Source organism: Peromyscus californicus, unplaced genomic scaffold (genome assembly GCF_007827085.1).
Source record: "Peromyscus californicus insignis strain IS unplaced genomic scaffold, ASM782708v3 Scaffold_5__1_contigs__length_169319896, whole genome shotgun sequence".
Classification (NCBI taxonomy): Eukaryota; Metazoa; Chordata; class Mammalia; order Rodentia; family Cricetidae; genus Peromyscus; species Peromyscus californicus.
Genome location: NW_026294573.1, coordinates 89,077,470 through 89,149,558, shown reverse-complemented (window position 1 = coordinate 89,149,558; position 72,089 = coordinate 89,077,470). Strand labels below are relative to the sequence as shown.

Here is a 72,089-nt window from a genome sequence, read left to right as displayed (position 1 = left end):
CTGGCAAGATGGTGCAGCAGGTGAGGGCAGGAAAGGTAAAGCCTTTCTCCCAGGCTGCAGACGAGGCCCCTGCTCTGCCCTCCTTTGTGTCTTGCTCTGACTTACGTGTGAACAGCTACATGCTGAGGGTCTCGTAGTCACTCTTTACATCAAAGCTGGAAGCCAAACTTCTCCAGTGGCTTTAAAGCAAGTTAAATAAACACCCACTGGGGAAAAGAGAAGAGGCTGGGGCCCAGAAAAATGCAGAATGTTTGGAACCATGTGAGACAGCAGACACTAGAGAGAGCAACTCCCTCCACCCTATTGAGCAGGGCCAGGGGAATGACGTCCCCAAGTTTCTCAGAACCCAGCTGTGATGGATGAAACAATGTAAGAAAGGACGTGCTGGCCAGTTCTGAGGAAGGGGGTCATCCAGAAAGCTCCAGCTGCTCATGTCTGCTTTGTCCAAAGGCTGTTCTTCACAGGGCAACCTGAGAACTGGCCTTCCAGTGACCAGACAAGATGGGGTCATAAGAACTCTGCCCTGGGCCTGCAAGACGGTTCGGTGGGTAAAGGTGGCATGCCTCGAGGCCCGACAACCCGAGTTCAATGCCTGGGACCCACAGCATAAATGGGGAAAACGGATGCTTGCCTCCAAGTTGTCCTCTGACCTGCACACATACACACACACATTAAATAAATAATAAATAAATGTATTTTTCCAATGAAAAGATAGAACCCTGTCACTCGTGCATTCAGTAAAGTTCCAAGCATCTCAGTAAAACACAACTTCAAAAACTAGAAAATGTATGGCATAGAGGTAGAAAGAAATATAATATATAAGGTGATAGGGTTCATAATCACAACATTCTGTAAAGCCCTGTACACTTGGGCTGGCTGGTGAGATGATTCAGTGGGTAAAGACACCTACCAACAAGCCTGTTTTGTCCTCAGGTCCCACATAGTGAAAGAAGAAAACAGACCTAGAACTCATCCTCTGATCTCCATGTGCAGGCTGTGGAATGCACATAGTACACACACACACACACACACACACACACCACACACACACACAATCAACGAATAAATGTAAATTTTAAAAAGGCCTGTGTACTTGTTAACAATAGGCAGCCAATCTCAGCTTAACAAGAAATGCCTTCTGAATTAGTAATGTGTGAGTAAATGAATGGTTGATTACAAAATGTAAGGGCTATAAATTAGTAATAAATGACATTTGAAAGTATGATCAGACCAATTATAGCTAGATGTGGTGGCTTATCCCTGCAATTCCAGTGTGGTGATATTGTGTTCCCCAAAATATTGCGATATTGTACACCCTAATAAACTAAACTGGAGTCAGAGAACAGAACAGCCACTAGATACAGAGGCTAGAAAATGGTGGCACTCATGCCTTTAATGCTAGCACTCCAGAGGCAGAAATCTGTCTGGATCTCTGTGAGTTCAAGGCCACATTGGAAACAGCCAGGCATGATGACACACGCCTTTAATCCCAGGAAGTGAGGGCAGAAGGCAGAAAGGTATATAAGGCGTGAGGACCAGAAACTAGAAGCTTTTAGCCTGGTTAAGCTTTTAGGCTTTGAGGAGCACAGTTCAGCTGAGATCCATTTGGATGAGGACACAGAGGCTTCCAGTCTGAGGAAACAGGATCAGCTGAGGAATTGGCAAGGTGAGGTAGCTGTGGCTTGTTCTGCTTCTCTGATCTTCCAGCGTTCACCCCAATACCTGACTCTGGGTTTGTTTTTATTAATAAGACTCTTTAAGATTCATGCTACATCTCAGTCTTTAAGGGGATGAAGAGGAAGGATTGCTTAGAGTTCAACACAAGCTGGGTCACATAGCAAGTTCCAGACCAGACTCAGCAACAGTGTTAGACTGTCTCAAAAAGACAACAACGAAATTAAGGCCAATTATGGTTTATCTGTAAAGATAATCTTGCAAATATTCTTCCCGAAGGAATTCAAAAGTTCAATGCAATTCTAATCTACCTTCCTGAAGGCTTAGGAAACTGACAAAAATTGTATACATACATATATATATGTATGTGTATGTATATGTGTGTGTGTGTGTTATATATACACATATGCAAAGGGGGAAAGAGAGAGAAATTCATGTGAGAGAGAAAGCAGAGGGAGGAGCAACATTTTGTCATTTTTCAATGACAAAAACGAGCAGGAGGAATTGCATGAACCCAGTTTGAAGACTCAATGAAATAATATTTTAAAAGACAGCAATTGTGGGTGAGAAAGATAAATAATGCCAAAGACCAGAACAGATCAAAGACATACAAAACTCCAGGACAAAATCATTTATCGCTTCTCACGATTCTGAAATTCAGATAACTCATATGAACTCTTTCTTCCTCAAGCATTGCAGACAAAGCTGCCAGGTTGAGCTGGAGCCTCCAAGAAGAAGAAGCCTCCAACTACATATCTGCATTTCACATGAGAAAACTGGATTGTCTGGGGGCTGGGGGAGCCTCTCTCTGTTTCTTTTTCTCTCAGCCATTTGGTAATCTACCATGAGTTTCTTTACGTGATGGTTGATCACAAGAGAGTGGAACAGAAGTCTGCCCCTTTGTCTTTTAGGACTCACAACAAATGCAAAATAATCACAGTTGCGTTCATTTGGCCAAAGCAAGTCACAGAAGCCCAGAGTCAAGGAAAGCTGTGACTCAGCTCCTGGTTGAAGGAGTTTCAAGGGCTTGAAAAGACAGGAAGAAATGCTCGCGTCTACCTCTGCAGACAGCTCATGAGTACTTAGTTGTTATGATACACACATGCAAACACATACAGACCTGGAGCCTCGTTTTGCAGACTAAACAGATCAAATATTGCTTTTCAAAGAACAGGAAAATAAGGAATGCTCACCAACTCATTTATGGTGTTTATTTAACCTGGGTTCTAAATAAATGTGCACTAAACCAAGAAAAAGAATAAATCAGTCTTATCTTTAAAGCATAAAATGCTTGAATAAAATATTACAGAAGTTAAATCTATCGTATGTCAAATAAATGATATATTGAATCCATGTTTATACAGATTGGCATCAGAAAACCCACTTCTGGTTTTACAAAATAAAAAAGGAAAGAAAGAAACATCTCAAAGGTGGAAGAAAGGGATTTTTCTATTATTCAAAAAGGATTCATGAATTCAAAGGACTCTTAGCAAGTAAACATAAGGGTGAACTTCCTTAAGTGCCTGAATCTACTGAAAACTTAGAAAAATCACCTGAAAGGGGACCTATTGAGGTGTTTTCCATAGAGACAGGAACGTGGTAAGAATCACCATAGTCAATGTTTCTGTGCAACATTGCCCCAGAAGCTCTGGTCTGGGTGGGGAGAGGAAGAGAAAGAGAAAAGAAAAATGATACAGAAATTGGTGAGGCAGAAACAAAGCATGAATTGTTTCCTGATAATTTTCTTCTTACTTGGAAACCCAGAGCAACTCTTCAAATAAATTAGACAACAATATAATTTATATACCTGAGTGATTACAACATAAAATTGTAATTTATAGAAACAGTTGGATCACAATATAAATTTCTTTATTTCCTTACTCAATAAGAAACCAAATGGAGCTGAAAAATCAATGATTGAAAAACTGCTCACATGCACATAGCTATTGTCAGATCAAAACAAAACATCTTAACTTCAAATTAATTCTTGTAAACTAATACCAAATGTTTTTCAGGAAAATTGTTGACCAGATCGGTGAATGTTTAGGAAAATGGAAAGGTGTTTTTTTTTTAAATTTTAAAGACCCTAGATCATAAAAACAAAAAAACTGATAAATTAGACTCCATAAAACATGTTCCATGTTACTAGAAAGTCATAACATTTTCTTATAAGCTGTAATAATATCCACAAATGAAGCCAAAGGCATTTCTCTCCATAAACAAAGCACATTTGTGTGTTTGAAAGTCCACCTGACAAACTCTCCAATAGAAGTATCAATAAAGAAGCAGAAAGTAGACACAAGGAAGTAGACATGGGAAGTAGAGAGCCTGTGTAAGAAAACAGTTCCAGGAAGCATGTGGATAGAATCTAGCCTCCCAGAGCACAATAACAGCTGTGCTATGATAAATCGCAACCATTGACCAGAAAACAGCAGCCAAGGAAAGCCGTTTGTGCTCTTCAGGCAGGCCCCTTTCCACACTGCTGTTAGGAACTGGCACTGCAGAACTAACTCCCATCCAGATTTCTGTAGCATAATTTAATAGTATCGATTGCTTGGCCCAGCAATTCTATAGCGATGTCTATCCTCCAGTATAACATAATTGCACACAAAGAGACTCACACAGAAATGTTCCTTATCAAGATACAGTTCTGGTCTGATAAGCTCACTATAACTTGAAAATACTGGAAGCCAAAAATGCATATATCACACAAACAGGCAAATTATGCAGATGGTCATTTTTCAAACATGAAAATTAAACCACAAAATACAATACCCGAAAATAAAACCAGACTGAGGAGAAGGCTCAGAGAGTAAAGTATTTACCATGAAAACATGAGGTCTTGAGTTCAGATCCTCAACACTCATACAAAAGCCAGGCCTGCACATTGGCACACATCTATAACCACAGCCCTGGGTTGGGGCAGGAAGCAGAGACAAGTGGATCCGGAGGCTGGTAGGCTGACAGTTTAGCGAAAATGGTGAGCTCTAGGTTCCATGAGAAACTCTATCTCAAAATGTAAGATGAAGAACGATAGGTGTCGATCTCTGGCCTCTACACACACACACACACACACACACACACACACACACACACACACATTGACAACACAGAACTGACAGCTACCCTCATGAACATGGTATTCAACTAGGAGCCAAGACTCTGTGTGACTTGGGATCTCCAGCAATGGGAGATAATGCTGTATCTTTCAACACTAGCCCATGAAACAAGCAAGAGCGAACATGGAAAGATGGCTCCTGACCAACACATGCTGATTTCACATCATTGCTAAGTTGAAAACCCCTAAATCAAAGCATTATACATAAATCAGGATCCAGCTCCATATGTGCAAAGTTGCCCATAACTTTATTTCAACTCTAGAAATGAAAAATAGGCAAGAAATAGGATATGGCTAAATAACCATTGATGGTTATTTCAAATTTGTATATGCATGAGGACACTTCCCCAAGAGTTTTATTCAAGGAGGACCACAAGTTCAAGGTCAACTTTGACTACACAGCTTAAAATGAGTTTCATGTGGAGCTGCTGCTCGAAGAGACAAGTGGAATATGATGCCAACCAGCTCTACGACCTACCTCCCAATTCCTGACTGCCCAAGTCCACTTGTCCACCGTGACCATAACAACTCTTGTAAAGGAAAACATTTCCCTGGGGCTGGCTTACAGTTCAGAGGTTTAGTCCAAGAACCTTATCCCTAGGAATCCCTAAAGACAGCATGGAAAACGGAGGGTGGGGAGTGCTCTACAGTGTTAAAAGACTATTGAATATATACTTTGAAAACTTTGTAAACATGAATAAAAAACTCATGGAACCTGTGGTGATTTGAATGAAAATGGCCCCCATAGGCTCATAGGGAGTGGCACTATTAGGAGATGTGGCCTTGTTGGAGGAAGTGTGTCACTAGGGGCAGGCTTTGAGGTTTCAGACACTTAAGCCAGTTCCTGCTGCCTGCCAATCTGGATGTAGAACTCTCAGCTCCTCTCCAGCACCCTGTCTGCCTGCACGCCACCATGCTTCCCACCATGACAATAATGGGCTAAACCTCTGAACTGTAAGCCAGTCCCAGTTAAATGTTTTCTTTTATAAGAGTTGCCATGGCCATGGTGTCTCTTCACAGAAATAGAAGCCTTAACTAAGACAGAACCACATGAAAGTTAATGTACAGACCTATATGATCTCAATTAGATAGATAAATGTATATGAATATCCAGTGATTGGTTGGCTCTTTGTTATGTCTGTACTTTTCAAAATTCTTTTAGTAAGGCTAAGTGTTCCTTCCATAATTAGGGAGAAGCAGAAAATCATTAACACACATGAATACATTTCATTCAAATCCTTTAATTATATGCATCTATAGGGGGAAAGTCTTGGAATTTTAAGAAAACTTTTTATTAGAAACAGCTAAGGAGCTCTCCAACAATCTACCTCTGGGACATTTATCTTCAGTGTTATTCAGAGCACATATGAAATCAATTACAGCCCCCAACTGGCTTAGGGAGCCTCTGTGTGCCTGCGGCCATCTCCACAGCAAATTGCCTTAGCCGTGGTCAAAATCAAAATTTCTCAGTTGCCTTGGTTGACCTAGAAATGTTTTATGTAATTTGCTATTATCTTGAAGGAAAACAGTTGTTAGAAAATAAATCTCCTTTTTAAATTTGTAAGTGTTGCCAAGAAATATCCTTCATCATTTAGACATGCCAGAAAAAATCCAGTAAATAAATGGAATCTTCAAAATGAGTTCTAAACATCACTGTTCACTAATCTCCAGACACCCAATGTGGAGAAGGAGAAAACAATGCTTTAAAGAGTTAATGAATAATGGAATTTGATAATTAAAAAAATAAGAATAAATAAGTGAATGGATAATGACAATGTTATAATCATTTTTAAGATGGGTAGAAAAATAAGAGAGGCATTTTCCACAATAAAAGCAAAGCCCAAAAAATTAGCTTCTAGTTATTATCACTCTTCTCTTTGTATTTTATTAATTTACTTACTTATTTTTGAGATGGGCTGACCTTGAACTCCTGAACCTCCTGCATTCTCCTGAATCCTCCTGCATCCTCCTGCGAGTGAGTGGTAGGCTTGCAGGCATACAAGCATGGCACATCCTGGACTTGGCTCATGCTGAGCCAGCACTGACTAACTGAGCTCTGCCTGCAGGCAGGCCCTGGTCACTAGACTCCAAAGGGCCTGTTGGCCTTAGACAATTTGCCCGTCTGTCCGTCTGTAGCTTCTTCACCCCCCATCTCTCTAAAATGACTGGCTTGAACCTTTTCTCTTTCTTCCTTCAAACATCCATCATCCTCAAGCCTCAGGAAATGAACTTCCTTCTTTATTCACTGAGAAAGCAGAATCAACCAAAAGATGCCTGCTTGTACCTTACCCATCAAATCCACCGACTTCCTGGTACATGTGCTCCTCTTCGTCCGTCCTCTGTCTGAGCCGTCCAACTTAGCAGTGGATGGCATCCTTCTTGCCATCCCGGGGAACAGCACTGCTCCAATCCTTCCCTCTTTCTCCTGCACCCTCACTTTCTGTATAAACAGCACCAGAGGCTCTTTAAAAGCAACCCTCACTCAACCTCCTCATTCCCCATTCGCCCTGAGCAGCCACAGTACATGTCTGCCTTCCTACATTGCAAAACCACAGAAGGTTGCCTGTTTGGGCATCTCGAGTTCCACTCTCCCATATTGCTTGCACACAGTCCCAGCAACCTTTCCTCCCAACCACACCAATGACAGGATTCACAACACCCCTGTCTACCTCTGCCACTCACACTGCATCCAGCACACTGCTTGCACTACCACCATTTAGCACACCATGACTTTACTCACTCTTTTATCCATCTATCCAGCCCAACTAGGTTGTACACTCCAAGCACTGGATCACAAGGGCCCAGAAAATGGCCTGGCAAATAACAGGTACCTAGTAAATGTTTGTTTAATGGATGGTTGGGGAAAAATAAACCATTATCCCTATGGCTGAGTAATTGTTAAATTGGACAGCAGAGCTTCAAACCCAGATGTATTTTATTTTTTAAATCGTGGCCCCGTGGGTTAGTACTACAGCCTGGATCTCCAATAGGAGTGACTGAAATAGATGGTAGTCTCGTGAGTTCAACAGGGTCTACAACAAAAATAAATTGGGAGATGTAAAGCTGTGAACTCATTTAGCATTTTTCAAAATAAGCAGTACATTATGGGAATTGCTTCAGGTTACTCGAGTGAGTAATGAGGCAGTCTTGGGCATCTATTCCACAGTCCAGAACAGCAAATGGAACAGCCACACCCTGGAGATGGCCAGTACAGATCTGAGAGCTCCAACTTCCATGGAAGGAGTTTAGCAGATTCTCTCAGAGCTACAGATGAGGGCTACAGCAACGTAAAAGCAGTCCATCCCTGAGGCTGGCACTAGAAGGGGCCCCCACCACACGCATGCAGTTTCAGCTCAAATGGCCTGATCAGCATCATTCATCTTTATGAAGCACAGCCCTTCACATCTCCACAGCGTCCGGATCTCGGCAGCAATTCTACAACACAGCAGAAGGCACAAAGCCCAGGAGGACAATTATCTGGAGCAAGAATCTGATGCCACGAGACACAAGACTAAGTTCCATTCAGCCTCTCTTTTGTGAGAAGACAGATCATCAATTCACGTGTTTGGGAAGGTAACCCTGTCTCTCTAGTTGCGAATGTTAAAAACTGTCATTTGAAGAGTTAAAAAACTTCAGGGACGATCTATTTGATGGAAAAGTTCAATCTCCAATCATGTCAGATAAATGGGATGCTCATGTACTTCTCCAGAGGATTAAAAAAAAAAAGAGGGCCACGAAAAATAGTCTTGATGTTTATTTATGTATTCAACTCATGTGGAAGGTATTTGAGAGTCAATAAGTATCTCATCCCTGTTACCTTGGAAACTATCTGATGTCAGTACAATTCACTGGTCCAAAGAATGAAAGGTGACTTAATTTATTAGTTCTGTGATCTTCTAAAGAAGTAAATAGGGGCCTGTGGAGACACCCACGCATGAGAAAATGAATTCAGATCCCCAACACCCACATCAAAAGCTGGGCACCGTGGCAGGCACTACCCTGTATTCTCGGACATGGGAAACCAGGATAGGAGGATCCTTGAGGCTCATTGACCACTAGTAGTTAAATTGATGAACTTTGTCAGTCAGAGACCCTCTCTCAAAAAGAAAGATAGAGAAAGAAGGGAGAGGGAGGGAGGGAGGGAGAGAGAGAGAGAGAGAGAGAGAGAGAGAGGGGAAGAGGGGAGGAGAGGTTTTCTCTCTCTCTCTCTCTCTCTCTCTCTCTCTCACACACACACACACACACACACACACACACACACACACACACACATACACATACCATACCCCACACAAGGCAACATACACACATACATACACACACACACACACACACACACACACACACACGTACACATCCATACACACACATACACATACCATACCCCACACAAGGCAACACACACACACACACACACACACACACACACACACACACACACACACCATACCCCACACAAGGCAACATACACACACACACACACACACACACACACACACACACACACACGTTTTGTGATGAGGTATACATTTTTTCAGCTATCAACCTGGTTTTCTAAGCTTACCTGTGTAATCTTAAGAATAGAAACAAACTAGCAGCATGAAGGGAAATTCCGATGGGCAGGCTCTCTACAAGCCAAAAAGAGAGAAATTACAGCTTAATATTAGGATTTTTTTTTTCCATTTTTTTTTCATCCTCATTAGCCCTCTGGTCTCAGATTCCAGTGCTGGCAATACCCACAGGGTCTTGGAGCTTGTTTTTGTCACACATGTAAGGATTTATTTAACTTGAAAGCCCCCCTCCCTTCTCCCCGGTTCATATGTGTGGAAACTGTAACGGAGTACCTTATCACGTGTTTCTGATTATGGATCAGCACACACGGCCTTCCAAAGAATAGTTATTACTCCAGGACAGAGGTTTTGCCCAGGCTTTCAAAAAGCACACTCTAGATCTTGAGAAACTCAACAAAAACTCTGTTATTTTTGATCAGCAAAGGGGTATGTTCAAAGTTAAGAGTGGAGAACAGGCTTTTCTCTAGAAAACAGGGAAATATACCACTTGAAAACCGATTCCACTTGTGCCCTGAGCCAGATTCCAAGCTCTGTGGCAGAAAATAATACACAAGAAAACAAAAAATCTTTTTCTTCTGTACCCACTTCTCCAATGATCATCTGAAAGACTTATATCGATTGAATTTTATGTTTGGGGGGGAGTGTTCCCCGGATGTCACCAGGACTGTCACTCTGCATCCGGGCAAATGTTTCCCAAGTCCCTAAAATATTACACTCACCTGTATGAAACTCTGTTAGCATGTTAGAGGAACTAAGCCCGAGAGGTCTGGCTCCCCAAGTTTGAATTCTCCCCTTACTATCCTACTGACGTTGCCCTGTGGATTGCCACAAACCAAGAATTCCTCATCTGAAAAGTGAGATGGAAGCATAGCTGTTTCACTGGGCTACTGCAAGAATCATCCGAGAGAGCTGGGTGTGGTGGTGCACTTAATCTAAGCACTTGGGAGGCAGGGGCAAGTGGATCTCTGCATTCAGGGCCAGCCTGGTCTACATAGAGACTTCCAGGCCAGCCAGGACTGGTAGTGAGACCCTGTTATCTACAGTAATGGATGTGAAGCACATTGCACACAAGAAATGTCAAACACTGTTATCCGGCACTTTATCTGCGAGTGAGACCGTGATCACAAGTCACATCACTTGTTTTGGACCAATCTAATTGCCCTTGCTAGCAACACGTGCAATCTTTCCTTCTGAAATACTATAGGGCAATGGGAGGGATGATAATGAGTTCCAGCTTGAACTTGGTTCTCCAAGACCAGAAATGTTACACCCGCCCCCACCCTCCTGTTTGACCTAAACTCATTTCCCACCACCTCGCGGAGATGCCAGAGAAGGGAAGAATGAAGAAACGTGATGACAACTAGAAAAACACTCTTTTAGAATTTGAAAACTGTGGAGCGTGTATCGGGAGACATGGGACAGGCTAACCCAAAAATAAGCTATGAAGAAGATGGGATGGAGCTCAGTGGTGGGGCGCTCTCCTAGCTTGCACCAGGCCCTGAGTTCAAACCCCAGCACTGCCAAAAAGAAAACTGAGGAAGCAAATACAAAGAACATTCAAAGAACACTCCTTCAAAGTGAGGAGAAATGAATCCTGATACACACATGCACATGTACATACACACACACACACACACACACCAGTCATTGGAATAGTGTAAAGATGGGATACTCCAGTCCCTACTATCCACTCCTTCATCTGCTTAGAACATACTTCTGCCCCCTCCTAGCTGTAGCCAAAAAGAAATAGTGAACAGAATGTAAACATAACCCCGTATATTAAAAACTAAAAAGACTAAAAAGGGGCTGTGGAGCAAATTCAGTGCACACTGAGTTCCTCTGTTGTCTTCTCCCAAATCCTGTCCAGAAAGGATTCAGTACCTGCTGCTTTCATAGGAGCTTGACAAGCATGTTTTAGCAATTATAATCAATGTCTGACCTTGACATGGGAAAATGTTATTTCTTCAAGTTAAAAAGAGCCTGCAATGGCCCTTTGTGGGCCTTTCCCATCCCCCCATAATTAGGCCTTTCTACCTCATTTTTTTTCCTTCTTCTTTTTTCTCCTTTTACTGCAGGATTTATAAAATCCTTTGAAACATGTTGTTTCCAGATGTAGGTCCCAAGTGCCCTGTCATTTACTTCTTGTCCGAGCACTGAGCAGATGGAATTACCCAAGTTCAGCTGTATGAATCCACCCTCCAATGCCTTCATTAAACCCCAGGATTTTAAAGAGTCTGCCCAGTTCCTGGCAGGGACCTTTCCTTACTTCCACCCCCAAGCTGTAAATTACTAGCTCATTAGACTCAATTGTAAATGATTAGGTGTCTGGAATGCACTTTCCTTTCCCTAGGCCTCCTTGGAGTAATTACTGCACCACAGGCCTAGCTACTTAACTCCAGCAACGGAGCTGCTCAGTCGCTTGCTGAGGAAGGAGCTTTTCTTTTTCTTAGGGTCTTAAAACACTATTATCATTTAGCTCCAAAAGCAGACGATTTGTGACCATCCATTTCCCCACTGAACAGTCAGTCTTTTAACAGGAGAGAGCTGTAATCAACAGGTCTTTTTTTAATTTAGAATTTATTTTTCTCTCCCCCACACAAGCAGTTGGAACTGCAGAGAGAGAGAGACAGAGACAGAGACAGAGAGAGAGACAGAGAGACAGAGACAGAGAGACAGAGAGAGGGGAGGAGTTCTGAGCATCAGTGAGATAATTCATGTTTTAAAGGCTACAATGGGCACTTTGAGTTTCCAAGGTGATGACCATCTTGAAATTTCAGGTTTTTTCTTTTGAGACAGATAAACAACGGTAACTGGGGATTATTTTTAAAATTCCTGTTCACCCAGTTCTGATTCTTTGACGAGAATTTTTTTTTTTAAGTACTCAAGACCTTGCTGAGTTTGGAAAGGTGGTGAGTAGAAGGTTGGGAGGGGTGTGGAAGAGGGGCTGTCACATTGAATAAATAATCTAGCGGCAGTTCCCAGCCTGCTTGCCATCATCTTAGCAGAGAAGGTAAAACTAATATCCCCTGAGGGGCGAGAGTCGGAAGGTCAGTCCTCTTTCCCGCTGGAGTCTGGACCGCGGGAGTTGACTCATAGGCCAGCATCCGAAGCCTTTCCTTGCACCAGTTTGGGGCTTCTCCGCCTCTTGTTTCCCTTCAGTCAGTCCACCTTGTACTTCAGCGTGGTCCGGGGACGGAAGGAAAGATACTCACTTAGCATAGGGAGAGATTTGGCTTGGCAAGGGTTTGGGAATGCAGTATCACTCAGTTTAGGGACTTGGGTGGTTGTTCTTGCTGATGTCATGGTGGACACCAGCCACAGTTACACTCTAGATGTTTTACAGATGTCAGATTTTCAGAAGGATCCACCAGACAGAAAAATACAAAATAAAGTAAGACACCAGAGAAGTAGTCAAGGAAACTGAAAAAATTGGATATCATTGGTCAGCCTCCAGCAAGCTCCATGGAATGTATTACTATGGAGTTTCTACCCATTGAGTGCAGCAAAATCAACTTATACAAAGAAACATCAAAATTAGAAAAAGAAATTAGCCAGTGAAGTCCTTTGAATTACTACAAAAGCAAGATTCTCAAGTATCTCATGTTAACTACTCGAGGCAATTCATTCTTTGGCAAAATTTTTATTCATCTTACAATTAACACATAAAAGCAAGATGATGGAATAAAAAGTGGCAATATTCACCTTTCTAACAAAAACAATCACATGCCACCAGAATAGCTCAAAGAGAGTTCTAGAATGTAGCACAGTGCAACACAAAATCAGAGGATAAGGAACACAAGGACCGGCGGGGAATCCTTAACTGTACCCCTACCCTGTGTCCAGGGGTCGTTCTCAGCCAGACAGACTTCACCAAGTGGGAAAGAAGGATCAGAAGGATCTCAGCCCCTTGCAGCCTTTGGCTACTGAGGTCCCCACAGGACTCACAAATGCCCACTCAGCTGACTGGGTTGTTGGAGATTGCACCACTGGATGCTCCCTGGAACCAAAGTCACCACAATCTGGCCAACCCTGGCCCTCCTCCTACAGGTGAAAGTCCACGCCAGAGCCAGGCTGGGAGGTCTGGAAGACGTGACGGCATTTATGCAAAGTACAGAAACCAAGGACAGCAAGGCAGCATAACACAGTCACGGGAGCAGAATCGTTCTCCAGTAAATGACCGCCCCCAAAGAAATGAAGATCTACTAAAAATAACTGTATTCGGGGAAATACGAAGAAAAAAGATGTAGATGATGCAATGACCTCTAGAAAATACGACATGAACAAAGCCAGAAATTCAACAGAGAGATGGCGATCATTACACCATGAGAAAATGGGCCACATGCAGATCCTGGGATGGAGAGACACAGCTAAAGAACACAACAAAGAGCTTCAACGTCAGCTCCAACTGAGCAGAAGACAACCGTCTATGAGCTTCGAGACAGGCCTTCTGCCCCTCTCCAGACAGGGCACAAGAGAAAAGATCGTGAAAAAGAATGATAACGTATATGAGATGGGGTCCTAGAGCTGAAAGGAGAAGAGGACACACACCCCATCCCTAACCCAGAAGCTGTCTCCAATTGATAACCACTTGCAAAAGACAGTTTAGGAGTCTCACTGGAGAAACAAACTACTTCTAAGGGTAGGCCACATGCCCAGCAGGAGATGGCCAACAGAAAATGAACTCAATGGCATCTTTGGAGGTTCCTTGTCTCAATGTCATGTCAGGGTTTTTGGACTGTTTGTTTGTTTTTATTTTATCTTATTTATTTTATATATATGTATATATATAAATTATACATATATTCTCTTTTTACCCTACAGATCCTTTGGTTATATGGCTTCCAGTTTAGGTTTTTTATTTGTTTTGTTTTGTTTTTTAAATATGGGATTCTTGTGTGTGCAAACAGTGTTATTATATATTATTTATTACATATTATATTGTATATTGTATATAATGTATTAATTATATAGTATATATTAATTATATATTATATTATATCTTCCAGTTTAGGTTTTCTATTTTGTTTTGTTTTTTGTGTGTGCAAACAAGTGGCTCTCTGCATCTATAGTTCTTTCTTGTGCCTCTTCTTAGGCTCTTTTCCTTCTTTTTGTTCTTTTTCTTCCATTCTTGTTGTCGGCTTTTGTTTTGTCTTTATTTTCTTTTATGGTTTTATTACCCCTCAGAAGCCTGTTTTCTAATGACGGACAGAAATGGGATGCGTCTGGGTGGGAGGGAAGGTGGGGAAGAACTAGAAGTAGAGAGAGAAAACCATTGTCAGGATGAGAAAAAATCTATTTTTAATAGAAGGAAAACATTTTTAAAGAATGATAATTAAGCTAAGAAACATATGCATTACAAGACTCTGAGGAGGATGAAGGAGAAACTGTAAAAAATAAAAATAAAGACAAAAAAACTTTGAAAAGTTTGGAAGAGATATGGACATTTGACCCCACGATGTTCAAAAGTCCTTAAATTAAAAGAGGTCTTCACCCAGACACATTCTAACTTCACTATCAGAAGCCAGAGTCAAGCCGGGCGGTGGTGGCGCACGCCTTTAAACCCAGCACACGGGAGGCAGAGACAGGGCGGATCTCTGTGAGTTCGAGGCCAGCCTGGTCTACAGAGTGAGTTCCAGGGCAGGCACCAAAGCTACACAGAGAAGCCCTGTCTCGGAAAAAAACAAACAAACAAACAAAAGCCAGAGTCAAAAAGAAAAATTTTAAGGCAGCAATAGAAAACAAGTTACATACTAGAGAATCTTCTTTCAACTTTCTTTTTATTTATTTTTTGTGTCTTTCACATCATGTATCTCGATCCCATTCATTTCTCCATCCCTTCATATCTGCCCTCTGTCCTTGCAACCCTCCCACCAAAATAAAAGAAAATAAAATTTAAGAGGGAAAAATCTCATCATGGAAGCTGCAGTGCGACACAGTGAGTCAGGCAGCAAACCCTTTACTTGCAAGTGCTCATTGCAAAGAGTCCTTGGTCTGGTTCGAGGCCTCTGGTTTCTGCTACACTATACTGAGCCCTCACTGGGATTCCTCTTGGATATCCTATTGTTACCCTGTGTCATGGAGATCCTGCAGCTTTGGGCCTACAGGACCAGTCCCTTCACATGCTCCAGCAGATGAAAGATGGGGTGGATGTTGGGGTGGGCCAGCTCCCAACCCTGGTTCTGGGACTGGGTCCTTGCAGGGTTGGTCAGCCCGCCAGCTCTCCCCTGTCCTCACCACCAGGGTGAGCTCTCCAGCATTGCCCTGGCTAGTTCACCTCTTGCATGGATGAGCGAAGGGCGGGGCCAGTTCTGCTTTCTCATCCTCAGAGTTGGTTCTCCCATACCTACACCTTCAGGGCCAGCTCTGCTGTGTTGCCCAGGCATGGTGTAGGGGCCACTCTCCTGAGTGCTGCAGCCGGTGAGGATACCAGAGAATCTTTATCAGATTATTAGCAAATTTCTCAACAGAAACCTTATGAGCCAGTGGAGAATGAGGGTGCGAGATCCTACATAGAACCTCTTAACACACACACACACACACACACACACACACACACACACACACACACGGTAACTATGCAACATGGTGGATGTAGTAATCATTTCACAATATATATCAAAACAACATAAGCATTCCTTAGGCATGTACAATTAAAAAAGGGCTTACTAGAATATTAATGGTTTTTCTTCCACCTCAACCACAAACCATTTCAGAGTTTTGATAGTTAGTAATATAAATATTTTATGTATTTATAACCCATTGTGAATTATCTCTTCAAACATTTCCACTTGAATTCTCACAGTTCTTTATACATTAAGTGTGATGACACCTGTAGGTCATCTATTTTGCAAATACATTAACCCACTTTGGAGTTAGATTTAAGGTTATTTGTAATAAGTTTGAAGATGAAAAGCTTATTCTACTTTATTCTCTTTTCTTACTGTTCTGCTTAGAAATACTTTAATAATGATGTAAGCAAAATCTGTTCTCCTATATTTTCTAATTAATTTTCTTGGTTTTTTTTTTTAAGTTAATGGCTTTGCAGTCTGGTTTTGGAGCTGTGGGTAAGTAAAGGGGCTGCTTTTTACCCTCTTCACAAATGGGCATTTTACTGCTCTTATATTAAATAAAACATCGCCTTGCAAAATTTCAAGGAAACCATTTTTTGTTTTTTGTTTTTGTTTTTTTTTCTTCTTCTTTTGAGACAGGGTTTCTCTGTATTTGTTTTTTAACTTTCTGCTCTTATTTTACTAAACTGCATTGGCCTCTATTTGCAGATGCCCAGTGCAAAATTGTACTAAAACTCTGATTAAAATGTTGCTTTGTGATTCTTCACGAATCTTTTTTTCTCTCGCAGTTTTATTGCAGTTTTATTTCAGACTCACATACAGAATTTGTGAAAGAGAATTCACTGGAGAGTCACAAGTTATAGCTCACTGAAGAGGTGTGAAGAGAAAGGAAAAGTCTGCCGGGAAGAGCAAGTCCTTCTTGTGTGAGCGAGGACAGATTGCAGTCCCCCTGAGGTTTGGGCTGGAAGAACCGGCAAGAGGCAGGAGGGCACAGTTAGGCTCTTAGCAGTCACGTGAGTTAGTCCAGTGGAACGGAATCTTAGGGATGGTTCTTCCTGGGCCTTTGTTTGGAGTTTGACAGACACATCTGGAAAGACCAGAATGCGAATATGCAACCCAAAGTCCACTGGAAGAAGTGACCTGCCTGTCACATTCCAGGATAAGATTGCTCTGCCCCCCCTCCCAAAAAGAAAGAAAGAAAGAAAGAAAGAAAGAAAGAAAGAAAGAAAGAAAGAAAGAAAGAAAGAAGGAAAGAAAGAAAGAAAGAAAAAGAAAGAAAGAAAGGCAACCTAAACTAACTTAAGCTACAGATCAACCCAAATCCTGTAAAATTTACTGGATCAAAGAGCTCTCCACCTGACTCGGGAGGCCTGATAAGAAGAAAGGATACGATCCCTGCTGAACGAAGTGAAGTTGATCCAGGGTCTGTCATTCTGGAATGGAGTAAAAACTTACAGTTCCTGGAAAGAAAATGGAAAACTCGATTATTGTTCAAAGAAAAATACCAATCGAAGGGAAGCTACAGAAAACCAAAACACTGCAAAACTGCCACGAGCGATGTTTTTGTTAAACTAGAGCAAGAGACCCCACAGGCGACAGATGGGGAATTTTCACAGAGGGATGGAACCACCACTAACCTCGATAGAACGGAGTTCCAAAATATTTTAACTGACGTGAATATTAATTAGCTTAGTTTAGCCATTCTCCGAAGTATATATATTTTAAAACAACTTACTACAAGACAAATTTATATAGTCAACTAAAAGTAAATACTAAAACACTCTATATTTATATTTTTTACACTTTATTTTTATTTCATGTGCATGAGTGTTTTGTCTTCATGTAATGTCTGTGTACCACATGCACGCACAGTACCTGCAGAGGCCAGAAGAGGGTGTTGGATCTCCTGACTCTGGAATAATAGACGGTTGTGAGCCATGTGGGTGCTAGGAATCAAACCCTGGTCCTCAGGAAGAGCAGCCAGGGCACTTAACCACTGAGCCATCTCTCCAGCCCCTCAATTACATTTTAGATATTCAGTGGTTGGCTTACTCAGATAGCCAAGGAATTCAAAGACAGATTAGCAGAAACAGAAATTCAAACACAGAGGAAAAAATAGCTTTAAAAGTGGAGCAGAAAAGAATGTTAAGATAATATCTGTAATTAACAGTCACCAAAAAAGATGAAAAAAAAATCTCTACTAAACATTTAACAAAAAATGACATACTCAAGCATGATGATGCATGCCTGTTATTCTGGCATCCAAAACGCTGAAGCAGGAGGATCAAGGGGGACAGGGCGTGGAGTAGAGGAGGGAGTAACAGGAGTGGGGGGGAAGTACCGTCGAGACGTAAAATTAATCAATCAATCAATTAATTAATTAAAATAAAAGAGTTTGAGACCAGCCTGTGGCGCACCATAGAGAGATCCTGTCCGAGAAAGAAGGGGAGGGGAAAGGCAGGGAGAGGCAAAACAGAAATAAGACCAGCCCTGCACAAACTCTTTCAGAAAACAGAACAAAGGAGAATACTTCTACTCACTCTTGTATTCAAACGTAACACTGACACCAAAATATGACAAAGTCATCGAGAGAAAAGTCATAGGCTAACATCCATCACCAACACAGACGTAAAACTTCTAAGAAAAATGTTCTAAATTGAACCCAGAACGACATGTAAAAGCTAATATATCATGACCAAGAAATGAGAAGTTGGCTTAGAATCTATTTAAATTTACCACATTTAAAGAACCAGAAAAATAAATCTTATCATTAGACACAGAAAATAATGATTTCATAAAATACTCTTTCATTAATTAAAAAAAAAAATTCTTGGAGTATTAGACATGGCAGCAACGTCCTTGACCTGACAAGAATATCTGCCACACAACACTACAACTCAACAGATTAAACCCTGTAAGCAAGTCAGTCCTCACCATTGCTGTTTCTACTGGCCATTGGACTGGTAGTCCTAATTAATTAAATAAAGCAAGGGGGAAGCTTCTAAACATTGGTAAAGCAGAAGATATACTCTTTAGACATGGTTCTGAGTATGGAAATCCCCCTTCCTCCATTCCCCAAAAAAGGTATGAGCAAATGGCAGTAACATACTAATTTTTGCTAAAACTGTTGAGTATGAGAACAAAAGACAAAAAAAAATCAGAATCATTTCTAAACACTAACAGCAATGACTAAGAAATGTATCTTAAAAACATAATTCATCACAGAGAAACCCTGTCTCGAAAAAACCAAAAAAAAAAAACATAATTCATAAGAGCATCAAAACTTGCAAAAACCTGGGTTAAAAACTACATAAGATCATTTAAACAAAAACTATAAAATATGGCGGGGCTGGGATCATGGCTCACCGGGTGAAATTCCTGCTGTACTAGCATGGTGTTCTGAGTTCAGATTCCCAGCAAGCACTATGGTGTACATCTGTAAGTTCAGGGCTAAAGAGTGGAAATGTGTGGATACCTGGAGTTCACTGGCCAGCTGGGCTGGCCACAACCTTAGCTTCAGCTCGAGACCCTGTCTCAGAAAATAAGGTGAGAAGCAATTGTTGAAGACACCCAACATCAACCTGGAGCCTCCACAGATGTACACCTGGGATGCCGACATTTGGCTTCCACATACATGCACAGGTGAGTACAACACACACATACCACCTGCACACACACACATACACACACAAATTATAATATATTATGGAATAAAGTCAATGATCTAAACAGATGGAGACATTACCACATTTATGTATTTGGAAGGTTCTATGTTATTAGCTCCTCGGTCCTGCCCGTATTACTCCAGAAGGTCAGCATAGCCCCAGTGAAAACCCTCAACAGGTTTGATTAGGAGATACGTACAAACTGGGTAGTGGGCTAACATAACTGAGAAACACTTGAAGAAACCCAACCCTGGAGAGGAGCTGTAATAGTACTTTCTCGTCCAGACCACCAGACTGCAAATAACAGCATGGAAACTTACTAATTATGAAAGCTTGGCCTTTAGCTTAGGCTTGTTTCCAACTAGCTCTTATAACTTAAATTAACCCATTCATATTAATCTACATTCTGCCACATGGTGTTACCTCTCTTCCATCTTGCACCTCCTGTTTCCTCTTCCTGTCTCTCTGGTGACTCCCTTTTCTTCTTCCCAGAGTTCTCTCTCTGCCTTGAAGTCCCACCTCTACCTCCTGCCTAGCTATTGGTCATTCAGCTTTTTATTACACCAATCACATCAATACATCTTCACACAGTATACAGATATCCCACAACAAGTTATAATACTGACTACCAAATCGAAATATGGCAATGTAGTATAGTACTGTTAAAAAAAAAAAAAGACAGAAACACCAATGAACAGCATAGAGTATGAAAATAGACTCAAGACAAGGTCTTGATTTTTGACAAAGTTTCCAGTGCAACTCATTTTTTTAAAAGAGAATTTATTTTTTAAGTGTGAGTATATGTGCATGTCTGAGTGTGGTTCTGTGCACATGTGTGGCCAACATACATCAGGAAATGAAATTAAAACAACAGGGAGATACAAATTCACACCCGAAGAATGACTAAAGTCAAAAGAAAGAGGATGAACATGGTAGCAGCGGGGTTCACACCGTGTTGGTGGGAATAAAAGACAGTGTATTAGTTACTTTCTTACTGCTGTGACAAAATGTCTCACAGATACGACGGAAGGAAGGAAAGACTTCTTCTGATCACCGTTTTAAAGGGTTCAGTCCCCCACAGCTTGGAAGGCAGGATGGAGCTCAGCTACTCACATCATGCTCTGCCACCAAGCTGATGAAAGGGGAACAGCAGTTTTTGGAAGGTTTTCTTAGTCACATTATACTTCATACGTGCTCGTAGCCTGTGGGATGGTGGCACCCACACTCTGGCAGGTCTACATTACCCTTTCTGGAAATGTCCCCAGACACACCCAGAGGTGGACCTTACCAGTCTCCTGAGTGAATCTGACCAGTCTAGTCGGCAATGAAGATTAACCACTTCTTCGGGTGAAATCCTTTTGGAAGGATGCTTGTTCCTTTCCAATTAATCTAAACATCCGTCTACCCTGTAACCTAGCAATCTCACTCTGGACGAAGAGAAATGGAAGCACACAGGCATACCTCAGAACTGAAAGCGACTCAAATTTCTACCAAGAGCAGAATATAAAAATAAGTTGAGTAAAGTCATGCGATGGAGTGTCACACAGCAATGAGAAAGAATAAATGACCAATAACACACAACTGTGTGGACGGTTAATAAGAAGAGACAAAAGGAGATTTGTACGCTATAGGGCTCCTTCGTGACAAAATGTCATGTCAGGGAACCCATACTCTTCCTGCCTCAGTTTCCCGAGTAGCAGGACTACAACAGTGCACATGAGGGGCAGGGTTACTAAAAAAGCAGTGAAAGCTGCATTCTTATTTTCTTCAGCCTTGGAAAAGAAGCCTTTAGCATTTACCATTAAGTATGATGCCAGCATTAGTTTGTGAAAGCTGTTCTCAAACATATGAAGACAACATCCATTTATCTTTAGTTCTCACTCCATTTTGTCATGATTGAATATAGAATTTTTTTTTTTTTTTTTGGTTTTTCGAGACAGGGTTTCTCTGTGTAGCTTTGCGCCTTTCCTGGAACTCACTTGGTAGTCCAGGCTGGCCTCAGACTCACAGAGATCCACCTGGCTCTGCCTCCCAAGTGCTGGGATTAAAGGCGTGTGCCACCACCGCCCGGCTTGAATATAGAATTTTGTATCTCCAAGTTTATAAAATAGTTATAGAAATAGATCTTCAGAACACATTAAAAACATTCAAATGGTTCCCTCCTTTGATCTAGCCGGCTTGTGATTTGCTGTACTCACGTTTCTACTGCTAAGTTACTTCATGATGGCCTTTTTCTCTTAACACGTTGAACATCTGCTGGTCTGTCCTCACCAGGGCTACCTGGCTGGCTTTTAGGAGGCATCTTCTGCTCCCCTGAGTTGAAGCAGAGTCCAATTCAGCTTCTCCTCAGTGTTTCACCCACTTTTCTCTGCATTTCCAGGTGTCGTACCCTGCCTCCGTGGGTTCAGAAGCTCTTCCTCCCTTTCTTCGGAGGAGACTCTTCTGCTTTTTCTGACTCTCCTTCACCCAGCTGGAGGGAGGCAGCTTCTTGTCAGCCATTGTGCCCAGAAAGCCCCTCTTGTACATGCTCTTCAATTCCCAGATCAGCAAGTCTGTCATTTTCTATTATTAATTTTCTCCTTTTCCACAGCTTCCTACCATGGGAGTCTTAGGGTTGTGAGAGGCGTGGTAGATGACAACCTCACACATCCATCGCCATGGTTCTATTGAAATGAAACAGTGTAAAACTAACTGACGTGATTTTTTTTTCCCACTGAAAACTGCCTTGAAAAAAAAAGTGCAGGAGCTGTGATTATTTAGATAATAGTAACAATAAGTTGAGCGACATTTCAATTATAGATTCACTATAAATTCTCTAAATTTATGTGTGGTATATGTATGTACATATTTGTGTGTGTCCGCATGAGTGTGTACATGTGTGTGCAGGCATGTGGAGGCCACGGACCTCTTATTAGAACTCATCAATTCAGTTGGACTGGTTGGCCATTAGCCCCAGCAATCACTCAGTCCCCACCTCTCCAGCACTGGGATTATAAGGGGGGCTGCCGTGCCCAGAGTTTGACATGGGGATCAGAGAATCCAGACCTGAGTAAACCATTTCCCCAACCCCAACTCTTAAAACTTTCAAGCTAAGTCTTAATAACAATGTGATTGGTCTTGCAATAAGATTTGAAAATAATTATTTATAGCCAAAATGATCTTGGAACCTTCCTATCATCTCCAGTAAAAAAGAGCAAGCATCATTCCATTCCTGGTGAACATCTCCACCATCTTTGAACTTTTAAAATTATTCCACTGCTTATTTCATGATTTCAGAAGGTAAATTCATGCAAATGATTTTCTAACTTGTCATGCTTGTATGTATATGCCTTAAAAATTAAGGGATTCTTTTGAACAGACTCAGTCATTTTATAAAATATAGCCTCTTATACACAGGAGACCGGCAGAAAGTTAACAGTAAGTTGTAGGCCGCAGCTGGTAAAGAAATAGGCCCAAATCTCTTCAGAGTTCAGAATTATAGGTTTGAATTCTCATCCTGAGCTGTTTTCCCCGTGCCAGGTTAGTAATTCTGTGTCTGGCGCTGCGGTTCAGTCGTAAAAACAATGAAACGCCAGCAGGTTGGGCTTGTGAGAGCGGAAAGCAGAGCGGAGGGAGGAGGGTGTGACTTCAGCATCTGAAACTCAGCTTCAGAAAGAAAAACAGCGGAGACATGATGTCATCCTGGAGAAGGTAGCCGCACTGTAGAGCTGGCTTTTTCCCCCCCTGAGCTGGCCTGACCTGAGGTTTTTTTTTTTTTTTTAACAAAATCCAGATGGAGAGAAGGGAGAAATATATGTATATATTCCAAGACTGAAACAAAAGACTTCAAGCAGTGACTTTTTCACTCATGAATTTACCATGCTTGGATTTAATGCAGACCCAGTAGAGCCCCTCATTCTCCCCCCTCCTGCCTCCTTAGAGCAGACCTTTTCACCCCCCTCTGGATCTGCAGGAGGCACCAGGTCTGGTTACTCTCCTGACCGCTAACTGAAGGCGGCTCTTTAAATCCTACTGATGGGAAAGTCATCAGCTCCAAAACTCAGGTTTGATTTTACTGGTTTGGATTCTGTATTGTTTTCAGTTTTTAACTTCCTGGAAATTGGGATAGTTGATAAATGAAACTTTGAAGCTTAACTGGAAAAGGTCTGGGTTGGTTTTTTTTTTTTTTTTTTTTTTTTTTTTTGCTGGGGGGGGGTGTTTTGTTTTGATGTGTGTGTGTGTGTGTGTGTGTGTGTGTGTGTGTGTGTGTGTGTGTGTGTGTGTGTGGTGTTGCTGTTGCTGAATTGTCTGTTTTTACTTGATTGGCTGGTTGGTTTCCTATTTCTATATTTTCCATACCAGAACATAAAATAATGTATTCACTGTCATCTTTGGTTTAGAATATACGCAATACTGCAATTCCAGTGATGGAGACTAATGAGGCAGAGGGATTTTATTTGCATTGTTTTGCTTTCTCTTGTCTTCATTTTAAAGAAGTCTTGGCTTTAGGGGAGACCTAGAAAGAAAGCCCCCACGGAACTGAACTGTGTTCTGTGAGAATTCATGTGAGTGGTATAGAGCCAATTCCACTGGTCCCTTCCCACAGGGGAGAAAGGTTCCCCCACACTGAAGTCTCACAGGGAGGAGCTCACTGGCCTGTGTAAGCACCCAGAATCTCCAAATAGGAAAGACAGAGTGCACAGCCTCTGTTCCTGAAGATCAGGGGCTGAGGCATCTGCCCTGAGCAAGAGAAGGCAGGAGAAAAAGATAAGAATGATATGAAAGGGTAACACGTGAGATGGGATGGGAGACACTTCATCTTTGGTAGGTGCCACAGTCTCAAGATCAGCCCACATTTGAAAGGAAATGGAGAGACCGGAAGCCCTGTAAACTGAGCCACCCTGGAGTCCTGAAGCCACCTACGTGTCCTGAAGAACTCTGGCCAGGCCCAGCCAAGAATTCCCACAGCGCTGACAGGAGCCCAACCCCTCAAGAGTATTTCTCAACAGCAGACAGACAGACAGACACCCATGGCTGAGCAAGGCCACCCATAGGATGGCAGCAGCATGCAGCAGCAACCAAGACAAAAGCACCAACGGACTGCTCTGCCTGCTGGTCCCCCTTCTCCACCTGGCTCTGGGAACTAAGGCTGACACCCTCTGGACTGAGTATGCCCCTGTGTTCAGAGAAAGTCCACTGAAAGCTAAGTCACTTGTCAATCTCTGTGTTCCCAGTCACTGGAGCCACCCATTTGCCTATCAATCTGAGGACTTTTTATAGATCAGGCATCACAGGGAGGAAAAAAAAAAAACCTTAAGTGTGATGATATATTGTGTACCCTAACAAAATTTGCCTGAAGATCAGAGAGACAAAGGAACAAGCCACTGCCATGTCTCACCTCTAGGACTCCTCAGCCTGAAAAGTTCCTGTCTCCTCACACCATATATACCTTTCTCCACCCAGCCATCACTTCCTTCTTAGTGCTGGGATTAAAGGTGTGTACTACCACTGTCTGGCTCTGTTTCTCTCCTAGACTAAATCAATCTCATGTAGTTCAGGGTGGCTTTGAACTCACAGAGATCCAGATGGATCTCTGCCTCCCAAGTGCTAGGATTAAAAGTGTGTGCCACCACTGTCTGACCTCTGTATTTAATCTAGTGGCTTGTTCTGTTCTCTGATCTTCAGGCAAATTTTATTAGGGTACACAATATATCACCACACTCAAGTATTTTCAATAACCAATGAAAAGCTGTGATTATTTAAAAAAAGCAGAATCATGGGGTAGAGGCTTAAAAAAATTATCTAGAGACTCAGAGCTCATCAAGTAGGGAATTAAAGATGCAAACCCAGGTCAGACCAACTTGAAAACTCAGCTTCTTTTCACATTATGTTGACTGCCTTAGACAAGACAGGAAATGTCATGGGAATACACTGTTGGGTCAAGTTAGTCAGAACTATTAATATTAATACAATACTGTCATCCCCAGGACTGTTTTCTATCTAGATTAGACAATATAATCTATGTTTAAAATATACAAAGGAAATATCGCTGAACAGAGATCTGGTCATTGATTCCAGGGACTCATAAGCCCCCAAATTTTCTTGGGTTCTCCAAAGAATACCTTGATTGTGGTTGCTCTGTAAAGAAGCTAGGAGAATGTGTCTCTCAGAGTTTATTTCTGTGTGTAAGTGAGGAAAGGTAGAGGGACTTGTTACTAAAGCCCTCTAATAAAGAGTTGGGGGAGCCATTCTAGAACATTCTGGACACTACTCCTTAAAGCAAAGGAGAACTCACACCATCACTTTCGTCTTGCAATGTTTATATTTTTAGTGTAAAATATGACACAGTTTTGTATGTACTAAGGATTATAAGTAAGAACACACACACCATTTGTTTCATAGTCTCCTGCAGTGGCAGGAACTGTTTCAGTTCAAATGGCTGTACCTCCAGCCATTACTATTAGGGACAGTGCCACACACAGGAACAGTTTTCTGCCGTTCCTCATCTGTTCAGCATTACATCCTGAGTTTCCCCCCAGCTATCAAGGCAAGCTACAAAAGTCTTGGATAAGGGCAGATTTATAAAGGATGAAATGAATACAAGGCACTCACAAATACAGAACAAAGCTGTGCCTCTGCCTCTTCATCCACCAGGGAGAGATGGGGAAGGTCTGGACAAGGTCACTGAGCCATGGCATCAGGAAGCCTTCCACAGTCCAAGGGGCAGTGGGACCCTTCCCCATGGATTCTTAAAGGAGCATGTATCTTCAGAGAAGGCCACAATCATTGGGCCAACCCGCTCCAATCCATTGGTCATGAGACCAAATGGCAGAATTCCCACAAATATTTCCTCCTTTTTGTCTAAAATAAATAGGAAGCTTCTAATCCCAACATAATAAAAACTATATACAAAAATAATAATTATGAAGTATTGTCCAGAGAAAGAAAAGGTAATAATCTTAACAAGGAATGAAACTACATACAATAAGAACAATTATCAAGAAAGAAATACGCTGGGCAGTGGTGGCGCACGCCTTTAATCCCAGTACTCTGGAGGCAGAGGCAGGCGGATCTCTGTGAGTTCGAGGCCAGCCTGGACTACAGATGGAGTTCCAAGTTCCAGGAAATGTGCAAAACTACAGAGAGAAACCCTGTCTCAAAAAAAAGAAAGAAAGAAAGAAATACATCCTAGATGTCCAGACCATCCACAGGTGATAGGCAATTTTTATAGAGATTACTCCAATAGCTGTTCTTCCTGAAGAATCTGAGTTTTGTACCTAATATGTCCTTAGTGAAGATTTGGGAGGATTGTAACTGTAAATATCTAGTCTTCAACCCCATCAAAGACCTGAGAAGAAAAATAATATTGCCTGAGTAAGCGTGAAGTGCAAGCAAGTGACTTCCAAAAAAAATGCAAGGAATGACAGAAACAGTTGGCTGCCTGGACAATTACCCAAGCTTTCTCTGTAAAGTTGGGACATCCAACTTGGGCTTACAGGCCTAGAATATCTGACAGACTTTTTTCAGAAGCAGGAGAATTTGAGGGACTGTCCTACCCTGTCTTGGCAAAGCTCAGCAGTTGCTTTTCTTTGTGTCCTGTTTGTTCAGATTGGACAGCATACTTACTGTCAGCAGTTGAGGCAAGGGCAGTGTCTTGCCCAATAGACTAGTTTTGCCAAGAAGAAAACAAACTCCATATGGAGTGTCTTCGGTCCCCATCATCTTCTCAGGAATAGATCAGTGCTGCCAGGAGCAGACGTGTCTCATGTCAAAAGAATTCTAGGTTATTAAAATATTTTAAATGTCATATTCTGTAGGTTTTGAAGTGTTTGAAGATTACCTATCTATTTGGAGTATATCTCTGCACACCTAGAAAACCTAACTAACATGACTATAAGTTTGACAAACATAGGTGACTATTAACATGTAATTCTTATTAACTTATGTAGTTTAAGGGCTAAAGCTTCACATTATAAAAATAAACAAGCTATAGAGGTAATACCTTATGCAAAAATAGAAACAGATGTACAATATGAAGACAATAATCTTGAAATTGTGACAATATACAAAAATATCTTAACCAGAGATAGAAATGTATAATGCAGCATGACAAAATAGCTTTAATTTGCATCAGTATACAAAAATATCCATTCTAAGATAACATCTTCCTTCTTCATTAAAATCCCTGTAGTGGAATGCATAGAGGGTAATATAACCAGAATGAAATCAAGCTCTGGATCCAAACGATCCACACAACACCTAGTCATTACCAATTTCCACAATGTGCCAAGGTTGTTAATTGGGTATGGCCCACCAGAAATTCTAACCCCTAAAGGGCTCACCTGCTAACTATCCTAGAAGAAACAGTAACCACAGCCACCATCCAAGATTAGGGTGTGTTGGAGAGGCAGCAGAAAACCCAAAGCATTATATCAAAAGCCATGAGGCAACTAACAAAAAATATCTGAAGACATCTATCCCAAATACTAGACGATAAAGGTTAAACTAATTGGGAATTTAGAGATAGGATGAGATAATGAGAAGTGGGGAGGTTTTCATGAACAGGGTGATTAAGTAATTTATCCTTCAATTGAGACACTTGATAAATTATTTTAGAACAACAGTATATAAATGGGGGAATTCCCAGGGCAAGTGAGATAAATAATTGCCTTATTTATATATCATAGGCAATCAAGAAAACCCAAAAGCACAGCTCCCGTGAGTCTGCAAACGTCTTGGGTATTATTGCATTGTCAAGCATTTTGTCAATGCCCACCCTAATGGTGGTGTCATGGATCCTGTTCTTATTCTGTTGCTGATGAATATGCTGCTGAAGACTGAGTGATATGATGTCTCAGTGTGGTTTAAACAGGAGAAAGAAAGAAAGAAAGAAAGAAAGAAAGAAAGAAAGAAAGAAAGAAAGAAAGAAAGAAAGAAAGAAAGAAAGAAAGAAAGGAAGGAAGGAAGGAAGGAAGGAAGGAAGGAAGAAAGAAAGAAAGAAAGAAAGAAAGAAAGAAAGAAAGAAAGAAAGAAAGAAAGAAAGAAAGAAAGAAACAAGAATAGTTCAGCAGGACCTGGGAAGCAAAGACTAGAGAGCTCCTTAAGATGATGATGCACACGTCTCCACTAATTACTCAGTGCCGTCAGTGATGACTGTAAGCTAGGCAAGAAAAACTAATTATATAATACACTGAAAGTTCCAGTACTTCCCCCCTCAGTCCCTGTATTCACCATGACTCACGGACTTCACTGTGTCAGTTTTCCAGTCTCTGCTGAAAAGACTTGGTAGAATAGATGAATGAGGGATAGTGAGAAATGATCTTGCTGGCTTTGCATGGGCAAAGGCACCATGAGTCCAGTTGACTCCCCCACAATGTTACAGGGGTCTAGGGTGCACATTTTCACATGCTGGCATTAGCCAGTAACATGTCTGAGACAGAGAGACAGACCATTGCTTTGATATAGACGGACATCCCAGACCTGCATAGGTTAGTGTGCACAGCCTCTAGCTCAAGAGCAATACCCAGAAGAACCTCCCACGACTTCAACATTCTAAGCTACCTTAGTAAAATCTGTTTCAACCAGTCAGGATCCATCTCAGTTGTATACAACTACATATGCTAGCTGATAAAACCATTTAGAGATTGCTTGCCATTTGCCCTTCATCCCCCCCCCAATTCTTCATATGATTTAATGGATGTGTAAATCTCTGACATCTACATTAAACCCTATGGACAGAACATGTAGAGTTGTTGTATGTTTGCTGTATTGCTTTGATTATCCTTTCTATCTAGAAAAAGGCTTGAAATTCTTGTTCAACTTTTGTAGGTATTGGGGGGATAGGATAGCCAGAGTAGTCACAGAAGGTTATCTCCAATCTGTAACATTCTGTTTTTAGTAAAGAGAATGCACTGTTATCTATGCAACAAAAATGCATGTAGATGGACAATGGTAAAGCTGTAGCCAGAGTACAGACCTAGCACTCATGCATTCAGTTAATGCTTACTGGGAGAATGCTGAAATGATTATTTCAATGCTTTCACACTACTGTTTTATAGACAATGTAGATAAGACTGGAACAGTGTATGTAACTCTGCTTTTTATGTGTATTCTGATGATACATGAATTTAGTACATTGATTTTTTTTTTAACAATTTACACAGAGTTACAACAGTTTTATCAGTTTTCATATCAGATCTGTTGCTTAGGCATACCAGGTTAAATATTTATAACATAGAAGTTACTCTCCCCGTGTGTGTGTGTGTGTACACATTTCTATGTGTCTGTGTATGTATACATACATATACATGTGTTTATATATATATGGAACAGATATGCCTAAAGAACTAATCTCTGCCTTTTGCACACTTGAGAGAATCTGGATAAAAGGAAATTGTTCCAGATAGCTATAGAAGCTATCTGGGAATTTCCCTAAGTCTTGAAGTTTTATGAACATTTAAGCACATTTGATAATTCAGGTGGAATCAGTTTCACACACAAACTGTTTTCACCCAAAAAAAGTTTCCAGTTCAATGCAATTATCACTGTACACTCTGTCACTGTGTAAGAGACGCCATCCCCGTTACTAGGTCAGGACTGTCTGGCAAACACTGAGGCAGTGTGACACAGAGAAAGAACAGAGAACTTGGAGGTAGGCAGAGCTGGCCTGGAAAATGTATGGACAAGAGGGCCTGTGTGTCCATCTGGACCATCCTGGCTGCCCATTGTCTAGAGATAGAAACACTTCCTTCCTTTCTTAGGGACACCATTTCAAAGTGAATGAGAGCTCTGTGAAGAGCCATGAGCTGCTTCATGACAAGGGTGGAGAATAAACATTGAATTATTACATCTACACATTATAATTCATTTCTTTTTGGCCCAGAAATAAATACTTCACTGTTTATCCAGGATGCTGAGTGGACAACTAACTTAATAATATATGAAAAGCATTAAGTGCTGAAAACCCTGACAATTAGTTTTGAAGCTCTGTATTATTTTAATCTTAGTGATTTAGCCTTTGGCTTAAATTAAAAATGTTCCTTTATACATTCATTTATTACTTAAGTCTTCTGAATTCCAAAAGGATTTAAGGGGCTTAAAATGAAAGCAGGGGGGCTAAGGAGATGGGTCAGCAGGTTAGTGCTTTTTGCACAAGCCTGAGAATCTGAGGTTAACCCCCAAGTACCTATACCAAATGCTGCACATGGCTGCGTAACCCCAGAACTTAGGAGAAAAGATAGGAGGATCCTAGGATCCTAGGACTTGCTGCCCATCTGCCTAGCTCCAGGTTCAGTGAGAGACCCTGGCCCAAGGGGATAAGGTCAAGAGTGACAGAACAGGACACTTGATGTCCTCTTCTGGTCTCTTTGTGTGCACATAGATAAACCACCTGGGGAGGGGGGCTAACTTGAGTGTGGTGGTGCTGTGGATATCGTTCTGTATGCTGTGAATGTGTTGCTCTGATTGGTTAATAAATAAAATGCTGATTGGCCAGTAGCCGGGCAGGAAGCATAGGTGGGACAAGCAGAGAGGAGAATTCTGGGAACAGGAAGGCTGAGGCAGGAGTTGCCAGCCAGACACAGAGGAAGCAAGATGTGAAGGCAGAACTGGGAAAAGGTACCAAGCCACATGGCTAAACATAAATAAGAATTATGGGTTAATTTAAGATGTAAGATCTAGCTAGCAAGAAGCCTGAGCCATTAAGCAATACAGTTTTAATTAATATAAGCCTCTGTGTGTTTATTTGGATCTGAGTAGCTGCAGGCTTGGGCAGAACTGAAGAAAACTCCAGCTACATGGTGGCTCATACCTATAGTCCCAGCACAGCAGAGGCTGAGGCAGGAGGATTGCAGTAGTTACAGGCCAGCCTGGGTTACAAAGTAGGGATGTGTCTTTAGGAAACAACAAGAAAAGAAATAAATGAATGAAAAGAAGGGAACTCTAATCAAATCATTTTGAGGATGTAGTAAAAATTAAGCAATTGTTAAGAAAACTATGTTGAGCCAGGCAGTGGTGGAGCTCACCTTTAATCCCAGCATTTGGGGGGCAGAGCCAAGTGGATCACTGTGAGAAAGAAAGAATGAATGAAAGTAAGAAAGAAAGGAAGGAAGGAAAGAAAGAAGAAAGGAAGGAAGGAAGAAAGGAAAGAAAGAAAGAAAGAAAGAAAGAAAGAAAGAAAGAAAGAAAGAAAGAAAGAAAGAAAGAAAGAAAGAAAGAAAGAGAAAATAATGAAAGGAAGAAGGAAAGGAAGGAGAGAGGAGGGAGGGAAGCTCCCTTCCAACAACCACTGGATTACTGAAGTTATCTGTCATAGGCCCATGAAATTTCCCCCAGATTATGCATCCAATTTGCTTTAAATATGAGGCAGAGAGGTGCAAGTCACCATAATGGAAGCAAGATGTGAAAAAAAACTCTACTCATCTGTCCAGAAAACCATTACAACCTACACACTCTTTCTGCCTCTATGGGAACTCCAATGGAAGGGAACTCTAACAAAATCCAAAAGGGAAGAGGAGAAATGGACCTTTGAACCCACATGGCCAATCACAGAACATGTTTACTTCACCATGATTTATCTTTCATTAGTCAGCAGCAAAGAATCTTGGGAAAACAAGTATCTTGTTCTAGGATGTCAGAGAGGAGCAAAATAATTCAACATCCACCAGTAACTTTGAGCAAAACACAAATGTTTCCTTCCTGGTTCTGGACAATAACTCCTCATATGAGAGACCACTGGGATCAAGAGTGAGTCTCCAAAACACCGGACCCTCACTGGTTTGCTGAGAACTGGGCCTGGTGCTGAGCTGCAGGTCATGCTCCTTGGAGAAGATGGGAGTAGAGATGATGGAAGATTCAATTCTGGCAAGGGAGGTACACTCTCAGACAGTCTCACAGCACAAAAGCTGAAAGGTTTCAGGCTTAGGGCTCAAGAGGGACACTGAGATGCATTGTTTTCTTTATAGGTTTATTAAAAGAGCTATTAACACCATGGAGACAGACAGCAGCAGGGCAGGGGCCCTGAGGGGAGGGCAGAGTTACATGGCAGAGTAGGAATAGGGTAGGAAGGAGATTGGAAAGTTTCCCCTTTCAGTCCCCAGCTGGCCATTGCTAGAGGTGACCAGTGAGTGCTCTATTAAAGAATATTAGATGTTCAATAAATATCTTTTCTAGCCAGCCATTACTATGGATTGGTGGATTAGGGAAGAAAAAAAATCTAGAGAAACAAGTTACCTCAGCTGTGGAAGTGCAAATCACTGTTGTTACTGAAGTTATCACAGCTTAACCCAAATGGAGGAAATGACAAAATGCCACGGCCCTCACTAGCGATGATGACACTTGGAACCTTTGCTTCTACTTTTTCCTTAAAATGCCCGAGACCAGTGATTATTCCAGTTGATTGGGCTGTGTAAAATTTATCCCACAATTTAAACTACAATCCTGTTACTTTCCTCACAGTTTTGAGGGTCAGGAATTTGGGTAAGGCTGGGCTAAGTAGCTGTCACATGAAGTCTCTCATGTGGTTGCATTTGAATGTCTCCCCAGGCTATGGCCTCGAAAGCCTTGCCTGGATAGCCGTCCATGATTGCTCAATCATGCATCTGCCATCTGCCCCTGAGCAGACTGGGAGTGCTGTGGCCCCCATCCATCCTTGACAGAACAGCCTTGTAGGGTCTATGTCTCACTTCTCCCTTGGTGAAGGACTTCTCCTTAGACTAAGAGTGAGCAATTCAAAGCCACATGGCCTCATCTGACCCATCCTTGGCTGTCAAAGGTACTGTACACTATATTTTATTCATTCCAAATCACTGAAGTATGCCTAGATTCAAGAGCGGGGAGAGACTGATCCTGTCAATGGTAAGAGTGTAAAAGAATCACTGACATATTTTTAAACCATTATTTTCTGCCTTGTCTTTCTTTTCCTTTCTTGGTAGTTCTTTTGAGGGGTGTATCCCCCTACTCTTCACTGAATTGGTAGGGCATTCCATTACCCATCTAAAACAAGCATGTCACGGAAATACTAACTGAAGCTTCAAGCAGTTGGTAAAAAAACCTTTAACTTTCATTTCTGTATACTGTTTATAGTAATCAGTGTTTTCTCAGCAAGCATGGACACTACTATTCATTGACATAAGGAAGAGAATAAGAAAGTATTCAGTTTGTAGTATTTAAAATTCAAAGTGTTGCCTCTTTTTGCCACATAGAAAATTTAAATCCTAAAGTATTTTTAGTCTTGCTGTTCACAAACCTGAATACTTAGTTTCCTGGTATATCATAATCTCTTTACTTTATTTCTAATGTATGCTTCTCACAAAAGTGTAACTTAATTAGTGTCACAAATTAGTTTAGAATATTCCAATATGCCTTTGATAAAATTAGTTTTATTTATATTTTCAGTATAGGTTCATATTTAGCACAGCTGAAACACTTAGAAATTTTTGTGATATTTACTATAAAAGAAATGGTAATAAAGATATCAGTCTAGGTGTGGTGACAAGGCTTAAGAGGCAGAGACAGGTGGATCTAAGTGAGTTTGGGGCTAGCCTGGTCTACATAGCAAGTTCCAGGCCAGGGATACATAGTAAGACCCTCTCTCAAGAAAAAAGAAAGTTAGCCAAACAGACATCAGACGCCCTGAACATCCTGAGGTCATCTAGGTTTTCAACATGATTTGAAAACATGAACAATGGATAAATATATGAGCTGATAACTAAAAGGACAACAGAGTGTGTGTGTGTGTGTGTGTGTGTGTGTGTGTGTGTGTGTGTGTGTGTGTGCATGCGTGTGTGCGTGTGTGTGTGAAGTCACAAGTGTTGATACACGAAAACCACATAGTAATTCCTGCTTTCTGGGTGCGTAAGCTCCGAGGCAGCACACACATCCTCGCTACTCCAAGGGAAGAGCAATGTAAAGTTCTGACAAAGGGTGAATTTAATTCTGTTCTACCGCTGCTGGGCTCTAGGAACCTGCTCACCAGATCAGGACAGCCTTCATAAGGCTTGTGCCAGTAAGGACAGAAGCAGGAGTCCACTCCTACTTATTGGAGACCTTAAATTTATTCCAGTACATCTGAAAGATGGAAATAAAACTGTCATTTCATTTCTCCCTAGGCATTTATTTTATGGGCTGAGAAAGAGACGCATGGGGGCAGGAACAAAGCAAGATCGTGGAGAGCAGCACACGGACGTGTTTTATGTAACAGGTACTCGGTGTGCGTTCTCTGAACAAATGGACGTTTGAGCAAGAGAATAAATACAAAGTGCCTTGAGGAAAAAGTATGACTTTGCCTTACTTTACCAAATAAACACCCAGAGGAGGTAGCTGATGCCAAGATGAGAAAGCATCTCTTCCCGAGCTTGCTATGTGTGTCTAGCTCTCAAAAGAAACAAAATGTTTTCAATAGTTTTAAGGTGACACCAAATCCACAGCCCAACACTGGTTCCTTATGACCTAGGGTCTTACCAAAGAAAGACTCTTGGCTTTTGTCCAGAACTTTTTACTTCCCAACAAGCTAGTTTCCTAGTATTTCCACAGCTCTGGAAATCCCGTGGGACACTCACAGCTGCTACAGTTTCAAAAGAAGTTGAAGAAGTAACCCCACCTTTCCACAAAGAAGGCTTTCAAACAGCACTCTCATCACCCCAAACTGTGAAAACTCTTCTCTGTTTCAGAGCTGAATGGCCCCTGAGCAGCCTAGATCATGTCCTAAAATCTTGTGACCCAGAAAGGTCCTGAGAGCAAAGCAATGATAATGAAACTGGATGAATATTAAGCATTTTCTAACCAACAGTGAGTATTTTTCTTGTATTTTCTCACTTTACCTAACAAGAAGACCACAATTTTGATAATACTTTTCTTCCTATTATTACCATTTTGCAGAAGAAGGTAAGATGTTGCAGATCCAATGATTTGCCCAGGGACACAGAGCCAGTAAATGACAAAGTCGGAATTCGAGCCACCATCTAGTGGAAAAGCAGCCCTAAGCTTTCTTTTTCCAAGTCCGTTTCATTGTTTACTATTCTGAATTTAAAGAGAAGGTGAAACAGTATCACAGTGAATATCCATAGCTCTTTACTTACTTAACAACTGATCATGGGTATGATGTATGTGTTTTTCCTCCTCCTATCTCACTAGATACCTGATCTGTGTTTCGAAGTATAAATAATGAAAAGGAAATAAGAGTGAAATGTACCACACAACACACACACACACACACACACACACACACACACACACACACACACACACACACACACTTATACCTCACATAAGTATAGCCTGTCTACCACACAATATTCAATACATATATATGTGAGATATATTATACATACATGTAATATATAATGCATACCATCCATGCCACGTGCAAACACAGCCTACAAAGAACACAAACATACACACACACACATATATATCCATACAACTTACATACATACAATGCACATACTCTTGTTAACCTATGTAAAAATAAATTGCATACTTTATGATGTTACCACTAAATCATTTAGCACACACCTTCTAATAATAAAGATAGTCTCCATCAAATCATATCATTGTCTAACAAAATTAAAATAATTTCCATGAAGCCACCTAACACATATGCCATCCATATAAAACTTCCATAAACATATGTGGAATATTTTTCCATAGTAGTTAAACAGATTTAACAGATAGAGAGAGATCTACACTGGAGACTGGTGGCTGCTTTCAGTCAGATCATAATAATACAACTAAAACTGAGTGCCTCTACACGCGTTCTGAGACGTAAATACAGAGTTCTTTAAGGGGGCCGCTCTACTGGATGTACCTATTCTGAACATTGGAATTTTCACTCTAAACACTTTTGTATGGTTTGCTTGCCCCAGACGCTCATTTATAATAGTTCCTGGAGAGCCGTTCACTCTGAGATTTTATGAAGCTAACAGTAACAGAAAGAATAAACAGTTGGTGACTCACTCTGGCTGTGTGCTCCAAACGTCAAACATGTAGAGGTAACTTCGAAGAGTGGGGCATAAATTAAATGACTGGGAATACCAAGAAGAGGGGGGGCTTCCCCGCACTGACTCCATCCCATAGCAGAATGATGGACTCCTGGATTAAGCTGAAGGCCAAACATAGGTGTCAGATGTCTACATAGAGCTGACGTGGAGGCAGAAGAGGCGGAATTGAGAAACATTGTTACCACCATAGCAGTGAATTCGCTGTCCGGGGGTCGGGAGGCCTGAAGAGAAGAGAACAAGAGAAAAACTGATGCTAATGACCAGTGAGCACAATTTGAGCCATCTTAACCCTGTTTCATCTAGAAGAGAGCTGACACAAACTATTGAGTTTTCCACCTGCCAAATAAAATGCTAGACATAGGAATTTATTGAAGTAATTGGAACTAGAGCATGGCTCCCCCTCTTCCTCTTCTTGTCCAATATAGCCCCTATGAACATGTGGCCTCTTCTTCTGTCTGGATGTCTGTCTAACGTCCCTCTGTCTCTCTCATGAGGGCATTTGTGAAGGCGTTTGATCCCACCTGGGTTATCTTCTATCTCATAACCCTTAATCACGCACGTGAGAATCCTTTTTCTTTTCTTTTTGTTTTGTTTTGAGACAGGGTCTTGCTGTGTAGCTCTGACTTGCCTGAAACTCACTGTAGACCAGACTGGCCTCAGACTTACCTACCTCTCCCTCCCAAGTGCCCAGATGACCATTTTCTTTACAAGGCTCCACTGCCGTTATCCTGGGAGCTGTGTTCTGCACACAGGGTTAGAATGGACACCAGTAGCCTAAGAAATCTAAAGGCAATCAGCTTTAAAGGGTTCCAGAACTATACTGAGATGAACTTCCTATATTTCTTTAACAAATAAGCTTGACTGCCTTCTTTACAATGTATTTCCCTCTTCCATATAAATTTAATATGGAAAAAAAAAACAAGAAAAAAGCAAGGAGCCCTAAGAGAGGGTTTGCGCCAGCACAGTGACTCACGCTTACAGTCTCTGCACTTGGGAGATGGGGGCAGGAGGTTCAGGAGGTTCAGGAGTTAAGGTTGTCTTCAGCTACACAGGGAGTTCAAGGTGAGCTTGGGTTGCATGGGATCTTGTCTCAAAAGCAGATGAACAAACAAAGAGAGATTTGGCAGAGGCTTTGAGATTTCGTCTTTAGCACCTTTTGTCTTTAAGGGTGAATTTTTACAATCCATTACTTCACAGAGTGGTTTTCAATGATTTCTAAATTGTTAGATTGCTTGAGGACATATTTTAGGCTGATTTTTTTAAAACTTTCTTTTTATTTAATCTTTGTACCTTTCACATCATGCCTCCTGATCCCACCCATCTCCCTCACTCCCAGAATAAAACAAAATAAAATTAAAGAGAAAAAATGGGGGAAAGGGAAGAAAGGGGAAATCTTGTCATGGAAGCTGCGGTGTGACACAGTAAGTCACGCAGTAAACTCCTTTATCCATACGTTTTTACATGCAAGTGTTCATCGCACAGAAATCATTGGTCTGATGCGAGGCCCCTGGTCTCTGCTACACCATAGAATCTGGGCCCTCACTGGGACTCTTCCTCAACATCCTGTTGCTGCCTGTGTCGTGGAGATCCTGGAGCCCTGGGTCCGCAGGACTGACACTCACTCCACCTTCACTCGACCCCACCCGTTCTCCAGCAGATCACAGATCTCCAGCGTTACCCGGGCTAGTTCACCACTTGCAGAGATGAGCAAAGGGCGGGGCCAGCTCTCCTGCGCTAGCATCCTCAGGGGCGGTTCTCCCGCACCTATACCTTCAGACCCAGGAGAGGTATAGGGACCACTCGGCCAAGTGCTGCAGCTGATGAGAGGCAGGGACAGGTCTCCCACTCTTATGACCTCAGGACCAGTTCTTCCACCTGCCTCAGGCATTGATGGGCACGGGACAGAGGGATGCTCCTCTCCCTCACTCATGCTGCCACAAGACAGATGAGTAGCCGGGCGGTGGCGGTGCACGCCTTTAATCCCAGCACTCGGGAGGCAGAGGCAGGTGGATCTCTGTGAGTTCGAGGCCAGCCTGGGCTACAGAGTGAGTTCCAGGAAAGGTGCAAAGCTACACAGAGAAACCCTGTCTCAAAAAAAAAAAAAAAAAAAAAAAAAAAAAAAAAAAAAAAGACAGATGAGTCATGGGGACAGCTCTCCCACGCTCACTTCGAGGCTGTCTCGCCCACACCTCCACCGACAGGGTCAGCTCTACTGTGCTGCCCCAGTGAGGTGCAGGGTCTACTTTCCTGAGTGCTGCAGCTGGTAAGGGGGAGGGTCTGTCGCAGGCAGTGAGGGGTGAGGAGCTGTCATTTTTTTTTAAAGGATGATTAGCTCCACATTCCATGTACTACAGGAACTCACTGACCCTGATTCTGTATCTTATGGGCTTACAATGGCTTCTTTTGCACTGCCATTTTAAACTCCTTTTCTAGTGAGTGCCGCACAGCATAACGAATGGTATAGTTCGAATCCAAATGCCTCCCTACCGGCTCTAGTTTAGTCTTTCATCCCAGGCTCGTGGCACTGCATTGAAGGTTGTGGTGCCATCAGGAGGAAGGGCTTGGTTGGTGGAAGTAGGTCACTCCGGTAAGCCTTTGGAGTCTAGACTACCTGCCTGCTACTGTGTGGACAAGCAGCCATCTTATAGTCCCCTGGCCACGTACTGAGCTGATTCTACCACTATGCTTCTCCCACCATTAACAGACTTAAATCTCCAAAACTGTGACCCAAAATAAACCTCTCCTCTCTGCACTCATTTCTGTCTGGTGTTTCACTACAGCAGTGAGAAAAGAAACTACCAGAGTGAAGGTGCATACAGAGGTTCTACGGGACCCACCTGGTGGGCCAGGTGTAATGGGGCATGTCTAAAACCTCAGTACTTAGGAAGCAGAAGCAGGAGGAGCTACCATTTGAGACCGGTATAGACTATACAGTGAGACCCTACCCCCAAAAAATGAATTTTAAAAAAGAGCAAATTAGCCTCCAACCTCCACCCTGTGAGCGACCACTCCTCCCTGTTTATTTAACACTCACAGTGAAAGCACACATAACTGTGTGGCATCATAGACCACCATTCTAATAAGACAGCACCATCCAGTAGAGAAATGAGCAAGCTACGCTCTCCGGCCTTACAAGACCAGTTCCTGGATCCTTCCTGCTTCTTTCCATTGTCTCTTGCCTCAGATATTCCTGTCTCTGCCAAAATGCCTGGGCAGCTCCATAGTTCTTTCCGCCTTAGCCAAGGACCTTCTCCCGGGCCAGCTCATCCACCCCAGCACTGTCTGAGCCCTGGTTGTCCCGGACTCTGCAGTCATGGGCACCAGTGCAGACAGAGGACAAGAGGGCCTTTCCAGCCCAGGCATGAGTTGTGCAATTTCCTCCCACACACCCTGGGACCCCAGAAACATCTGGGGGTCACTGCACATTCACTAACAGCTTTTTCCTGTCTCTATCTTAGGCTATGGAAGATTAGAAATTCTCAAGAATAAAGGAAAAGTTTTCACTCCCTTTCAAAGTTAAGAAAGAACTGATCACATACTAAAGGGAAAAAAAGGAACAGAAATGAAAAACAATGGGTGGCCTTCCTTATCTGAAAACTACAGAAATCGTAAGCCCAACTACAGGATAGTTCTGGCGATTTATGAGAAAATGCCTGCAACTTGCATAACTCGGGGCCTGATATGAGGCAAACACTCAAAAATGTTAGCTTTGCTTTTCCTGTATTACATAACTTTATCCTCATTTGTCACTTAGCAAGTTGTCTGTCTGTCTGTCTGCCTATTTAAGTGGATGTACATGTGTGCAGATACTTGTAGAGGCCATAAAGGGCATCTGACTTCACCCAAAGCTGGACTTACAGTCAGTTATGACCCATCAGATGTGGGTTCTGAGAACCCAATTCCAGTCCTCTGGAAGAGCAACAGGTGCTCTTAACTGCCAAGTCACCTCTTCAGCTCCAAGTTGCTCAAACTTTAAATAGTACTTTATTCACAGAACTATTTCACAATGAGATGCTCACAGAGAGTAAGGAAGATTCTCTCTCTCTCTCTTTTTTTTTTTTTTTTAGCCGTTATTGCTGTGGTTATTATTGTTTGCTTGGGGTTTTTGTTTGTTTGTTTGTTTCATTTTCTGTTCTCTTTTGAGACAGGTTCTCACTATGTAACCCAGTATGAACTTATAATTCTCCTGTCTCAACATCTAGAGCACGTGGGTGATAGGTACCACCATGACCCACTGAGAATTTTCTTTGGAGTAAACAAATAAAAGTGAAATTACACAGGATAAACAAATATAAAGAGAGAGAGAAACTAAGATTGAAAGAAAATAAGATGAAGTAAGAAAAATGAGGTATAGAAGATTTAAGCCGTGATACACCTTGACATCAGTAGGAGCAGGCCATACCTTATTAACATACTTCTTCAACTGGAGAAAAATAAGTGTATAACTCCAACTGCTTACAAAATAAACTAAGAAGTGTCAGTAACAGATTACCCAGCCACCTCAGCAATGGAGCATACAGAGATAAAAATGGTAATATGCACTAATGTAGGCTCATAGTAGGGCTGCAGGGAAAGGGTTTTTGTACAATGTCACCTGCAATCTTCATTCTAGAAAGGTGACATTAACTGGAAAGGGAAAATCTCCAGCTCTCATCCAGAGAGAGCAATGACCTCCACAGATAACTACTTCTAAACTCCAATAATGTCACATTAAATTATTCTCAAATTTCCTCTGTTACAAATAAATATTGTAATTACTTCATTAAGAAACAGTAGATGAACCTAAATTGAAGACATTCTAAAAATTAACAACTACCGTTTTTCAAAAAACCAAAGTCACAGTTAGGGGGATGACTGAGCTGGTAAAGTGTTCCTTCTACATGAGGACCTGACTTCAATCTCCAGCAGCCATGGAAAAAAGCCTGTCAAAAGAACATGAGCCTGTAATCCCAGCACTGGGGAGGTGGAGGCAGCTGGATTCTTCAGGCTCACAGGCTAGAGAGTCTAGCAAAACTCATGAGCTCCAGATTGAGAGACCCTGTCTCAAAGAAAAAAGGAAGGAAGGAAGGAAGGAAGGAAGGAAGGAAGGAAGGAAGGAAGGAAGGAAGGAAGGAAGGAAGGAAGGAAGGAAGGAAGAGAAAAATGAGGTGGAGAATGACTAAGGAAGATATCCAGAGCCAACCTCTAGACTACACACAGAGTTGGCAGAGAGGGAGGGAGGAAAGGAAGATGGGGGGCGGAGAGCAAGAGGCAAAGAGTCCAAGTCACAAAACCAAAGGACAAAATGAGGAATCGCTACAGTTTAAAGGGGACTCAAAACGAGGCGGAGAACACTACTGAAACATTGTTTTAAATTTGAGCGTTGACTGTAGGAAGCAATAGCGAGATCGCAGACCTAAGACACTACTGAAACATTGTTTTAAATTTGATCATTCAGGGACCTAAGACACTACTGAAACGTTTTAAATTTGATCATTCGGGGACCTAAGACACTACTGAAACATTGTTTTAAATTTGATCATTCGGGGACCTAAGACACTACTGAAACATTGTTTTAAATTTGATCATTCGGGGACCTAAGACACTACTGAAACATTGTTTTAAATTTGAGCGTTGACTGTAGGAAGCAGTAGCGTGTGCTGATTGACCTCAGTCTCTTGATTTTGATAATCCCAGGGAAGAATGTCCCTACTCTTAAAAACTAGGCTGAATTAGTGATAAGCAAGCCTAGTGTCTCTAGCTTACTCTCAGTGGTTGCAGAAATATGCAAAACACATGCGCGTGCACACACCACACAGAGAGAACCAGAGTGCAAAAGAAAACGGAGCAGAATGCTAAAATAGTAAGGTGGTTTGTTGTACTATTTTGCAACTATTTTTTTTAACATTTCCTTATTTTTGTTTCTTTGTGGCATTCATCAGCTTTAACATGCTGCATAAGTTTTTTATTTATTGGGTTTTTTTTTTCTCCCGTTCTCCTCTGCTAGAATAGAATCCCTAAATTTGGTGTTTGTATGTTGTTTTAATCTTGGGGGTGGGGTAAAGGTGAGCATCTGGGATATGCTAGCGTGCATGTGTGTGAGTGAGTGCACACCTACCAGAGCACATCTGTAGAGACCGGAGAGAAGCTCGGGTCAGTCCCCACTCTCCACCTTGCTGTAGACAGGGTCTCTTGTTCGCCACTGCACACACCAGGCTAGCTAGCCCATAGGCTTCAGGGAGTCACTTGTCTCTCACTCCCACCTTGCCGCAGGGGCACTGCCTTCACAGACACATGCTAGCATGCTGGCTTTACATCGGTTCTAAGATCTGAACTCGGGTCCTCACACACGCAGAGCAAGCACTTTATCCACTGAACTATCTCCCAGCCCAGATTCTGGTTATCATCTTTGTAAATGTATCCCAAGTCCATAGAAGAGTGGCTGGCATGTAATGTTTAACTTAATAACCAAATAAACATTTAAAAATAAATGTTTATCTGCTCAATGAATGGATGAATATTTGTTGGAAGGAAGAAAAAAAAAAGATGTCTGTGATCAGTACCAAAGTACTCTGGGAACTCAGTTTCAGAGGAGGAGACACGTGACAAGAGGCCTCACAGACAGGTCTTAGCTTTGTGTAGAGGGCTAGCCTGGTAAATGGAGAATTTCACAAACATCAGAACAAGTTGAGAAACCCCAAGAGTTACTTCTTTCCTATCACAAGTCCATTATCACAAAGAGAAGAATTAAGAAGGGGGGTACCCAGGGCTTTGTGTCAGCCACGTTCAACCTGCATATCCCACACTCCAAGTCCCCTCAGCAGACAGACAAATGTTTGCTCACAGGTCCTGAGTGGGAACCTGTACTTTTCTACTCCTGGAACTCATTTATCTTTGAAATGCATAGCATGCTTAACGCTGAAGCTAAGGGATTTGTGCTGCAACTGTTCGAGGTAAGAAACACCTAGATGTTGTTTGGTCATTTTCAACCAGCAAACATCTCCGGGCCTGTGTGTCACTCAGATTGGCAACATAAACAGGTCATTTAAGCAAAGAGGTTAGGTAGAAAATGAAAAGTAAATACCATGAATGTCCACAGCAGCTTGCTTCAAACAGGAACAGAGGAAGTCACACACCGTCTGAACTCAAGGCACAGGCTCTGTCTTTTGCTACATTCTGTTCGTTTCTTGTACCTGAACTGTTCAAAGGTAGACTCCAGATGGGCAGTTTTTGTTTCTTGGTTTATTATTCTCACAGTGGCTGGAACAGTTCCTGGCACGTATTAGGTATTCAATAAATAGCTGTTCAAAGAAGCTGTTCAAAGAAGCAGGCAAAACCAGCTTCCTGCCAATAGACTATGGAGACTGCACATATTTGTGATTTCGGTGGTAAGATTTCCTGCCAGGACTCCAGACACTCCTCCACCCCTGAAGACGGATCTCTGTCTAAGAAGAGCAGAGTCGCTCTCCTCTAACCTTGAGAGGGAACTGGGTTTGTGACTTGCCTTGACCAATAGAACATTTGGATGAGGCATCCTGAAACCCAGTATTAGAAGACATGTGGCTCTGTTTTCCTGTTCTTGGGGTTCACTGCATGATAAGAAACCACAGAAAGGGAGAAACGCGTCAGCAGACCCTAAGCCACCCCACCCTCCAGCAGAGGTGGTAAGCGTGCAAGGAAAACTGTCTGAGCTCTTCCAAGTCCAGCCCAGCTAAGGCAGCGGGTGCCAGGTAACTCCAGCCCCACCATAGACTAGAACCTGCCGAGCCATCAAGCTCTGCTCAGTTGCAGATTTATGAGGAAATAACCAGGTTTGTTGTTCTAAGCACTGAGTTTGGGAGTGGCTTGTCACCGAGGCCAGACAATTAGGATGATCCTAATTTTTCCCTGTCAGACCTTGCTGTATATGCAGAAGGAATGCTTATCTCTTATATGTTTCTAGTTAGTGAATCTTTGCTTGTTTGTGTGTGTGTTTGTTTGAGACAAGGTCTCACACTCTCTAGCTCAGGCTGGACTTCAATTCACTATGTAGCCCAAGCTGGCCTGGAACTCACAGCAATTCCCCTGCCTCAGTCTTTTGAGTGCCAGAAGTATAGGCATGGACCTAGCTAGTGGCATTTTTTTTTCTGACACAGGGTCTCATGTAGCCTAAGCTCTTCTCAAGTTTGATATGTAGTGGAGGATGACCTTGAACCCCTGATTCTTTTCCCTCTACCTCCCAGGTATTGTGATCACAGCAAGGTTGGCAAGCAGTGACATTTTTGAGGAGCTATCTTGGTGTTTTTAGATTGGCTCTAAAAGTACTTTATTTTGTTTCTTTTTATAAGCTTTTAAAATATTCTGTTGGTGTAAGAGAACATTTATAGGCACAAACCTCTAACCCCAGCACTTGGGAGGTGGAAGCGGGAAGACCCAGAGTTCAAGGTTCTCCTTGGCAGGCTGTGAGTACAAGGTCATTCTGGAGTACCTAAAACCCTGACTCAAAGACCAAACTTCACCCCATGGACAAAGGGGAAAGTAAGATCATCTTTACTGTACAGATGCTTGTGAAATAAAATTAAGCACCCATTTATGGATTTGAAAAGCAGCAAAAGGAAGAAAGAAACTAGCTTGTCCCAGGGGTAGAGCTATATGATTTTAAAGGGGGTGAGCAGTGGCCACACATGGAAGGTGACGCTCCAGTTGAAACCTATGTAGCTCCTGTATTGATGTGGATCTCATTATTGGTCCTTTCATACATTTTTCTACCATTACCTTAAAGGCAAGTACAGATCTTAACTGTTTTGGATTATTTTATTTTTCCATTTGTTTTAAAGCAAATCTTAAATACTTGAAAGGCTGTAGAAAAGTTCAAATGAGACTCTGACATCTAACAAAGCTGGATGGAAGCCCTAACAACTCCACTCCATCACTTTGGAGCCCTTGTGCTGCTGATTAACTACTCCAAAAGTCTTGGCTGCACTTTGTAATCACCTGGGGGGCTTTAAAATGCCCTACAGCCCAGGTGCCACCTCTAGAGGCTCCGGTTTAATTGGTTTGATGTATGGTGGCCTAAACACACGACTTTTAAAAGTGCCCCAGGTTACTCTAATGAGCAGCCTCAGCAGACAACTGCTCTCACCCGCTATTTCCCCACCTATAAAATGTGCAAGGTGGGGATGGTAACACCTTACAGGAGGGCTGTTACAGGGAAGGAGAATGGGAGTGCTCCTACTATGCTTAGGATAATGCATGCTGTCAATACAATTCAACGTTTTCCCTCACCGGGGCCTCACTATTTTACACTAGTATAATCATGAATGCAAAATGGCCCCTGCCTCTGTCTGATGCTGGGGTTGCAAGTGTTGCCCACCACACCTGTGGTGATATTTTATTTGTGCTGAAATGTGGTGATATTTTATTTGTGCTTTGATAAATAAAGCTTGCCTGGAGATCAGGGGGAAAAGTCCAGCCATTTTAAGTAAACCAAATCAGGCAGTACACACCCTTAATCCAGTCACTTAGCAGGCAGGGTCTCTGTGTGTTCAAGGCCATACTAGGGAACAGAGCCAAGCATGGTGACACATGCCTTTAATCCCAGTACCAACCATAGAGACCTGGAGGTCTGTACAGACAGACAATGACAAGGAAGTGAGGTAGCTGGGCCAAGAGCCAATGAGAGGGCAGAACAGCAAGGCAATAAAGGCATGGGTAGACAGGAAGTAACTCGCATTTGGAAGCTGCAGAGTTGGTGAGGTAAGGTTGGCTGGTGGCTATTCCTATTTCTCTGATCTCTAAGGCTTTCACCCCTGTATTTGGCTCTGTGTTTTTTATTTAATAAGACCATTTAGAAATTCGTCTACACTCACCAGCTTACAAACTTTAACTCTCTTTTACTGTTAAGCCACCCTCCCCACATGTTACGTTTGGATGCAACTGATGCTGAAGAAGCTTATGAAAGAGATGATTTTATGGAGGCAGTACTGTTAACAACCTGGATGCAAAAAAACCATCAGAACTTCAGAATGCTCTGAAGGGGCGGGGCAAAGAAAGGAAAGCAGATGGTCTTTGGCTTCTAATAGCTGAATATAACCTTCAGCTACTCTGCTGTAATATTTCAAGTTAATAAGCGTCTTAGTTTCTTTTCTAATCCCACAGTAAAACGTCATGATCAAGACAAGTTGTGAAAGAGTTTATTTGGGGCTTACAGCTCCGGAGGGATGAGAGCCCTTCATCGGCACCACCGGCGAGCATGGCGGCAGGAAGACCAGGCAACTGGAGCAGCTGGGGGCTCACATCTTCAACCACAAACAGGAAACAGAGAGGGCAGACTTTAACCTCTCAAAACCAGCCCCAGTGACACACTTCCTCCAGCAAGGCCACACCTCCTAAGCCTCCCCAAACAGAGCCACCAACCAGGAACCAAGCATTCAAATGCCTGAGGCTATGAGGGACAGCTCATTCAAACCACCACAATATGAGACTCCCTATCTCCAACCAAAAATATGGAAATCGTGGGCATGTGGGCCCAGAAACCACAGGAAAATGTCAGGCATCCTGCTGTATACTCCCAACCTTATTTCCTCAAGACAAAGTCTTTCACTTACCCTGAATCTCACTATTTTAGGTAGACTGGCTAGCCAATGAGTCCGAGACCAGCTGTCTTCACTGCCCAATGCTGAAGTCACAGGCACATGAGCCCATGCCCAGCTCTATAATGTGGGTACCCAATGCTGAAGTCACAGGCTCATGCCCCCATGCCCAGCTCTATAATGTGGGTATCCAATGCTGAAGTCACAGGCACATGAGCCCATGCCCAGCTCTATAATGTGGGTACCCAATGTTGAAGTCACAGGCACATGAGCCCACACCCAGCTCTATAATGCAGCTGTTCAGGATTCCAAGTCAGGGCCTTATGTTTGCATTGCAGTACTCCGGCCCACTGAGCCACCTCTGCAGACTGAGCTAGGCACTTCCAAGACCTGAAATAGCAAACATTGATAATAACACAAACTGTTCTTTGATTAAGTAAACTTTGGCATTTAAAAGAAAACAGTTTTTGTTTTTTTTTTTTTTTTTCCTGGACAGGGTTTCTCTGTGTAGCTTTTGCAGCCTATCCTGGATCTCACTCTGTAGACCAGGCTGGCCTCAAACTCACAAAGATCTGCCTGCCTCTGCTTCAGGAGTGCTGGAATTAAAGGCGTGCGCCACCACCGCCCTGCAAAAGAAAACACTTGAAGATGCATCTGAGGCTTCTTTCCTTCGGAATGTCATTTATCTAGAAAGCACTGGAGTAGCATGTCCATTGGATGGGGAAATGTGGGGAAGAAATGCCCTCCACAAAGGAGGACTCTGTGGGTGGTGGAAGCCATCGAGGGAACGCGCTGCTTGCCTTGCCTGGGCCTTTGGTTACATTTCATCTAGTGCACCTGCCAGATGCCAAGAAAAATAAGTGTACTTTGTAGAGATGGCTCTCTCTCTCTCTGTGTGTCTCTGTCTCTGTCTCTGTCTCTGTCTCTGTCTCTGTCTCTCTCTCTCTCTCTCTCTCTCTCTCTCTCTCTCTCTCTCTCTCTCTGACTAGCTCTCTCCTCTGCCCTTCCTCTGGTCTCTGTGACCCACCCCACAGAGGCTGCCCTAAACAACTGGACTCAGCACCTGGAGGAACAGGAACTCTACAGAGGCCAACAAGCCAACATTCCAGGGCAAAGGAGTGCTGGGGCTGGGCAAGTCAACCAGTTCAGCTGTTCTCCTCGCCACGCCCGCCATCTGGGCTTCCATCCAAGCCTCCTCCTCTCTCACTGCAAACCAAAGCCCCCAGCCCCGCCGCCGCCCGGTGCCCTTCTCTGCTGGCCAGGCTCTGCTCCCCATTTCTTCCATGCCTCCCTCTCCTAAGGCCGCCCCATTGCACCTGCCAAAGCCCCAACTCCATAAGGAGCAAACCGCCTTTGGTCTTCGAGTGCTTCTGTAAGCATTCCCCCAACGTTAACAAGACTGATTGGCTCCTGGCTGCGTCATAACTCCATCGTGCCCGGCCACCCTTCGGAGCTGTGGGCAGCCAGCCTAGGGGTGAACTCACCCTCTGCCTCTGGCCTCCAAAACCAGTCTGCTCCAGTGTCTTGACAGCCTCAGCCCCAGTGACTACAGGGAGCAAAGAGACCTAGCTGTGACCACTCTCAGTCATTAACCATTTCATTATTTTTCTGGAGATTTTGATTCATTATGAAAAATTTCAAGGCTAGGGAATAGAGCTCAGTTGGAGTGTTCATCTTTTAGCAAGAGGGCCCACAGTTGAACCCAGCACCAGCAAAGCAAACAAAAGGCCTTACTACCCTTCTCTTCTCCTCCCTTCTCCTCCTCTCCTTGCCCCTTCTTTTAAAATGTCCCAAACATACCCGTTAAATAGACTCGTATAGCAAAAATCTCAAGGACCACCTGATGACTCCGTCAGATCTTAATGTTTTTGCAATATCACCTCAGATCCCTTTCAAAATCCTTGTGTTTACAAGAAGGTTGAATTACTTTCCCTGGGCCACATCACGTACCCAGCAGAGGGTCTAAGACACAGTACAAAGAATTGTTTGCCCAAAACCTCAGCACAGTCCTCAATTACAGGCTTCTTGACTCAGTCCCTTCTTTTCCTATGTAATGAAACACATATTGAGACACACACACACATACATACAAGCACATATATAACACACAGACATACACACACACAAGCACATGTACACATACACACTTACATACAAGTACATGTACACATAGAGAGACACACACATACATACAAGCACATGTACGACACACAGACACAAACACACACACAAGCACATGTACACACACATACACACAAGCACATTTACATACACACAGGCACACACATACATAGGCATATGCACAGGCATATATATACACCATACACACACACACACACACACACACACACACACACACACACACATGTACATATACAGAGCTGGGAATCAACATCAGAACCTTTCGCATGCTAGGCAAGCACTCTACAACTTAGCTACATAACCAACCCTTGCGTTTGGTTTGGTTGGTTTGGTTTGGTTTGGTTTGGTTTGGTTTGGTTTGGTGGTGGATGGGCGGGTGGGTAGATGTCATTTTGGTTGTTTTGTTTTTATATAAAGTTTCACTGTGTAGCTTATGTTGGCCTTGGAATCACTCTCATGCCTTGGCCTTATAAGCACTGGGAATACAGGCATGTGCCCATACCTGGCTGGTGTGTCTGCATACTGCTACAAACCTTGGTTGACTCCATGTTTTTCTTGCTTTAAACATCTGTATACACCTCCATTTTCTTTTCTTTGTCTCTCCCCCTGTATGGTTCTTCTGTCTTTAACTTAATAACTATTTCACAATCGCCTACTATATGCCAGCCGCCATTCTAGGCATTTAGGACATCTGCCAGTCTTTTTCTTTGGGCAGCTCTTGGGTTTTGACCATCTGGAAACCCAAACGTTCTCTCCTTTCTTTTTACGGTCTCTGCTTTTCTACCTTGCTCCCTGACCTAACTATAAAACCACATTGAACCATTATTTCCCTTTTTGTGTGTGTTTTTACATCAGAAATCTGTGTACACCTATCTTAATTTTACTAAGAAATCATTTCCCACCAAGATGTTCTGACTTTCCCAGTACCAACTTTTGAGTCTCACCAACCACCCTGGATCCCGGCATAGGTCCACAGCCTGCATGGTCCACAGCCTGCATGGTCCACAGCCTGCACTGTACACAGCCTGCATGGTCCACAGCCTGCACTGTACACAGCCTGCATGGTTCACAGCCTGCATGGTCCACAGCCTGCACTGTACACAGCCTGCATGGTCCACAGCCTGCACTGTACACAGCCTGCATGGTCCACAGCCTGCATGGTCCACAGCCTGCATGATACACAGCCTGCATGATACACAGCCTGCATGGTCCACAGCCTGCACGGTCCACAGCCTGCATGGTCCACAGCCTACATTGTCCACAGCCTGCACGGTCCACAGCCTGCACGGTCCACAGCCTGCACGGTCCACAGCCTGCATGGTCCACAGCTGCTCCCAGACCAGCCTGGGCCTGTTTCCGGCTAAATGGAAAGTTCTCAACCGGGATTGGTCAATTTTCTTTAAAGACTTTGCTGCCCAGGCCCTGCTTCTTCAAGTCCCCTGATGGATCCGAAAAGCAACCCTGTTCCTCATGTGTTTTAGTCAAGTGCTCCTCTCATGGAGCAGTATGCTTCCTTTCCTGATGGGCCATGACAGAAGTGATTTTGTGTTTTTCCAATTTTCCCTGAAAACTGAGATGGGAAGAGAGGAGGCAGGAAAGTGAGACACACACTCACAAGTGAGAAAGGAGGGGGAACTCTGGGCCGTTCTTCTCGGGGTTGAAGAGCTGCCAGCGTCAGGGGCAACTGCAAATAGTTTGCCTCCCTGCCAGTCCTTCAGGAAAGCAAACCTGGGCTGAGCTGGAGACGGAACAGCTGCAGTTCCCAGCAGCACATTCCACAAAAGCCACAGGAAAACTGAAGAGGACAAGCCGCTCTTGATAACAGCGGGGAGAGCCAACAAGGGAAAACATTAGTAAGGAGATCTGGAGGCTCCTCTCCCTGGCAAGGCAAGAATTTCACATCGTGTATCTGGGAAGACACGGTGGGCCGGAAGTTAACGAAGATGGCGTCGATGCACACATGACGACTGACAGAGACACACACAACTCTGGTGTCCAAACCGCTCAGGAGGTAAAAAGAGTAAAGTCCCCGGATCCAAACTAGTTTACAGCTCCCAGAGTGCAGTGCAGTAATTTACCTACACCAAGTGACAGAACCCCTGATGGTCAGCTCCCTTCAGAGTTTAGTAATTAAGCTCATTTAGAAGATAAATTCGAGCTGTCTGAGAAGAAAGCATTCCTAGCAAGGCAAGAATGCAAAGTTTCGGTGCAGCTGTGTCTTTGTGGGGGTTAGTGGACACCATCTCACCAGACCCCTCCTGGGATGAAATCGCTTATTAAAATTTCAAACTCCTTTTTATTGAATCAAAGGAATAACTCCGTGTTAAATAACTAAGAAGCTTAATTTTTAAAAAGAGAAACCTCTCCCTTCCAAGCCTCACTCAGATCTTAGCAGCTCAGTGGTGGGGTCTGTATGCCTGCAGATACACGCGCCAAATGCATTTGGGCAAATTTCCAGAGCTCGGCACACAGGAAAGTCTACGAGGCAAAGGCCAAGGGTCTTAGCAGGAGGGTTTGCAAGCCCCAAACCTTCCCTGGGAATCAGAGTGTTATCAGTTCTGAGGATTTGCTGCCTGGGAATACTCCCCCCTTGACCTCTGACCCTGGAACACGAAACCCTTCGGTGGCTCAGAGCCTCCTTTTCTTTGCTTTCGAGCTGAATGGTCACACTGGACTTTGTCCTCCTAATACCTGACATTTGGCACACTCTCCTGGTTCCCTTTCTCTTTTTAATTTTACGAGTTCATTATTCTTTTAATACACCTTTCTTACTATTTTTCAAATTTATTTATTGTTTTAAAATTGATAGCTAAAGGGCTAGAGAGATGGCTCAGAGGTTAAGAGCACTGGCTGCTCTTCCAGAGGTTCTGAGTTCAATTCCCAGCAACCACATGGTGGCTCACAACCATCTGTAATGAGATCTGGTGCCCTCTTCTGGCCTACATGTAGGCAGAATACTGTATACATAATAAATAAATAAATCTTTGAAAAAAATTGATAGCTAAAATTGGATTTATATGAGTATATATATATCTATATTTATTATATTAATATTTATATTTATTATATTATTATATTACCAATATTTATGCTTATTACATTTTCATTATATTTTACTTATTTATATTTATTTTATATACAGTTTATATGTTTTATATGAAATATATATATGAGTTTATATATGAAGTATATATGAAGGGAATTTATCAGAGTGGCTGTGGTCCAGCTGGTCTGTCTACCAATAGACAACAGGAAGTCCAAGAAATCCAGTAGTTATGGAGTCCAGAAGGCTGGACGTCTCTGATGGTCTTCAGTGTACACTAGAATCCCAAAGAAGTAGGCTCAAATGTCAGTGAAGGAATGAGTCAGAGTGAGAATAAGCATCAAAGAGCAAAAGCTTCCTTCTTCCATGTCTTTTACACAGGCTTCCACTGGATGATGTGGCCCAGATTAAAGGTGGATCTTCCCACCTCAAAAGATCCGGATTAAAGGTGAGTTTTCCAACTTCAAATGATTTAATTAAGAAAAACCCCTCACAGGTGTACCCAGCCACTGGGTTTTCAGTTAATTCCAGATGTAATCAAGTTGACACCAAGAATAGTCATCTCACTAATTAAAAACAACAATGTGTGCATGAATATACATACATGTATATATATATATACATATATATATATACAAACAAATGTACATGTATATGTAGTATAACAGGTAGAAAGGAGAACAAGAGAGTTTAATATTGGGTGATGAGGAAGGACTGAATGCAGGTAAAATGCATATGAGTCATGAAAGGATAGATAGCTAATTGTTTTTCTACTTTTAGACTACATCATGGAATTTTCAGTTTGCTGTGTGTGTTTGTGTGCGAGCTGGATAAGTTCTTCATTGAGATGTATAGAGTTCGGGTCTGGACAAGTGCTTGTTTGAGGGACTATGGTAATCTAGCTATGTGATTTTTTTGTTTGCAAGTTCTTTACAAAAAGTGATTTTTATAAGTAAAATAAATAAATAATAAAATCATGTAAGTATATATGAATAAAACAAAAATAACTAAACATTCCAATAATATATAGGAGCAAAGGGTTACCTATAAGGCTGATCCTTGCAACAGTGTTTATAATGAGGTTGAAAACAAATATTTGCTTCATCTATACAATAGAATATATGACCCACTTAAAAGTGTACTGTAGCTTCATTACATGAAAAGGCGATTTACAAAGGGTATATGTGTGTGTGTGTGTGTGTGTGTGTGTGTGTGTGTGTGTGTGTGTGTGTGTTTGCTTTGCAAGCTACGTTATGCCATATAATACTTCCAAAAACTCTATGAAGAATGTCCCTGTCACCATTCTGCCAATGATAAAACTGAGAATCAATCAGAAGCAAAGTAATGGAATTTCTACCCCAAGTCATATAACCTTTCATTTTGCCTTAATTAATGCCTAAAGGACAGAGCAGGAATATGTAATACTGTACTTAAAAGAAGTGGTATTTCTATAAGCAAGTAGATAAAATCTTTGAATTATAACTATAGTAGTATAAACTCCATTTATCCACTTAGTCTCTAGTTCAATTTCAACAAATTTGAATGTACACATTCTATTGCTTATGCATTGAGTATATTCAAAAATCTATCTCATGTGTTACAAAAGTAGTAGGTAACGTCCATGGTTCACATCTTAATGGGCAGAACTCATTCATGAGGCAGTGGTTAAGAGAGGGCGATTTTCTCTATCAGTAATAACTGTGAATGACTTACATAAATGCCCTAACCTAAGACTCTTCCTACATTACGTTAGGGTTACATTTTCTCCCTCTGTCAATTCCATTTTATTTTCAACAAAAAAGCCACACAGGAACACTGACTGCTAAATGTCCCATTAGCATTCAGTGACCTTCTCCACAGCAGTGCTGTGACTGTGAACCTGCTGTGGCCAATTGAGACACACAAAAGAAATGGAAAAAAGCCACTAAACGTTCTGGAGTGGCCCCAAATGCCAAGGAACAGTTCTAAGCACGCGAGGGAAGGCCAGGAAACAAGCGAGGAGATGCCACTGGGCTGTTAGAAACAAGGACACAAGCCCTGAGGACCTGGGGGCCACAAAAGCTTACAGGGATATGGAGACACAAGGATATGGGGGCGCAGGGGCACAGGGACACTCTGGAAATCTAGTGACATCAGTGCTTGCTCGTAAATCTCCCCTCCCTAGAACAGGCTAGAATAAAGGAAGAGGGAGACACAAGCAAGGTTATTGAACAACAAGGATGCCCATACAATCCAAGGAGACATTCCTGCCTTGGCCACTATACTACCATGCTGTATGGTGGGCTAGCAGGGAGAAAACTTGGGGAGAAACATTTCATTTGGAAAGACAGACCTGGAGATGAGTAGATCAGGGGAGAATGAGAACTATCCACTTGGCGCCATTCTTCTATATAGAAGCAGTGTTCACTATCCAGAATACACAAGGAACTCAGAAACTTAACAGCAATCATTGAACAACGGGATTAAAAATAGGCATCTGTGAAAGGCTTGATTTCTGTCTCCCATCAGCTGGGCGTGGCTGTGACACACATTCCCAGCCACATGGGTGTGAGAAGAAATGTCCTGATGCTTCTTCTGCTTCTCCTGCCTCCCATCTGGAACATGTACATGGTGTGGAAGTGTGGCAGACATCACCAAAGAGACAGAGAGGGAGGCAGACAGAGCCTCAGCTTGATGGCATTGTTGAGTTACTCTCCCAGTCCTGAACTGGCCACACTTGGACTCCTTGCCACCTCTGTAAGCTACAGTAAAGGCATTTTCAGATGTCTTCAATTTAAACATAATTCTAATCCTGTAAAGTAGTTCCAAGGAGCCAAAAAACGAATCAACCAAGTGTTAACCCTAGGAGGTCAGTCTCCCAAAAGAGCCAGGAGAATATTCATGGGATGAAAAGTTAGGGAGAATCAGTGAGATAATAGGGTGTGATATAAAAAGAATAGGTTTGCTTATGAGATAAAAATCAAGATGGGAAGCTAGAGAGATGCCTCAGCAGGTCACAGTATTTGCTGCTCTTGCAGAGGACCAAGGTTCAATTCCCATCACCTGCATGCCAGCTCACAACCACCTGCCTAAATGAATGCAGACCTGCACACATACACATAATAAAAACAAATATTTTTTTTAATTGAAACAGGATTCTCTTCTACATGTTTACAGGCTTCCACTGAAATCAGATATGCTGAAATCAGAAGGAGAATGTCTTGGAATAGCTTTGATGAGCCATTCAGCACAGAGGATCCTGGAGAACTCTGCGGGAACTGGTGTAGAAGAGCAGGGCTGGATGGGCTGGGAGAAAAAGAGGGTCTGTCCTCACTCAGGCTGTATCTGTAACTGTGGGTGGTGCTGTACACAAAATGTCGTGACCTCATCCTCAGTGTCATAGTATTTGGAAAAGAGATATTTAAAAAGATGGTTAGGTCCTGAGGGTTGAACCCTCATGAGTCCAAGCTCCAAGTGGTCTCTCCTCCTTCTCTCTTCCTTCCTTCCTTCCCTCCCTCCCTTCCATCCTTCCTCCCTTTCCCATCACCCTTCCTTCCCACTGACATTCCCTCGCTCACCAAACCTATTGGAAGCAATTACTTCACCAGACTCCCTGTACCCACCGGACAAGAGTTTCTGCTTGACCTTGACTGAATCAAGTTTCCACCCAGGAAGTTATCTCACACTCACCATGATGGGGGTGCAGAAGATGGGGGGGCTGCACAGCATCATTATCCACAGGCTCTACAGGCCAGGCTGGTGGCTTTTCTCAAAGGAACCGCAAGAATTGGTTGTAGGGAAAACTAACAACCATTATCCAGCAGAGTACAGGGAAAGAAGAGTCAACCTAAACACAGACATTTCCCCCACTATACGCATTTTCAGCTGAAAGTGGATCTAGAACCAGGTGAAAATACAGAAGTAAGAGAGAAAGAAAGCGGGACTATGGTTTACAAAGAGTTATCAGACTGTAAGGGTCAAGAGTTGGTGCTTCCGGTGTGATGCTATAGTCCTGAATGCAGGTGGCGTAGTCACTAGTTTAACACAGCAAGGAATTGTGAGGATAGTTGCGACGGCTTGAGTCTGAACTGACCTTCACAGACTCTAGCATTTGAACTCCTGGTCCCCAGCTGATGGGAATGTTTTATTTGGGAGGTCATGAAATGTTTAGAAAGTAGAATTTAGCTGGAAGAAGTGGGTCACCTCACACGGGGTGTGTCTTATTCTTAACTTCCTGTCCTGCTCTGTTTCCTGATCTGGCCACCAAGTGAGCAGCTCAGAGCTGTTCACACCCCTGTGCCTTGCTTGCCTCAATGAATGGGAATTCTCAGAAGCCATGAACCAAAATAAATTTTTCCTCCTTAAGTCGTTTCTGTCTGGTATTTCATCACAGCAATGAAAACAAAAACCTAATACAATAGTCTTGGGATAGTATCATGTGGGCAAAGCATTCACTCAGGCAACACACAGGGTCTGAGTAAGAAGACTACTAAACCAAGTACCCATACAGTTCATGGATATGATCACAAGATCAGCAGTCATGGATGAGCTGGGCTTGGAGATAATTCAGCTGAAAAGATAAGCTTTACAAAAGGGGAGTTTTCCCATGGGGCTGGAAGACAATCAGGTTATAAATATGATAATGTCAGGAGGGATATTGACTTGCTGATACCTAAGAACTGAATGAATGGGCAGCCAAGGCCATGTGGGGAGAGGTGAGGGAAGACTATGGCGGCAGAGATGCTGGAAGACTATCAGGGCAGAGGTGGGTCTTCCTGTGTCAGCATCAATTCAATAAAGTCAAGAAGTGGGAGACTCATTCAAAAGGGAATTTAAAGATGACCAAGTTTGTTTATTCTGAAATGACTGTTCCAAAGAGCACAGAAGGAGTGTTTGGAAACGGTTGAATAGTGTGTATTTTGTTGTAAGAAAAGGATCACAAAAACATCAGAAAGTGTGCAAGTTTGGGAGTGGTTAGGGGATAAGAGCAGCTTGCATTCTCTTCTTCTCCTTTCTTATGTTAACTGAAGACCTTCCCTGCCCTGAGCCACTGCTGGATGAGTCTGCCTGCCCTCTGTGGCTGCCAGATGGGGACCGATGGAGATGTAAAAGAGGGTGCTTTTCTTACAAAGAACCACCCTCTCTCCCAGCACAGAACTTGAGCACTACCTTCCTTACACTCGTTGACTCACTTGTCAATCCCACAACTTTTCTAATCTTTCTTATGATCCAGAACATACATTATGGCCCATCCTTGAACTAGAGCATAGGAACAAGAAGAAAGAGAAAGACACGGTCTATAAACTGGAAACAAGTGAAATGAACAGAACAGTACCAGTTGCTTCGCCATTTGCATGCTATCAGATTGTTGTTGTTGTTGTTGTTGTTGTTGTTGTTGTTGAGACAGGGTTTCTCTGTGTAGCACGGGCTGTCCTGGAACTCACTCTGTAGATCAGGATGGTCTTGAACTCACAGAGATAAGCCTACCTCTGCCTCCTGAGTGCTGGGATTACAGGTGTGCACTAACACTGCCTGGCTTATCTTTTAAACTCATTAAATATGTGAGTGACACTTGGTGGGGGAGTGACTCTCCCTAGGAAGGGGAAATAGAATAGATAGAGATGGACAAGGGAAGGATCAAACGGGAAGAAAAGGGGGGACAGGAGGCAGTAGAGGGAGAGACAGCTAAACTAAGGGCCATTTGAGGGTCATAGAGAAATCTAATACAGTAGGCACTTCTCAGAATATGTACATAAATGAAACCAATGTAAACGGAATCACAAAATAATGAAGGAGACAAAGCCCCAGCTAGACATCTGTCAACACCAATGAAACATCCATTCCCAGGAATGGACTACATCTAACCAAGTTGTTGGCCAAAGGGACTTCATGGGAACCCCAAAACTACCCAGGCTATTACCAAGGCTATTGGTTGCTCTCCACAAATTGATGGTAAGGCCCTATTATTAAAAATAACACCTGCACAACTCACTGAACACAGAGAAGTTGAGCTGGTGCCTACCTAGAGCCTGCATCCCTACTGACTAGTGTTCCTGGTCCTAGAAGGTACTCTACACACTACTAGAGGAGAACGTAAACAACAACCCAGCTACAAACTCTTCAATCTGCAACTGAGACCTACATGCAAGACATACATACACTAGTACATCAATGGCACAGAAGTTGTGGTGGTAACCAGCCACTATGTGGCGGGAATTAAGGCCACTCCATGCGATGGAACCCATACCCAATATTATGTGGGTGGCTAAGAATCTGAGACTAGATAGGGCACAGACCCAGGGGAAAACTACATACTGCTGCTCTACTAAAGGAACAGAGCAATAAAATGGCTTCCAGTGACATTCTTCTATACTCATAGATCAGTGTCTTGTTTGGCCATCATCAGAGAAGCATCCTCCTGTGGTAGATGGGAACAAATATAGAGATTCACAACTGGACAATGTGCAGAGAGTGAGAGACTTTAGAACACTGTCCTAAATGGGATGTCTTCTCCATTGAATTCCTGCCCTCAAGGCCCAGGGAGCCCTGTGGAAGAGAAGGTAGAAGAAGTGTAAGAGCCAGAGAGGATGGAGGACACCAAGGAAACAAGGTCCTCTGAATCAACAGGACTGATGCTCGTATGAGCTCACAGAGACTGAGGCAGTACACACAGGGCCTGCACGGGTCTGTACAAGATGAGGTCCTGGAGCTGAACAAAGCCCTAACCCAGAAGCTGTCTCCAAGGGTAACTGTTCACAAAGGAAAAGTTAGTTTTCTCCAACCATGACACAGTGGGTATACCAGCCACACTTACGGGCAAGCCCCATGCCTAGCAGTAAACAGCCAACACAAAATGAACTCTCTGGTATTTTTTTGGAGAATTTTTGTCTCCTTGTGCTTTGTCTGGTTTTTTTTTTTTTTTTAACTTACAGATCTTTTGCTTATATATTATGGCTTCCAGTTTCGTCTTTGTGGGTCTTCTGTATGTGCAAATGTATGTGTCTCGGCCTCTGTATGTATTTCTTGTGCTTTTTATTTTGCCCGATTTTGTTGTTGTTTTGCCCTATTCTGTTTTGTTTTTATTTTATCTTATTTTATCATTTATTATTTTTTTAGATGCCTGTTTGTTTTCTTTTAAGACAGAGAAAGAAGGAATGTAGATTTTTGGCAGGTAGGAAAGTGGGGGAGAATCTGGGAGGAGCTGAGGAAGGGGGCACTGTAATCAGAATACGACTTCTGAAAGAAAATTGATTTTCAATTTTAAAAACTGTGAGTGCATTTTCTTGCAGCTCAAAAGTTAAAGAACATGCCACTGAGATCTGGCCAGGCACAAAGAGCAGAGTGCACTGTGGAAGGGCAAGCCAGAATGCGTGGGACAGAAAGGGGCTTGCATTTTGGAGGGTCGGCAGGGTCGCCAAGAATGAAAGGCCTGGTTGGAGTCAGAAGCCAGCTTTCAGCGTGCTTCTGGGCAGGCTGACAATAAACTGCCTGCTGAGGTCAGCACATTCGTCTCCTTTGCCCTCCTCCAGATGTTACCTGCAGTAAACGTTTATTAGCCCAGGACAGAGCATGCCCATGAGAGCCAGCAGAGGCGACACAGAGCTCCGTTGTTCTCATGTCCTGATCCGGAGGTCATTATTTGGTCTTAGAACAGGGAGCTGTGCTCTCAGCCTTGGCGGTTTTCCTCACTCCTGCCAATCATGTTTTTCATCTTGCAAGAGGAAGCCTTTTGAGAGGCTGTGTTGATCTCTTCTTCGCTCCCATAGTGATAAAGCAAACAATCTCCAGGATCTGGCCAGAACTTCCCCAAACAGCCCCAGTTCTCACAGTCCTGAGACTTCGCTGTGCCAGAGGTCTCCTGTTGGAGAATGAATTCATTTTTCATTCATAGAGTTCATTCAGAGTTGAGATGTCTGACAACTTACCTTGTTTTGCTGCAGGGACTCACATAGCACACTGTAGAACCACAATGTAGAACATTCTAGTGAAAGAACGCAGTTTCAAAGCAGATCATGTTTTGTACTAGCACATGCAGTCTTGATGTGGCAATCCAAAGAGTCGTAAACACCACACACTTATCATCAAAAGTAAAATAAATAATATCTGCCACAAGCCGTGGCAGGAGGTGGGACATTCCGAACCCTCCCATGTGACTGGTAGCAACATAAAGAGATACTGTCCCTTTTGAAGACAGTTAGGTCATATTTCAACATAGAGTTCAATCATAGGGGTACTGTATGGCTGAGCAATTCCACTTTCAGCATAGTCAAGAGAAGCGTGAACACATTTTCAGTGCCCATAGCGATATGGGAATAAAAACAGAAGCGCTCCAACTGATGGTTGTGATCATCATATTTTTACTGCTGGGACAAAATACCCAAGAAAGTCAGTTTAAAAGGAGGAAATACAGCTTCAATCCGTGGTCCACTGGGTCTCCTGAGACAATGATGAACATCATGGTGGTGAGAGCCTGTAAAGGAGGCTGATCACTTCACGGAGGTTAGCAAGCAAAGGGAGAAACCAAGAGGGTGCAGACAAAATAGACTTGCCCTCAAAGACACAGCCCTCCCTCTTCCAACTCACCCCCAACTCTGAAAGCTTCAACCATGTCCCAGCAATGCCATCAAATAATAGATCAACAGATTCATTCATTGATTAGGTCAGAGCCCTTGAGATCTGAGCACCTCCCAGTGGTTGAGACCCGCCCAATGCATGAGCCTTCTGGAAGATGCTTGATATTCAAGCCATCAGCAGACAAATGGATATAAAATGAAAAATACCTATATAATGGAGTGCCATCTGGCAGCAAACAGTAATTGAGTATTGAGACCTGATACAACATACAAAGAAAATCTCAGTAAAAGAGATGAGGGACAAAATACCACTTGCTGGGTGTTATATATCACAAATGAATTACCTATGTATTATATATATGTAACACAAATCTTTAAAGGTCTTATTAATAAAAACAAACCTGGAGCCAGGTATTGAGGTGAACGCTGAAATATCAGAGAAACAGAATAAGCCACCGTAACCTCACCTCGCCAATTCCTCAGCTGATCTCGTTTCCTCAAACTAGAAACCTCTGTGTCCTCATCTGAATGGATCTCAGCTAAACTGCTGCTCAAAAACCTAAAAGCTTAACAGACTCTAGTTCATGGTTTTCGTGCCTTATATACCTTTCTGCTTCCTGCTATCATTTCCTGGGATTAAAGGCATATGTCACCATGCCTGGCTGTTTCCAGTGTGACTTTGAACTCACAGAAATCCAGATGGATCTCTGCCTCCAGAATGCTAGGATTAAAGGTGTGTATGCCACCATTTTCTGGCCTCTATGTCTACCTAGCAGCTGTTCTGTTCTCTGACCCCAGATAACTTTATTAAGGTGCACAATATATTGGGGAACACAATATCACCACATTTCCCCTTTTTTGTCTAAAATTTTAAAAAGCTTATAACTAATACAAGAAAAACTATATCCAATAAGTATATACAATATATACAGTCAAGAATTACATTATCAATGTCTAGTCCATTAACATTTGACAGATTCAGACAAAAGACTTGCATAAAATAAGTACCCAATGTTTGTTACATGAATAAATGAAGTAAATTAATGGACTTAACTTGGCAACAGTTATAAACTATCCCTTTATACATCAATAAAATATCAGTATTTCTACTATAGTTGTAAATCAATTATAAATGAAGCAGTAAAAATTATTTTTGCCTAACCAGTATAAATACTTCTAAGATATAACAAAATAGCTCTGAGATTTTTTTAGTGATCATCTATCTCAGCCACTAAGAAGCAATATTCTGTATAAGATATATTTACTCTGGGGCCAGCAAGATAGCTCAGTAGGTAAGATCCTTGCCTCTAAGACTGATGACCTGAGTTCAACTCCTAGAGCCTACTTAGTGGAAGGAAAGATCAGACTCTCACAACTTGTCCTCTAATCTCTGCATATTAGCACCCATGTACACACAATTAATTAATTAAAAGAGTTTTTAAAGATACACCGTTCTGGGGCTGGGAAGAGGACTCAACTGGTAAAGCAAGCTGTGAAGGCATGAGGACCTGAGTTCCTGTCTGTGGCACCCTGGTAAAAGCTGGACAGAGCAGCACACACCTGTAACTCCAGGGCCACCAGTGGGTGGAGAAAGCAAATCCTAGGGGCTTGCTGGCCAGTCAGTCTAGACAACATAGTGATCTCCAAGTTCAGTGAGAGGCTGAACAAAGAGTGATTAACAAAGATACCGGAAGTCAACTCTGGCTTCACTCTCATGTGCACATATATGATTGGTAGCCACACATGCACACACAAGAACACATATACACCTATAACACACACACACACACACACACACACACACACACACACACACACACACACACACGGCCATTCTGGTTATGTAGACAGTTAGAATCACCAACTTCTGTTTCCAGAACTCTTTAAGTCACTTTAGATCTATGTGACTCTCATTTTTCTAAGTTAATTTCCCTCAGTTGGTATCAGGATCAGGGTTGGGTTCAAAGGTTGGCTGTAAAATTCCAAATCTAGACTCATGCTACCTTTTTGTTTTTATGGTCAACCTTGGGTATGCATCTTGATCTCAAATAGGACCCTGTTCCCCGGAATTCAGCCTTTGACCTTATATACAATTGCCATGAAAAAGACACGCTGCAGCCCAAAGAAGCCTCCAAGGAGTGGGAATCAAGCCTGACCCTGGGAAGCACCTCAGTGCCTACTCTAACCTATCACAGGGCATGGAGGCAGCAGATGATACGGTACCTTCAATACAGGGACTAGAGAAATAGGAAGCAGAACTACAGTATCTCAGAAAACCATAAATCTCAACCCATCATACACACCCAGCTTTATCTTATATTTTGAATATTTATTAATTTAATTTTTAGATAAAATTTCATTATGTAGTATAAGCTGGCCTGAAACTTATTATGTTGCCCAGACTGGCCTGGAGCTTATGATCTTCCTGCCTCGTCCTCAGAAATCCCAAGCTTAGACTATAATGAGAAGTCTGTCAATCCAAGGAGAAGCCATCTATCCCACTGGCTTCATGAGTGTCAACTTGCAAGCAATTAGAAAGGGAAGTTCAATAGAAGGCTCTCTATCCCTGTTACTGCTGACTACCAGCCTGTGTGATATAGGCCATTGGATCCTCTCATGAACTGTCTAGAAAGGTGTTTGACACACAGCCAACTCACATGTAGGAACCACTTGAAGCTTCAAAGAAGAAGTGATGATGTGACTCTCAAGCTTAGGGATTCTGAGTGCCATCTGGTGGGACCCAATGGCTTTATGATTTCTATTTTCATGGGGAGGAAGGGTTCAAAAGCACAGTTGTGAGTAGAGGAGAGCAAAGAAGCCACAGAGAGAGTGTAGATCAGGACGGGGGACTCAGGTAACAGCAATATCTTCTCCAGAGTAGACACTGAGCATACATGGATCATGTTACAGGGCAAACTGAAGAAAACCAAAATTACACAAGAACTGTGAGCATCTGCAAAGGCGAGAATTATCTGCTCTGTGTAAATCCTCACAAAAATCTATGAGACAAACAGGACTCATTTCCCTGAAGATATAGAGAATACAAGAAAGGGGAATACCAGACTGGATAAGAATCAGGACCATTCAACTTTTAAGAATGATTGCCACATAATTACCAAGAGCTAGAACTGCTACCAGGATCCTACTTGATACTTTACTAGTGGCAAGGATGTGTGGATAGCCTGACTTGGAGCATCAGCTCTTGTTCCTGTCTATATCATCACTATCCATCTGGAAGTTTTCATGTGTCCTGACTGGTCCACAGCCGCTCAGACCCAAGTAAACACACAGAGGCTTATATTAATTAAAACTGCTCAGCCATTAGCTCAGGCTCACTACTGACTAGCTCTTGCACTTATACTCAGTCTATTTCTGTTAATCTACATGTCATCACGTTTTCCATGGCTTTACCTGTATGCCATTACATGCTGCTCCCTGGACGGTAGGCTGGCATCTCTTGACTCAGTCTTCCTCTTCCCAGAATTCTCCTTGTCTGCTTATCCCGCCTATACTTCCTGCCTGGCTATTGACCAATCAGCATTTTATTAAACCAGTGTACAAAAGCATTATCCCACAGCAATCCCATGTACTGGACTGTGCAGACTGAACTAACACGCCCTACGTTTATTTGAGAAAAACAAGGAGAAATTACTGCAGTGGGGCTTCCCTCTGTCTGTGTCAGTCTGTTGTATTACCCTCAGGGCAGCACCTGGGAAGGTCCTACTGAGTCTTGCTCTGGCTTGGAATGTTCTAGACTTTGAACCTTGAAACCATCAACTCCTTGATTTTTCTTATTTTAAAATATGTTGGAAGTTTTGCTTTCACAGAATTTCAGTTGCCAGATTAAAATACTGGCTTTATCTGAGATGGCTGGAAAAACTCATCCTGAGCCAAGAGACAGTGTAACCTCTTTGTCAATGACTCCTAAAAGGAGGCTTGGGGCTGTTGAGGAGACACGAGTCTTTTGTTCCAGTGTTTTGCTGTGAAAAAGGTTTGAAAAGGGGATGAGATTCTGAGTCCAGTCATTTTATTTTTAAATGCTTTGGGTTCAGAGAAGGAGACGATCAAACTGGAACTTTGCAAAGGAAAAAAAAAATCTTTTGGTTCTGAAAGAAAGTCGAGTAAGAAAAGACAATTGCTTCCTTGTACTAAAACCTACTGCACAGGAAATGTACTGGGGTCATTGCTCACAGGTCCCCACTCCTGCCCACCTTCGAAGGAGAGAGAGAAAACTGAAAGTTGCAGGAATTATGTAGCATAATGTGCTGGCCACCTCCCTCCATCATCGGATGACAGCTTTTACATTGCTTACTCTCTGTAATAATGACACTGAGCTCTACTCTATATCTTCTAAGTTTTCTCCAACATGCTGTTGGTATTGTCCAGGTTTAGTTATGACATTTTTATATTTCAAAAAGTTGTGTGGTATTGGAGACCAAAGCCAGCACGCTGTGTGTGCTCTCTACATTTCTAACTCTTTGTAAACAGCTTTTAAATGTTTGGAGAATTTTCCTAGTTCGAATATATTCCTTTGAGATATCTTTGACATATCTTCACTATATTTTATATATGGTTAATTTATAATAAGTAATTTTTTTGGTTTTTTTCGAGACAGGGTTTCTCTGTAGTTTTGGTGCCTGTCCTGGAACTCACTCTGTAGACCAGGCTGGCCTCGAACTCATAGAGATCCACCTTGCTCTGCCTCCCAAGTGCTGGGATTAAAGGCATGTGCCACCACTGCCTGGCATAATAAGTAAATTATGCTATTATTAGTAACACTCATTTTACTCTTGGTAAACATAAATGTTTCTAACTATCATTTAAGTACACCAATTTAAATGCTGTACTTTAAATGTCCATATTAGAGGGTCTGGTGTGATAGCTCAGCAATATAGTACCTGCCGCACAAGGGGGAGAACCTGAATTTGGATTTTCAGCTCTCTTGTAAATTCTGTCTCAGAAACTTAGGTGATCCAGACCCCATCTCCTTATCCAGAGGAGACCTCTCACATGGGCCCTTACTCTCAAGAACCAACAAAATTTGTGAAGTGAATATCCTTAAGTCCAATAATGGCCAAGAAGGAGTCATTTGTAGAAATATGGGTGCAATCTGTACATATAAGCTGAGATACCCAAACACATGTCTGAGAGCCCACATTTTGTGTGGGAAAGAATGAGAATGAGAAAAGAAGTCAGAAAGGAAGTGAGTACTGGCTGCACTGTGTGAACACCTGAAAGAGCTATATGAAGGGTATATTAGTCAAGGCAAGCAGACTGAAGATATTTTACTTGTAATGTGTTGATTTGAAGCATAACTTGAGAGCATTTGAACAGCAGAGGAAGTGGCCATTCATTTGTATCCTTGGACTGAACTCCACCAATTTAGAAGTGGACTTGATCTACAGAGAATTGTAAAGCAAAGTGACAGAGAAAGTACTTGGTAGCTTCTGAGAGAAAGAGAGAGAAAGCAGTGTGAAATATTGGTCAGGCAAGACATGAAAACCCAAAGGGTCCTCTGCTCACATTAGGCATGTCCAGAACTTAGCTCATGGCATATTGGTAAGAAAAATAAAATCTAGAGTGTATAGCAAGTCCTAGGTCTGGACCTCTTAGAGAAGAAAACGAGCATGAGGAAAATCCTAGACTGAAGTCTCAGTGGCATCTAGGCATATTCACCAAGCAGGAAGGAGTAGGCAAGAAGCCAATGCCCTGCCAAGAGTCAGAGATCCTTTTCTGACTCTGAAAGTGCCGTTCATGATACTTACCACATGAGTAGTGTCCTCATGTTTACACAATGTCACAGCCCCACAAGGAGTTAAGAATGATGTTTCTATGTTTCCACAAATAAAAGATGAGCCCTACTAGTGACAGAAATGTCAGCTTCTCACCTCATGCTTGCTGCCATGGTAAGAATGGCCAGCTAGATTCATGGAGTTAAAATGATGTCATGCCAACCACATCTACTTGCCACGAGACCATCAGTAAATCCTCAAAGTACTTCACAATAAGAGAAGGACCAACTGGGAAAAAGATAATTTGATATTCTGTCTAGTCTGTTCCATATTCCCAGGGAAATGAAGCAGGATTTATCCTCTCTGAGTAATGTTCAAATCAAGAACACGTAAGTCTGCAGAGAACTCTTTACATATAAGAAACCCTCAAGTCAGGATGTGCATGGTAAGCAAACAAAACAACAACAGAAAAAAAAAAAACCTTGAAACTATTTCTCAGTAATCCCTGTGTGTTGTGGAATGGCTGTCAGAGTAATTGAAGGATAGATTTAGGATCAGACAAATACAGGTTTCTGGCTGGTAAGTCACAAAGAATAAAGCTACGATAAGCAAAAACAATGGTAGTGGTAAAAGTGGTGGTGATGGTGATGTGATGATGGTGATAGCGGTAGTGATGGTGTGATGTTGATGGTGGTGATGGTAATGGTGATGATGCTGGTGGTGGTGGTGGTGACGATGATGATGATATGATGATAGTGTTAGTAGTGATGGTGTGATGTTGATGGTGGTGATGGTGGTGGTGGTGGTGGTGGTGGTGGTGGTGGTGGTGGTGGTGGTGGTGGTGATGATGATAATATAGTGGTAGTGGTGATGTGATGTTGATGGTGGTGATGGTAATGGTGATGATGGTGGTGGCAGCATTGGTGATACAATGTTTATAGAGGAACTCTCAGAATTAAAAGGAGGGACTGGCCAATCATATTTCAAAAGATAAAGTTTATAATTCACCAGAGGATCTCATCATAAAAACATCTTCAGGAAATCAAAAGGACGAATGAGTTTCAATAATCTTCTGGATTTCCAAATTCAGGAAAGGAGCTTTCGATCAATGAGTCTCATCAGGACCAGTCATGTGTTTAGTCCTGCTTTGCAAAACCAGGACACGTAGACAAACAGTCCTACAAAGCTGCATCAAACACAGGAAGTAGAAAATCCCACCCCTGTCAAAAACAAAACAAACAGATTACTGTAAGAGCTGGGATGGATTCAAGGCGACTAAAAACGAGTAAAGGTCTCGCGATGACTGTCGTCTGTGTGCGTTCAGCAGCTCACTTATGCACTTACATTTGCTGATGAAATATGACTGCAGGGGTCAGAGAACTTGGCCCTGTGTACACACTGACATATCACAGTCGGCTCAAATGAAACCCGGCACATGCAGGACACTTAATATTTGTTGAAAGAATGAATCTCTCAAGACTCAGCTCCTACATCTGAGACTGAGGAGTCTTGTAGACATGTGCAAAATGTCTGGCAGAGGACTATAACAACAGATGTTTGAAAACTCAGATTTATAAGGGCTGCTACAGTACAGCTCATTGGTAGAGTGCTTGTCTGGTATATATGATACCCAGGGTTTGATTATACATAAAGATTCCAATTCTAGTTATTGTTTTTATGGGATTAAGTGTTGCTAGAATCATTCACTATAGACAAAGTTGAAAATTTTCCATTACTAAGAGGACATCCAGGTTACTCCATGAATTCTCAATGAAGAATAACAGTTACTGAGTTCAATGAAGCTCATTACTTAATTCTGAGACAAGATACATACTTTGACCAGTGATACAGTAATAGAAACAGAAATGGAAATGTTAATCTTAAAAGGCTCACATGTCCTCGGGGAGTCTGGCAGCCTGAGAGCAGCACCAATGTATCGTTCACTCCAACCCCCCAAATCTAATCACCTGATTATCCCTGGGCTCTCAGGAACAGTCATTCTTTTCATTTCTTTCGGGCTCGGTTGATTTCTTCATGCTTAACCCATAGCACATCTCCCAACGATCCATATCGGTCTCTGCAAGCCCCGTTACAGCCCAACCCCACTTCTCTCATGCTCCCCTTCTGCCTCTCTTGAAAAGACAACGACCATGAAGCCTGAGTGAAGAAGAGAAGGAAACGGAGGGAAAACATAAATGGCATTCACTCATGAATGTCCTTTTGCAGAGCAGGACTAAACACATGGCTGGTCCTGATGAGACTCACTGATCGAAAGCTCCTTTCCTGAAATCAGAAATCCAGAAGATCATTGAAACTCATTCATCCTTCTGATTTCCTGAAGATGTTTTTATGATGAGATCCTCCTTTCTTCCTATTTCACTGAGATTTTCCCCCCTCCTTTTCCAACAGCAGGCTTTCTGCGCATGCTCCAAATCAGACCGGGGAAAGTGGGGGCGCCTGTGTTATCTCAGGCATCTCGTCAGCCATCATCTCTTCTTCATGGAGTCCTCACCGCTCGCCTGCCCCTCCGTTACAGTTTCCTCCTTCTCAGACTACAAACGAGTTCACCATTCCCTTTCCAAAAACTCTTCACATAGCTTTCCCCTCTCTGACTGCTCCTCTGCCCTTGCTGTCATAACAGACAGCTCTGAGTCTCTCCATCTCCTGTCCCCAACCATCCTTCAGTCCCGTGAAGCTGTCTGGGCCCTCACACCTGCTCTGACGCTGCTGAGGTGAAGTCTGCAGCAGTCTGCCGGGAGCGGGGTGCAGACCAGCCTCTCCGACACTTCCATCCCAGTCTCTCCCAGTTATCCGACTCCTGGATTCCAATAGGCTTCTCCAGGTTGTTCCCTTACAGAGGAGATATTGTCAGTCACTGTCCTCGGTGCCAGAAGCATCATAGTGAGATCTAAATATGATGCACTATCCGGGCTTGAATTCTGAAGCCGTGAAAAGACAATCAGTGGGAAATGTGAAAAGTCGGTTCCATTAATGGTGTCGTACTGATGTAAATGCTTAGTTTTAGCATTACATGTCTCACGGTTATGTTAAAGTGTAACAGGGGGACCTGAGGGAAGGGCGGATGAGAATTCTCTTCAGTGGCTTTGCTATTTCCCCATAAACATAAAATCATACCAAGACAAGAGTTCCAAAATGAATAAAATGGGTTCTCCGGCTTTCTGTTTTTATTACGGCCGCAGTTCTAGGGCAAATGAGGAAGGTGGTATAAGCGGGCTTTTCTCAGCCCTTTACCCCATCACAAGTTGTCATGTTTGGAGTGTCTGTGCGGGGTTCCGTGAGCACCTCTGGAGGGTGGGATGGAAGCTTCTCTAAACCAGGGGTTTTACAAATTCCCAGACAAAGCACTTTGAAGCTATGGGAGGGGTCTAGTTGATTGAAGCCAACGCCAGCTAGATCATTTCACTTTCTAAGAAACTGACTTTAAATACACTACCTACACTTTTTGTTCTCCTCACGGCAAACAGTTCAGTGTTTGAGAGGGCAGCAGGCTAAACAGAGGCGATTATTTTCAGGTTTCTTATTGTCTGGCTGCCTGGGCTCCTGGAAATGGCACTCTTGATGAGGTTTTTGTTTTGTTTTCTGGGTTTCTTTTTTTCTGAGAACGACTTTGATGTGGCTGAAAATGTATTCTCTCCTGAATGTAGGCAGAGCACCAATTAACCCACACAGAGTGTCCTCGCTGGCCCCCCTGCTGGGAGTTTATTGCATTTATCATGTGGTTCATAAGCCCATTATCCCACCTCTCCTATGCTTCCCTCCTGTGGACTCAAACCAATGTCTTAAGAGGCTTTCTGCCCTCTCTTGGTCTTTCAAGTATCTCTGTCTTCCACTTTATTATTTTTTTTTTTTTACAAGTGATATTATGATCAGAATGAAGGGAAAAGATGGGCAGGGAGAGCTGTGATTCTGGGCAGTTGATGGAGCCAGACTGCAGTGATTTTTATCTGCTTTAAATGGCGTATTCTGAACCTATAATAAGAACAAAAATGAACAGACAAGGTGTGGGTCTCGGGACTTGAGATGTTGAAGGAGACACTACGGCACACAGGACAGGAACGAGGCGGAAGGCTGTGAAGGCTGGCAGTTTGGAGGTGACACATTAAAGAGCGACTTCATACAAAAAGGCTCTGCTCTCGGTCAAACGGGAATTGGAGGCTGTGGCTCCAACACCGTCTCAATCTGCTGCTTGGAAAAAGAACAAAGAAAGTTGAAGAAAAGTCATTTCGATGTAAAAGTCTGGAGCACTGTGCCAAACCAGGAAGGCTTGGAGCTGCCAACACGCACTCCTTCCCTACTGTTCCACCGTGCTGGCCTGGCCTCTCCTCTTCCCATGTGAGAGCTCAGGAATCTTTTTAAAGTGTTTTTCATTAAATAACCATTCCTTGCCACACAGCAACACCCGATAAAGAAGGCAGGTCAGTGGAGGCTGTAGCTGAAGAGACACTTTCCCTGCCCCAGCTCCTGCTGCTGATGGGGAAAATGGAGAAGACAGGTATTTGTGGGAAATTAGTAACCTCAGCAATGGAGGGAGAGTGAAGAAAGTTGATGCCCTCAATCCAAATTCCAATCTTCAGTCCTCTTTCCTGCTGTCTAAGCTATAGATTTTAAATATGCAGGGCATTTCCACTTAGTCAGCCAACAGGCACTTGGACCTCAGGATACATACAGAAAACGCCACTGTATTCCAGTGTCCACAACGCGCCCCCCCCCCCAACTCCTTTAAAAAGAGAACCCCGGAAGACAGAGCCACCTGTTCCAGTGTGGGTCTTTAAGGCCCTCCGAAGACCCCGGTGTTAAATGCTTCATCTGCGAATTTGTGCTATTGGGAAGTGCAAGAACCTTCAAGAGACGGGAGCCTGTGGGGTGGGCATCTCTAGGTCTTTGGAGCAGAGTCTGGGGCTCTGCCTTTTCCTCTTTTGCTTTTTGCTCCCTGATGATAAAATCTGTGCTTTTCTCTGCCTCCTCTTCCTGCTGTGAGGCACTAGCTCACCACAGGCCCCAGAGCAGCAGGGCCAAAGCCATGAACCGGAGTAAGACTTTACTTTTGTACCCGATGGCTTCCTCTTTATTCCCAGTTCCTGTCTGTTTTACCACCTGTGGTGAGTCTCTTTCCTCTCTTCTTCACTAACAATGCCTATACCCACCTTCTCCTGCTTGGATGGCTTCATGTGTGCATTTCTGGCTTCTAGCCTTGTCCACACCAGTCACCATCCTAGGCATGGAGAAGACCACCTACCTCTGCTTGGAAACCTCAATAGCCCCCTTCTCTAAGAAGATCAAACCCAACTCTAGGAAGACACTCCAAGCTCTTCCTGATGTGACCCCAAGCCCCTGAGCTGATTTCTTCTTGTGGCTCCGACATGTCACACTTTCATACTTTTTGTGTCTTTGTAAATATCGTCTCCTCTACAGGGTACTTCTTTACACTCCTTTATCTTCCTATGGGGGAAAATACTTTCTTAAAACCTATCTTAGA

General features: G+C 42.7%; 1 long non-coding RNA gene across 1 annotated transcript; it reads left to right on the top strand.

The window, feature by feature from the left end:
• The first annotated feature begins 23,351 nt into the window (after positions 1-23,351).
• On the top strand, positions 23,352-56,693 carry LOC128097702 (uncharacterized). Its single transcript, XR_008213945.1, has 4 exons — positions 23,352-23,640; positions 35,245-35,362; positions 52,690-52,756; positions 55,465-56,693. It is a non-coding gene; the product is annotated as an uncharacterized LOC128097702 (long non-coding RNA).
• Positions 56,694-72,089: the final 15,396 nt, after the last annotated feature.